We start from the raw sequence: 72089 nt of genomic DNA, 5'->3' as shown, positions 1-72089 counted from the left end.
AAGATGGATGTGAACACCGGAGCTAGCTGGTAGCACAGGATTTTTAGCAGACGCCCGGGGATGTCATCTGGCCGGCTGCCTTCCTGCGTTCACTCGTCTCAGAACTCTCCTTACGTCATGCTCCAAGAGCGAGAGTGGGAGGATCTCCTCACTGTCAGGTCACTTGCTTCGATTGCGCTAGCCCCAAGCGGCTAGCGACGCGCAACCTCAAAGCGATGCGAAGATGGTGTTAAGCTCTTCCGCCAGTGAGGAGTCCACAACAGCCGGGGTGTTCACTCGTCCCGTATAGTCCGTAATCGTCCACAGTCCTTGCCACATACGTTCTGCTGTCGCGGTCGCACAATGTCCTCCACCTTATCCGTGTATCGCCTCTTAGCCTCTTTCACCACTTTCCTGAGCTTGTAGGCCTGCTGCTTTGTACGGTGACATATCTCCGGTGATGAGTCCCATCGTTATAGGCATGGTACGCGCTTTCAGAGCCTCGCGGATAGACTTATCCCAACCATGGTTTCTGATTAGGAAAAACCTTCACAGTCACCATAGGAAATGGTATCATCTAATAGCTTGGATATAAAGCACGTAGCCACTTCCGTAAACTCGTTGACGTCATCCGAGCTCGCCCGAAGCATGTCCCAGTCTACATCACTCAGCGCGTCCTGTAGTGTGGCCTCTGATGGGCGGACCAGCGTCTGACCTCTCGCGATACTGGGGGTTCCTGTCTTAGCCTTTGTTTATATTTTGGTAAGAGGAAAATGGTATCGTGGTCAGCCTTACCAAAAGCCGGCAGTGATATGGCTTTGTATCTGTTCTTGAATGGAGTGTAACAGTGATCCAAAATGTTGTCACCCCTCGTGGGACATGTGACGTGCTGGAAAAAGTTGGGCATAACTTTTTTGAGGTTCGCCTTGTTGAAGTCACCGGCCCACGATGAGGGCTGCGTCCGGGGTGTTTAGCGTAGTGTTTATTGATGGTATCATGTAATGTGGTGAGAGCGGTGTCCGTGTCCGCCTGTGGTGCAATATAAACGGCAAGATGATGACCACAGAGAACTCTTGGGGGCAGATAGAAAGGGCGATTGCCAGATGTTCGAGGTCCAGTGAGCAAGAGTGCGACAGAACAGAAACATTCCTTGGATCACACCAGTTGTTGTTGGTCAGGAAACACACTCCACCACCCTGTTGATTTACCAGATTCCTTCGTTCTGTCCATGCGAAATACTGTGAATGTTTCTGCTGGCCGAACGGCGTAGTCGGGCCCCTCCGGCATGAGCCATGTCTCTGTGAAACAAAGGATGTTGCAGTCCCTCATGTCCTCGCTGGAAACGCACCCGGGCCCTGATGTCGTCCAACTTATTATCCATGGATTGGACGTTAGCCAGCAGGATACTGGGAAGAGGAGGATGGTGTGCTCGTGATCGCAGCCTGTTTCCTGACTCCGGCATGTTTCCCTCGGTAGTTTCTTCTTCCTGCTTCTCCTCGGCGGCCCGTTCCCCTGGTTTACAACCCGTGTCCCGTAAGATCTCCCTTCGGCCAGGTGAAGCTCTCGTGTAAACTTCAGGAAAAAGGTAAGTAGACCTGGTAGCAATGTTCAATAGTGTGCTGTGGTCGTAGGTAATTAAACACGAAGAAAGAGAGGTCAAAGAACTAAAGTAAGCTAAGAAAATAACAAACAAAAAAGCACAGTCTACACGGAGCAGTCCGACGGCGTCTGGACTCGTCCGCGCCATCTTGGATCAGTATCCGTACCGGATACTCGTTTCAGCCGAGTATCCGGCTCAACCCTACTACCACGGCTTTTTAAGTGTTAAAAAGAGATTGGATGGTTATAATTTAGAGCACCAGTAGTATTTACATAGCCACAGTAATAGTAGCACGAGTAGCACAGGTTAAGCTAACGAACCATAGCTTAACTTAGCTTAGCTTACTGAACTTCAGCAAACGTTAGCGGTTTGTCTTCATACCTGTAGATATTTCTTTAAGTTGGATGGTGAGTCTCTTGATGATGACAGTGTCTTCACAGCTGAGGCATAACTTGCACTGCACCGTGTGATGTGTTCCCTCTTTGTGATTTAAAGGAAAAATGATTGCCGGAGTTTCCATTCTGAAAAGGCATTTTTCTCCCCAGCACTGGCCATGAAAGGACTGGTCCGATGGCTTCGTCTCACGTGTTGGCTTGTTGTGGGGTTGTGTTGTGAGGTGTCGGCGTGTCGCAATATGTGCGCACTGTGCATATGCGCAGTCAATGTGCAGCACATTTTTATGCAACACGTGTCTGCTGCATGAAAATGTCATCCTGCTAAGTAATCCCCGTTTTTATCAAATATTACTGGTAATCTGATTACACATTTTTTTCCTGTACTGTAAGGGATTACAGTACCTTTTTTTGTATCCTAATTACATAACGCTGTTGTAAACATGTAATTTGTTACTTCCCAAGCCTGCTGATTAATGAACTGACTAACCTGATTGATTATTTAATCAAATTTCAAAAATACTGGTAGATCACGGACACAGCTAGTCTACAGTGGATTCAGGTTGAACAGCATATAGACCAAATTTTTAACACTGTCATTAGTTTGTACTTTCTTTTGAAATAAATTTGATTTAATTCTGTTTCAGTTCTATTAAGTTCTATCCCCCATTCTGATGGTAATAACAGGTCATCAATACAAGGGCATGGAGAGGACTCTAGCTTGCTTTAAGGGCTCTGAATTGGAACAAAAACACAAATTGAGGGGGATTTGTCGGGAAAAACACCTTGGATGATCGCTGTATTAGGCTTTTGGGGATGCTTAATGGAGCCCTTCAGGACTCTCAAGGACCTGGGAACAGTGCTGGGCCCTCTTGGGTGGAACAGATTTTGCACCTGCTAAACCCAAAACTATATTTGTTGTGGTCTGAGCAATCTATCATTTCCCTTTATACTGCCTTTAATTTTCTTACATAACTTAACAAAACTCAATGGACAAGAGCAGTGAAATTAAACTGGGACAGTTTGTATTGCCATGGAAACATCTGATGAAAGAAATTAGGGTATAGACTACACTGCCTAGGCTACAGGCCTTGAAATGAAAATTTGAACTTCTAAGGGTTTGCTTAATTTGTAAAATGACTATTAAAAATAACCCTGTTGTCTTCAACCATAGAACATCAATGGTATGAAATAGGTCAACCCTATTGGTATGAAGTAAATAAATTGTACATCATACAGAGATTAAAATCTAGGGTTTTTGTGCATTAAAAAGTCTTATGGCAGCTGGAATAAAGACTTCCTGAAGCGCTCCGACTTGCATGCTGGTGCAGTCAGTCTTTGAATGAAGATGCTGCTGTTAATAACCCCACAGGGAATGGAGAGGGTGTGCCAGAGTTGCTCAGTATAGCCCTGAACTTGGACAGTATTCTTTTCTCTGCCACCTGTTGGGCCAGCTCCAGTTTGACCCCCACCACAGAACCAGCCTTCTTGACTAGTTTGTCTGCTCTGTTCCTTTCTGCTGTGCAAACACTCTCTCCCCAGCAGGCTACTGCGAAGAACAGAGCACTGGCCAGTACTGTATGGTAGACGTTATGCAGCAGGTGTTGACAGATGTTGAAGGACCATAGCCTCCTTAGGAAATAAAGACGGCTTTACCCCTTGCTGTATGCCACCTCCATGTGGCTCTATCAGTCAAGCTTGCTGTCCAGCTGCACACCCTAGGTATCTGTGGTTGGGGACCACATCCACCTCTGCGCCCCTGATGCGCTCGCTCCAGTTCACAAAGTTATTGATGGTTGATGAGGCCAACGACAGCTGAATCGTCAAAGAATTTCGTAAGAAGCAGCTGTCAGTGTTATGGAGTAATGCCTTCAGTTCGGCTGTAAAGTTTACATCCTTAACCATCCTTAACCATGTTGGAGGTTTTGGGCCCTTTAATAGGGCCCAAAACCTCCAACAGAACCTGGCAAAATGGACTAAAATACGAAATATAAAAAATTTGTGTCTTACAAATTTTTAAAAAGTGTGCATTATGTATAAATTGTATCAAAAAGTATGTGCATTAAGTATACACTCTTGATCAAAATCTTAAGACCAGTTGAGAAATTGCAAGAATTTACATTTTGCACTGTTGGATCTTAAAAAGGTTCTAAGTAGAGCTTCAAAATGCAAAAGAAGAAATGGGAGTGAGACAAAAAAAAAATTGACTAAGCAATTTATTGCAAACAACCATTAAACTGAAATAGGCTGTTCATCAGCTGATCCATAGTTTAAGGCCACTGTCTTTAAAAGCCCAAATCTTGGCAAAAATGTGGATTCAGTGTCATTTTCTGTTAGGTGTCCACACTGTCATGACCTCCTGATGGCAAAGGCAAAAAAACTTTCTTTGAACGCGGATTGTTTAGCTGCATAAGCAAGGCCCTCGCAGTGTGCCATTGCTGCTGAGGTTGGATGCAGTAAGACAGTCATTTTAAACTTCCTAGAAGATCCTGAGGGTTATGGAACAAAAAAGTCAAGTGGAAGACCCAAAAAAATTTCACCGGCCCTGAGCCGGAGGATCCAATTGGCTGTCTGTCAGGACGCACGATGATCCTCGGCCCAAATCAAGCTTGTCACTGGTGCCAACTGCAGTCCCATAACCATCAGACAGCATCTGCGAGAGAAGGGTTTTAAGAACAAAAAACGTCTTCAAAGGCCTCGTCTCCTTCAACGGCACAAAATTGCCTGTTTGGAGTTTGCACGAGTCATGGGACATTGAAAGGTGGAAGAAAGTTGTATTCTCTGATGAGAAAAAAATTTAACCTTGACGGTCCTGATGGCTTCCCACGTTCCTGGCATGACAAGGAGATCCCACCTGAGATATTTTCTACATGGCACAGTGGAGGGGCGCCATCATGATCTGGGGGGCTTTTTCCTTCAGTGGAACAATGGAGCTTCAGGTCGGCAGCTGGCTATGTGCAGGGGGCATCCCTCATGACTGAAGGCCATCGTCTGTGTGGTAATGACTGGGTTTTTCAACAGGACAACGCTGCAGTCACAATGCCCACCTGACAAAGGACTTCTTCCAGAGAAATAACATCACTCTTTTGAACCATCCTGCGTGTTCCCCTAATCTAAATCCAGTTGAGAACACTTGGGGTTGGATAGCAAGGGAAGTTTACAGAAATGGACACCAGTTCCAGACAGTGGATGCCCTCCGTGAAGCCATCTTCACCACTTGGAGCAACATTCCCACTAGCCTCCTGGAAACACTAGCATCAAGCATGCCAAAACAAATTTTGAGGTGATTAAGAAGAAAGCTTTTTGCCTTTGCCGTCAGAAGGTCATGACAGTGTGGATACCTGACAGAAAATGACACTGAATCCACATTTTTGCCAAGATTTGGGCTTTTAAAGGCTGTGATCTTAAACTTTTGATCAGCTGATGAACAGCCTATTTCAGCTTAATGGTTGTTGCAATAAATTGCTTAGTCAATTTTTTTTTGTCTCACTCCCATTTCTTCTTTTTTGCATTTGAAGCTCTACCTAGAACCTTTTTAAGATAAAACAGTGCAAAATGTAAATTCTTACAATTTCTCAATTTTTGGAAATTAACGGGAATTAACAGGAATAAACAGGAAGTTTTGGGGAATTTTCGGGAATTTATATTCACTGCATTCACCCGGTCATATACATGTATACATAATAAAGATTTTGATTTGTTATAAGCAGATATGCATGCAAACATGATACATTATAATGAATTTCTAGGGAATTTTCGGGAATTTTCTCTAGCTGAGTCAAACTGTCGTGAATATTGGCATAACCAGTGTGCCAAATAAGGGGGAGCAAAGGGGAGCACAGCTCCCCTGGTGGTGACATGAGCTCCCCTGGCTGGAAACATTGTGAAATTTTGGGGGAGCGGTGCCTGCTCGATGCCGGCCAGCACTGCACGCCACCCGGTCAGGTCTGTCGGATCTGGTTGATTATTATTTTCAGTTGATTATTGATTGTGTAATGCCGCCATTCGCAGTTAATCGCACTGCGTGCATTAAACAATTTTGCGGAAGCAGGAGGAACGGCAATGATTACGTCGTATCCAGTTCACGCGCTGCGTGCGTGACTGTGCATATGCTCGTGCATAAGGGCCCGTACCGCACTGGAGCACACCCCCTCCAACCGTGCCAGAGTAATTTTAAGTTGATTTAATTTAACAGTCAAACATTACTTTGGTGGTCCGTGGATTAATTTTTATCATGTGGATTGAAGTTTGCATAGCCCATATAAATGCTCGGGAAATCTCTAGTAGGATATTAATGCAATGACCAGCAGTTATACAGCGTTAGTAAGAGGTGTAGGCTGTTAACTCAGGCATAGGACTGTGTGCAGTAATATTGTTAAGGTGTGCATATGAAGTGGTTCAAACTACCCATTAAATGCATAGAAATACAGGAAATTGAATCGTGATGCTGATGTGATGATCGTCTGTCTCAGTGGAAGTGCTGCAGCCTAGTGGAGTATAGGCTACTGATTGATGATGACCAAATGTGCTCGAAATTATTTGCATATGTGAATCATGGTGACCAGTTGAATTTGCATTGAATCATGCAACATATTTGTTTCCACCAAAATGCAAAGTTGACTGTTTATATTTAAGTTTTATGTTTAAGTTTTATTTCCCACACTTGAGTATGGGGATGATGATTTTACAGTACGCTGGCATTGTGGCCTTTGGGTTAGAGGTGAGTCCTGAGTTCAGGAGATTAGGGTTTCCATTTCCAAAATGGTGATATTAATGTTGACAGTCATTTTATTGATTATTGTTTATTTTTGCCCCATTCACAATTAACAACAGCAAAAATGAAAATTTCCAAAATTCCCAAGCTTAAATTTCCATGGAAACTTTTTTAAAACCTCATTCAAATTGATGACAAGAAAAAAAAAAAAATTCCCAAAATTCCTGAGCCAAATTTTTCCCAGGAATTTTCAGAAAAATTGAAAAAAAGTTACAGCAAAAATCTTCCAAAAAATTTCCAATATTTCAGAGTGAAAATACCCATGGGAATTTCCAGAAACTTTCCGGGAAATTTACCGGAAACTTTTCCACCCCTTTGCAACACTATTCAGCAGAAATCAGTGTAGAGCAAAGTATAATTTGATGAGGTCATCAACTGTAGGCGTGATACACAGCAAGCGGCAGCGTCAGCCGTGTTTGATTGACCCAACCTTGCACAGTTAGGCCATGTGGTTCCTTTATAAGAGTATAGGATATCATTCTAATCATTTCTTATAAATTGGTGACTTTATTATGTCATGATTTTTTTAGTATTTTTCTTTAATTTGAGAGGATTTTTTGTTGTAGGTTTGCGTTGGAAATTCTGAGGTTTTTTCTTCAATATTACCACTCCTCCGGCTCCATAATTTTACCCATAAATGGCTCTAATACGCCACTGTATTACAGTCATAGATGTTAAGCGGGAAATACTTTTACTTTTTTTATCATTAAACTGAACTGTAGCTGTGGCATCTTAGTTACACCTCTTTGAATATCACAGAATCACAGAATAAAAGGAAGGGTCATGACCAGACAGCAGCCAGTCTATATCAAAATGAAATGTGGAGAATTTGATTTAGTTCTATGCTTCAAAATAAATTTTTGTTTTTCTGACTAGCACATCAGCAGTCAGTGATAAGGACACTGAAAATGCTTGCAAAAAACTGCATTTATAGAAAACCCCCCACAAAAAAACAGTCACAGACCAAGAGGAAATGGCATCTTTTGTTGTATATGAACCATCAGTGCTAGGTCTTTATCAGATGTGTGGTTTCACAAAAGACATTACAGAGAAAGATAGCTGAAGATAGACAATCCACATATTCCATAACCCCTCATTTGATGTGTTCATGGGTTTGCAGCCTTCCTTGTACTCCTACAGCTACAGCTACAAGTTTATCCTTATAAAATTATGGCTTTGTTCTGATAACACAGCCTCTAGTAAAATGAGTTTATTCTTGTAGCATCAGCTTACAACTAAATTATCATAATGTGGCCTACGATTTCATTTTTGTAACACTATTACTTTATTCCCAAAATCTTGATCTGATCCCATATGTTGTTGCCACTAACAATCTTTTCCTGTTAAACTTGAAAGGATGAGTGGATTTTTTTAATATGCACAGAGTATACGAGTATAAAATATCATTTCAATCATTTCCCATAAATGTGTTACTTTTTCACCCCAATACTGAAATTTATTTCGACTTACAAATGCTTTGACAAATAAAGGTAAATATATTCAAAGTAATTTAAGTAATAGGCTAACACTAAATAAAAGATAAAAGGGTGAAATAAAAAAGAAACAATATAAGTGAGTGCATAAAATTATTTTTTAATAAGTGATCTGAATATGATGGCTCTGTAAGCCTGAGCTCCTCAGACTGGTCAGTCGCACATCAAAAGCCCAGTCATTTTACTCAGTCAGGTTGTCAGTGTGGACTTCAGACAAAAAATCCATTTTAGGAGTAGTAGTAGATATCAAATTCCCTTTGTCTTAAGCCTGAATTTTCGTTAATAAGGAGTCAAAATGTGTGCTTTCAGAATTCCCATTAGTGGGGCGGCTTAGCTCAATATATCACAACAATCGTTCATTTTGTGATAAAAGCATAAAATTTGGTAGATGTGTTGGTGGATATATTTCAAACAAATCTGGATATTGGGCCATCACAAAATCGCCCCCTAGTGGCCATAGCAGGCATTTGATTTGTTAAAATGAATAAAAATATTAAAATGATTGATTAAAATATTTTTAAACTGTAAATACACATTAAATTAAGAAAAAAACAGTTATACACACTCAGTTTCTCAAACACTTTCTACCCCACCACCACAACCACCACTGCAAGCCAGCTAGCCAACAAGCTAGCTTGCATATGGGTCATTCCATGTCATTTCACCAAATTTTCAGGACATCCCATGCACTTGGGTCTCAAAAAATCTGAAAAATTCACCAGTTGTTCCTTATTTATCCAATAGGCACACTGTAAAATTTTAGTTTGCTCGCATGGATACTTTTTGAGATGTGGCCAATTAAGTGAGGGGAGTATGTGTCGATTTTGGTGCAATTTTTGCGCGTCCTTATTTTTCCTCCATTTTCAGGTGTCAATATCTCGAGAACTACACCACATAGGAAACAGAAATTTGGTACAATACTACACCTCCACCTACTCTCTGAGAATATACAAAAACATCTGTCATACATCATAACTGGTAGGCATGCCAGCCCCTTAAAAATGGAAAAAAAATTATACGGGTTTCGTGGTCGACCATGTTTGGGCCTTCAGAAAACAACTTTGTATATGCCCTAGCTTAAAAAAATCATAACTGTGCAGTAAAGTGCCCATTCTGTGTCCATTCTTATTTTTTTCAATTTTGAAGATAATCACACCAAAATGGTTTCAATTTGTAAAGTAGTCAATTTTATGCATATTTGGTGAAATTCAGAATGGGTACTTTACTGTGGAAATAGCCATTTGGAAGTGAAAACCCAAACTGTATGAATGGGCGGCTTAAGAGATTTGGTAAAAAAGTTCATGAAAATAATGTTGTGATGTTGTGACAAATAAATGCATTTCTGATGCAACGGTCATTATATTTTCAGTTAATAATGAACAAATAATAAACAATACATGAATATAAGACACAAAAGCAAGCTACAATGCTCTAATATTGAGGAATTTCAATATTCGCGAGTGGTGAAACAGCCCCATGTTTGGGATATAAAAAAAAGAAAATGAAGAACTTGCATAAAGAAAAAATGTTTTATATCCCAAGAAAGAGTAAGCTTTGAACTTTAAAATAAAACAGAGATCAGATTTTTTAAGACATTCCCACATGCAGTTATGGACCAGTGAAAATCTGACATGAAAACTTTTTTTAGAGAAGCTGCCATCCAGAAACCAATGCATATATCTGACTAACCATTAATGCTTTGAACAGTCCATGTATGTATCTCAAAGCTCTGAAAAAATCAAGAAGCTGGGGCAAATACAAAGTTGTTTTCTGAAGGCCCAAACATGGTCGACCATGAAACTCATGTATTTTTTTCCATTTTTGAGGGGCTGGCATGCCTACCAGTTATGATGTATGACAGATGTTTTTGTATATTCTCAGAGAGTTGGTAGAGATGTAAAAATAAGGACGCGTGAAAATTGCACCAAAATTGACACATACTCCCCTCACTAAATTGGCCGTATCTCAAAAAATATCCATCCGAGCAAACTACAATTTTACAGTGTGCCTATTGGATACATAAGGAACAACTGGTGAATTTTTCAGAATTTTTTGAGACCCAAGTGCGTGGGCCATTTGTTGAAATGACATGGACTGTCCACTGCAACAAGCAGTGCAGTGGACAGTCCATCAAAGTAGGCCTAAACATTTTATTTCAACTGTAATAATTATGAATAAAATATGTTAGTTTTTGGATGTATATATTTTGAACATCATAGATAAAGGCTAAAAGAATTATTGTGGGGAACAGAGGAGAGGTAAATTTTCAAGCTAGCAAAACTAGGTAGTTAAGGTAGCAAGTATGTAGCAAAGCTGAGTGTGGGAGAGTAAGACACTGCAAAATTATGTATTGTAGAATGTAGACATTTCAACAAAATTACATTTTGAGAGATAGTAGGCGTGTAAGAAAATACTGATATTCTTTGAAATGCTGTACTAATAATGCTAAAAAAAAAAAAAATAGCCATGTCGTTAGTGACAACAAACAAGCCATAGCCTATTTATACTGTAGTTTTGTGATTGTTTGAGCTAAAAACAAATAAGAAAAAACACTTCCTGAAAGCACGAAACTTAATTTACTTTCATTATGCGTTTTTAGAACTTAAATGTCTCCTTTACCCATGTGGTTCTTTTTTATTTATTTACTTTATCACTCCATCACTGTCACACACCTCAGGACAAGGATTTTGCCCTTGTAGTCCAGTAATTTTAGGCCAAAATTGGGGTCAACCTAGGACAAGTTGCAAGAGAAGCAAACTCAACTGATTTTGTATCCTCAGTTTGTCCTGAGTGAGGGGAAAAAAATCCCAAGAAATCCCATTGGTGGAAAGTTTTGAAAATCACCTATTTAAGACCACATATACCAAAAAACAGTTTTTAACACACAGGGGAAAGGGGTTCAAAATTTTACTTTCAGACTTGAATTAAAAGGTTACTATACAACAGTGAATTAAAAGGTTACTATATATAGTAACCTTTAATTCACTGTTTAAATGTCTCTTCTGGCATTTATTCCTTATATTCCTTATTAGCTCATATCCAATCAGATAATGTGTGATATGCATGTGTAAACAGAATAATTCAAAGAACTTGTAATTGACTTTTTTTCTAGTCTTTGTGTGTGTAATCAACTTGTGAATTTTTATAGTGATATCTGACAGTAAAATGTTGAACCCCTTTCCCCTGTGTGTTAAAAACTGTTTTTTGGTAATATGTGGTCATAAATAGGTGATTTTCAAAACTTTCCACCAGTGGGATTCCTTGGGACTTTTTTCCCCTCACTCAGGACAAACTGAGGATACAAAATCAGTTGAGTTTGCTTCTCTTGCATTTTGTCCTTGGTTTTTTCATAAAATGATTGAACTATTGTAGAATTTTTAAAATACAAGATTCGAAGACTGTGAAGGGGAATGTGAGAGCCTATTAAAGTTTATGTTCTGTTCTGTTACATTGTAATAAAGCTTTTTCCCACTTTAAAATGTCTCTAAATTATATTTGTGGTGCTGAAAACATGAAACAGCAGCTGTAGGATAGGCAAAGCATTCCATGCCAGTAACAACTGGCGGCCATTTTTAAAAATGGCTGTCACAGTCATCACAATAAAAATTTGCAGTGGCCCAATATCCAGATTCATTCAACATATATTCAGCAATGAGTGTACCAAATTTGGTGCTTTTATCACAAAATGAACGATAAGTTTAGCTATGCCGCCCCACTACATCAAAACATGTGCGAAGTGAATTGGTTTGTATTTAACATCTGCAGCATTTCGAACAAGCAGATGCGAGAGGGACATGAATGGCGTTCTCCATGTTACCGAATAATAATGCCTTTCCCTGAAAGCACACTTGAATTAAACCAGCATCTCCCTGACATAAAACTCATGAACTGATTAATCATATCCGTGCCATTCCTACGTAGTTTTCTCGTCAGCTTGTCGTCGTCGATATTTTATGTTTTTCCAATGTTCAGCCAACTTACCAACGCCAGGCTGACGTACAGTATGTGTTGTCTTGGTTGTTGTGTAAACTGAGCTCAACTGAAGGAAACAAAACTGTGCACAACTTTGTGTACCTTCTCAAAGTTTAACTTGGTATCAAGAATTACTTCCAAAGCTGGGAGCTGGCTTCACAATGGGTAGAATACTTTGTTCCTCAAAATACAAGTCATTTAAAATAAGGTGAAATAAACAGTTCATCCGTGCAACATTGGCATAATGATGGAATGGAAGATATGTCTGACACAGGCAAGAGGAAGCGTTGTATAAATTTGGAAAACTTAAGTTACAATGTGTGGAAGAGGAGTTTCTTATTGTGACAGATTTTTTTTTTTTTTTTTTGTTAGATATGAACTGGACCAAATAAGTACCGTACAAGCACAGGGTCTGTACTAGTGCAGGGTGCTACAATAATATCTGAAAGAATGGTGGATAAAAATGTTTTCAGCCTTGCTGGCATAACTCTTCACACATCTCTCAAGTATGTAGCTTCAGAACCCACCATGGGAATTAGAGGTACATTACACTGAATTGAGCCTTTGTATTACAGATAAGTCTCTAAATATCGTTCAACATGTATAGCCTTTATACCATCAAAGATTCATTGTTAACAGGATTATACCTTCAAATGGACAATACCCTACTGTGATGAAATGTTTCAGACGGGTTATTGAAAGCAGCTAGTTAGAGGCCGGGCAGCTTAAAGTTATATTGTATTCCTTCTTCCTCTTCTTCTTTCTTTCTTTCAAAAATCACCAAATTTTGCACAAAGGTCCAGTCCCATGCCAGATTACCTCTGATGCAAACACAAGCCAATCGTCCTGATGGTGGCGCTACAGCAAGCCTCTAAATTTCAAAACTTTGAAAATTCATAACAAATCAACCATATGTGCGATAGCTTTGCAACTTTCACCAAAATGTAGCCCCAATACTGGAGAAACTTTTGTGCACTTAAACCTATTACAAATTATGAAATCCATTACTCTATTTTTTTCAAAAACTGTAAAACTTATTAAACCTATCTCCTCCCACAATTTTTGCTCAAATGTCACCAAACTTGCTACAGAGCTACACAAACGATCCACAGATTTTTCAAAAATCAAATAAAAAATTGAGCCTACAGTGCATCAAAATGTTTGACTGTAAACGGTACTGTAAACCTACACTTGCAAATTGTTGGTAAATAAATCTTCAATGCTCACGAAAAAAATTGTCAAAATTTTGGAGTCATGGTAGATGATGTGTGGCAAATTTCATAATTGTATCTCAAAAACTCAATTTTTGACAGCATTTTGAATTTTGCTCTCATGAACAATTGGAGTCAATCCAAGAATGGCATTTTTGAACACAAGTTTTTCACTTATGGAGCAAATCAATCATTGTCAAAAACAAATGACCAACATCTCCATGCTGTCTAGATGCAATATGTGTATTTTCAGATTTTTGTCTTGATGACTGATTTTTTTTTTTTTTTTTTTTAAACAGTGGTTTGAAATCTGCCTTTCCATGCATAGGCGGCTGCTATCATGTGACTGGCTTAGTCAATTTGTGAAGCCTCACATGAATTGACACTTGCCAATTAGCTTAGTGAGATAGAGCATTGTCCTTGCCAGAAACTGAGTTCAAACCTCAACTGATGCAAAATGCACATTAGAATGCCATCATCCTATTCTACACCTGTTGCTCAGAATTGCCTAAAATTGCCCAGCCCCGACCCTTGCTGCGCTGCAGCTACAGTTATATTCTTTTCCTCTTTCTTATCCCCCAGGAGTTCTTTACCTCACATGGCTGTCTCTCTCTCTCTCAAATAAATGGTAAATGGACTGCATTTCTAGTCTACTGACTACTCAAAGCGCTTTACAATGTTTGCCCCACATTCACACACTGATGGCAGAGGCTGCCATGCAAGGCGCCTAGCTGTCCATCAGGAGTGGTGAGGGGTTCAGTATCTTGCTCATGGACACTTCGACACACTCTGGAGGAGCCGGGGATCGAACCGGGAACCCTCTGGTTACCAGATGACCGCTCTACGTCATGAGGCACACTGCCCCTTAAACACACATCCACTGTTGTATTCAAAACATAAAATCCAAAAACAGCAGTGTAAACATTTCATAATTTAGACATTACAATGTCAAAATAACAACCCCAAATTAACATATCCGTATCAAACATTTTAAAAAGCATTTATTGACATAATTTCATTCAGTGACTATACCTTCTGAGGTTGATATGACAAATTCACTAGCTAAATAGTTTCACTCTGATAATTCCTGAAATTTCATGCCTCAAGCATTAACTTTAATTAAAAAAAATAATAATGAAAAAAAATAAAAAATAAAGATTTAAACAGAAGCAATGATACAAACTGTACACTGGCAGAATGAGGGGGAAAGTCAAGAACAGAATGGCGCTGTTTGGCTTTAAAGCACCACTGAGACAGCAGTACATAACCTCGAGGTGGGAAAAGTTATGTGTTTGTATGAGCTAAACAAGATTACCCTCATTATCAATGACAAAATCCTTGTGTTAATCCATTAATCTCCAGTGGCCCCCATCAAGCGTTTTTAGTAATAAACCTCGTAATCAGACTGGGATCCAAAAAGAGACCAACAGTTAATCAAGTACAATGTGGGAAACAGTGGCTACTGGATTAGCAAACACAACCCTTATTAAAAAGAAAACAATGAAAACAATGGCTTTGAACTTGCTTACAGGATTGTGAAGGACAGTAAATGAACCTGACCCCACCTCCAAAAGCATTTTCTAGGCACTTAACAGTTGTTTGAATCTGGCCATTTTCCCTGCATTTATTCATCAATCCATGTTTACATTTGTTTGTTGGTTCATTTATAGCATGTCATCTTCTTCTCCTCCATACATGTCAGCCAGTTTCTTAAAGCGGGGCCCCCATTCACTGAGACAATCATAGTCCTGGTCTCCACTGCTGGAGGAGTTCAGAGAAGAGAGACTGCCTGCATCAGAGCCTCCTCCTTCATAGTCAAACACCAAAAGGGAGTCGTAGGGGGGAGCTGTGGGGTCATTGTCAGCTGCCTTTAGATTCTGAGGAATGAGACAAACAGATTTCTTTTTCAGATGATAATTTACAGAATTTACATGTTATGACACTGTATGGTCAAGTGTGAGCAGTAATAGGACGATATGCAACAAATATCAAGGTAGATTGAAGACATAGCATACATGAGATCTGCCATAAACCCACTGAGTCATCACAAATTAGTTCCTATAAGTAACAACTACGACAAGTTACAAAGCTTTACGAAAGGCACAGATCACGTAGCCTGACACTTCCACTAAATTAGGCTACTCAGTCAGAAACTTCTCTCGTTACCAGTTTTCTGTGATTGGAGGATTTGATTTTCCCTGACCAATCACTGACATTTCTGCACCACCTCTGATACAACATGTGTAGAGAACATTTCAGAGGCATTAAATTGTAGCCTTAATTCTCAGTAAATGTACAGGCACAACATGACTTAAGTCCCATTACATAACCCTGCTGGTCTTTTAGAAGTCGTACACTGTAATAAGTCTAACATGCAGTTGTTCATTCAATCTCATAACTTCCATTGAAAACAGAATAAAATTATTGATTTGATTGTGAAACTCTTTCTTTTTGGATTTTGAGACATCAGTTTTGATTTTTACGGAACTAAATATCCGCCCAAAGGACACAACACTATATTATTGATTTCTCTCAGACATATTTTTTGGTTCATGTTCATCAGATAATATTTTTTATTTTGAGTCAAATGTGATTCACGTGAGCCCCACCAGAAACAGTTCTCTTTTTGCATGGCCTGACTGGCGAGAGACATCTTTTATGGATTACACCCGAAAATAAACGTAAGTTGCACAGCAGAAGAATATACTCAAATTTTTAGTGTTTTGTGTTGGCAAAATGGCAAAGAATGGCCCCATTTAAGCTGGCTAATCAGCCACCACCAAAGCTAGCTAGCCATCTTTGCATGCTTGTAGCTTGTAAGCTACAAGCATGTACCTAGCTAACGTAGCTAATGTGCAAGCTGGTTAACATTGACAGTCAGGAATGCATGTTGGCCAAAAACCAAAACCCTTGTTATGATTGGGCTATGTTACATTCATGGCTAAACCAATATTGCTAACGTTAGCGTTAGCTACATTCTTCATTCCAGACAAACCAGGACAAATGTTTCAAAAGAAGTGTTTTTTTTTTTTTTTTTTTTTTTGTTTTGTTTTGTTTTTGCAATACGCTTCTCTGGCTATGATGCACTTTGTTGTTGAAAGTTGAATGTTGAAAGAGTAAATAATTTTTGAAATAATGTATTGGCCAAGTATCTTATCTTTCATAGAGTGTAAGATGGGAAATGCATTGAAGTAAAATGAAATGTGAAAAATATAGTTTGATTATGTGTAAATGAATTTACTGGTGTCAATGCAAACATTAATTACTTATTTGGTTCAATGTAAATAAATTACGTTGGTTCATTTGGATCAAGACAAAGAATTAAGGTTGGGTCAAGTGCAGTAATAAAGTTTACATAAACATAAAAGAATCAGCTCATAACAAGTGACTCAATTTAGATTCTGTGAAGTCGAATATTTTAGATGTGACCACTGAACATCAATTTTTTTTAATTTGAGCAAGGTTTTTCTTTTAACAGTGTATAATTTCAATTAAACGAGGGATATATGGCTGACACATACATATGTACTGTATAGTTTAATCATGCCACTGATATGTTTCCAGACTTTGTGTGAAATTGTCTGGAATACCATTTTGTTCAGAATACTCTGAGTCTATGGCCAGTTGAAGAAATGCTTTCAGTGCATAATGTGCTCAAATTTGCCAAGTTATTAGTTTTAATCTATTTAAAATAACCACGTGTCTTCATTTTCCATGGCTGTTACCATTTTTCGTGTTATGGTCTGACTCTAGAACACCTGCCATCAATGTTTGTTCTGCCCATTTAAGTTGCTAATTATGTTGGGATTTCCAGTTGGAACTTCCGTTCCAAACCATCTTATTCCAGCTGAAGACTTCAAGATTCTAGATTTTGTGCATTAACAAAATTTGTCTTGCTGTGAAAGTGACAATCAAAGCAACGGATATGGATGTATATATACACTACTCACAAAAAGTTAGGGATATTCGGCTTTTGGGTGAAATTTATGGAAAATGTAAAATGTTCACGCTACAGTGATATTATATCATGAAAGTAGGGCATTTAAGTAGAAGCATACACTGGTGATTTCCTCATCTCCAACAATTTCTTGAAACAAAAGCCAACAACAGTGGTGGATATACCACAACAAAAAATGTCAGTGTCAATAACTTGTCATGTGCCCTTGAGCATCAATTACAGCTTGACAACGACGTCTCATGCTGTTCACAAGTCGACTTATTGTCTGCTGAGGCATGGCATCCCACTCTTCTTGAAGGGTGGCCCTCAGGACATTGAGGTTCTGGGGTACAGAGCTCCAAGCCTCTACACGGCGACTCAGCTGATCCCATAGGTTTTCTATGGGATTCAGGTCTGAGAAAGTGCAGGCCACTCCATTTGAGGTACCCCAGTCTCCAGCAGCCGTTCCCTAATGATTCGACCTCGGTGAGCTGGAGCATCAAACACCTGATGTGAATTTTGCTGTTAAACTCCTTGTTAGAGAACAGCAACTTGTGCAAAAAGTACTGAAACATTGAACAGTTGGACATGTGCATTCAAAAGTTTACAGAAGGTCACATTAAGTTCACCTGTAAAGGTTAGAATGCATTTTAGGTTCATCCTGAAATTTCACCCGAAAGCCGAATATCCCTAACTTTTTGTGAATAGTGTGTATATATATATATATATATATATATATATATATATATATATATATATATATATATATATATATATGTACAGAGAGAGAGAGAGAGAGAGAGAGAGAGAGAGAATGAGAGAGAGAGAGAGAAAGAGAGAGAGAGAGAGAGAGAGAGAGAGAAATATATGTATATATATTCAAACAGTGTTGGGCAGTAGCAGCGTTACAAGTAGTGATGTTACTAGTTTAACTACATTTGTCAGTAGTGTGGTCGTAACATCGCTGTTTCCTAAATCAAATAGCTTTTAAGTAGTGAAACTATTTTACTGATCAAATAGCGTGGTAGCGTCCGCAGAAGCTACATTTTCCCAGGTATTATTTTCTAAACCTTAAACACAGCGAAGCTTTTGCTGCGGTTTGAAATATAACTAGGAGCAGTGGGTGACGTCACCGCCACTCATGGACCTGTATGTGTAGCTGACAGCCACTCTTCTGTTTGACGCCGCGTACCTGTCCTAATTGTCTGCTGCAGCGGGACATGAGCACGTGCGTCGCGTGAACAAGCAGCTGCTGTAAGAAAGATCAGGATGCCTGGCCTCCATATCCACTAATAAGGAAAAAACGTTGGAACACAGAGGCAGAAACTACATGCAAACACAGGTGTGCACACATACACACTAACATACATGCACACTTCCCCCATATTAGTATATACGCACTACCTGCTTTTTGTTATTATGTGAAGCATGTTTGTTTTTGTTGCCATGTTTTGTAGCAGTAAAAGCAGAGAGAGCACAGTTTAATCAACTATTGAACTGAGCATGTTGGGTTAGGGTTAGCATGCCTGACTGTTTGACAGTTTTATTGATTACTAAGATAGCAATGACTTGGAATGAAGTTGGTTTGATGTTACAAAAAAAGAAAAAAAAAAAAAAAAGCTTTGATGTAGTTAAGCTACATTTTGTCACTTTATTGTAGCTTAGCGTGCTACATTATCTAGAGGGTAGCTTCAGCGTAGTGAGGCTTAATGTAATGTAACTGGGAGCTTAGCTCACTATATTTTGTAGTGTTTAGTAGTAAAAGCGGCTCTCCTGTTGACTTTGTCCTGCCAGTGTGGCTCTCATGAAAAAATAAGGGGGGATCACTGTTATAAGGGATTAGGAAACAGGCTGGAGAGAGAGAAATTTATTTTGGTAATCAGATTACCATATGTTTGAGCATTCGCCTGACTTGTGCATACTGATTTGACATGTGGTCATGCTTGTGGTTGTACACCTACACCAAAGCTAGAGGAGAGTGCTGGGCTACATTACTTTTCACACTGTAGCCTAGACAGTATTATTTGCGTTCATCAACATCACCAGCCTTCCAGCCATCTCACACTAAAAAGACAATTGAAATTCTTAGTGAAAAATGTATATGACACATTTGCCACATTTAGGAGGCAATTTACAACCTTAAACCACAAAACTGCCTTAAGATGTGTTTCCATTCAAATATTTGTTCACAAATTGTGCTGTATACAAAAAATGGCAAAATTAGACAAAAGTTTATGCTCATATTATGGAATATGAAAACAAAAATATGTCAAATGAATGATGATGTAGGCTTGTGAGGATTTCTTGAGATGAAGTGATGGCCATCTTTTTCTCTTCATTTTAACCAGGCTGGAAGCAATTTGGCTCACATTAGCTCCTGAATCATCACTTGACTTACATCATCAATGAAGTTGCCAATGTCCTCTGGGTTGGCAGGACGAGGCCGGTACTGAGGAGCTGGCATGAAGTTTGGCACCACATCATTCCTGAAGACCTCAGGACGGTTGTCTAGACCACGATGGAGAATACTCAGGTCATAGTCCTGATGGAAGACAGATGCACCACTGTCAACATCCAACTCTTACAACCACATGTTTAGTTGTAATATATGCATCATACAGGAGGTTTTTCATAGATAGCAGGTGACATGCTTCAAAGGATAAAAAAATGTATCTTTAATTCCATCTTATAATAAAATATATCTATCTATATCATATTATCTCAAAATAACTGTTTCCTCTGCCAAGCCAAAAAAGAAAATGTGCTGTGGTTCTAAAACGTACCGCACAATTTATTGTGCAAAGCACCACTACCTTCTGTAGATAAAAAGTATACATACATACAAGAATGAATGAATGAATGCCTTCATTGTCATTTATACCAGTGGTACAACCTAAATTAAAATTGCAAACCCATGTGGTTTAAAAGAGACAGGGAAGGCAAAAAAAGAAACACAAAACAAACAATAAATAGACATAAGGTAAATGCCACGTAACTAAACATCGCACAAAAAGTAAAGAAATCTGTTTGGTAGATTATTTCTTTGTTGTAACGATGCTTCTTGGCAATAAATCTTAAACCATTGGAAAGCCTGTTTATTTCCTTTTAAATGATGCCACATTTGTAAGGAACATGCATTTGTGGGATGAGCGGCAGAGCTAAGTATGTGGGTTGCGCCCATGAAAATTTGCCAAATCTTCTCTGCCAATGCCTAACAGCTTATTTTGTTGTTGCTATTGACTCTTGTTTTGAGCTTCTGGTACAGCTTATTTTGTTGTTGCTATTTCTGACGTCACGTTCAACAACCGCAAGGTGACGCCGGAACACCAGCAACGAAATGAGGCACCGAAATTTTCGTTCTTATTCGGTCTCGTTACTACCGTTTACGTTGGAACCGGTACCTATTGGCACCGCATTTCGGTACCCAACCCTAGCAGTGTGTGACCAGGCTGGTGACCAGCATGAGGAGGAGATGCCATGCTGTTGTGGCTGTGTATGGTTCTTCCACACGCTACTGAGGCTCCTGTTTGTTAAATGAATTACTTGTTAAATTGCCAATATGTCTTGTTTCTTCAAATTTCAATCATCCATCCACCATTCAAAAGCAGTGTGTGACCAGGCTGGTGACCAGCATAAGGAGGAGATGCCATGCTGTTGTGGCTGTGTATGGTTCTTCCACACGCTACTGAGGCTCCTGTTTGTTAAATGAATTACTTGTTAAATTGCCAATATGTCTTGTTTCTTCAAATTTCAATCATCCATCCACCATTCAAAAGCAGTGTGTGACCAGGCTGGTGACCAGCATAAGGAGGAGATGCCATGCTGTTGTGGCTGTGTATGGTTCTTCCACACGCTACTGAGGCTCCTGTTTGTTAAATGAATTACTTGTTAAATTGCCAATATGTCTTGTTTCTTCAAATTTCAATCATCCATCCACCATTTAAAAGGGAAATAAACTGGCTCTCCAACGGTACAAGATTTATTGCCAAGAAGCACTGTTACAACAAAGAAATAATCTACCAAACACAAATTTCCTTACTTTTTGTGTGATGTCTGTATTGTACAGTCCTCTAAAGTGCGGCACAGTTCTTTAAAGTGCAATCAGTGGAAGAGCAGCTATAGGTCAGTCATGTGTGAATTCAGCTGCCTGATGGCACTGGGGTAAAAACTGTGTGTTAATCTGGAGGTGCAAGCCTGAATAGATCTGTAGCACCTCCCAGAGGACAGCAGTGTGAAAAGAGCGTGACATGGGTGGGAACTGTCCTAGGTTATGTTTCGTGCTCGTTGTTGGCATTTGGTGTGGTATTTGTCAGAGAGTGATGGTAGCTGTGTGTGTGTTATTTTCTGGGCTGACTTCCTGACTCTGTCCATGGCCTTTTTATCAGTTGAGGTACAACTGTTGTACCACACTATGATGTCATGTGTGATGATGTTTTGCACGCAACAGGTGTAAAATGACAGGAGCAGTTTCTGGGGCAGATTGACTTTTCTCAAGTTCAAGAAAGTATAGGCGTTGTGCCTTTTTCATCAGTTTTACATACATACATAGATAAACAAATAAATAAAAATAATCTGAGCAAAAACAATAGGATGAATGAAATGAATGAAAAAATGAATAAACGGCTCTTAGACTTAGGATGTGCAACCTTCTAGGTTGACCTTTGCTTGAAAGAAGCCAATTCAAAGTGATTTAGCACTTTCCAAAAAGAAAGGTTTGATATTTGAGCACCTTGCTTGCAACAGATGGTTATTTTCTGATTGTTTCACAGTTGTAACATTGTAGAGCACAAATAAACACTTCCACACCTCTACATAGCCCTGTAGGAAGGTGCCCCATTGCTGCAATCAATAAAAATGCATTTGCCTTACTGAAAAGGGGAAGCTGCTGAGGCAAACGTGTCACATGCAAACACACTCTCTGTATCTCTTTCTCTCCGAAGTCCAAAGCAAGTGCCTTCAGCACATTTGAAATCACAAATGCGCTCAAAGACCACATAGTAGCACTTAGAGATGACGAAATGTTGAACTACAGTCAGTGGCACACTATGCAGCAAAAGTGATTAAGTGACATGAGTTTAGTCTGCTGTTGATCTAGTGTCAGCGGAGCCAAAGAGAATGTTTGAGCAAGCTGCAGTAGTGGACTGTTAAAATTAGGGATGGTACTGATACCGATACTGGTATACGTGAAAGTGCCCAATACAGCCTTATTTGGTCATATCGGAATCGGCGAGTACGCCTGTTAATGCACTGATACTACCACCCATACCACCACGTGATGCAGATGCACGCAGGGCGCCAAGCCTGATGCTGACCGGTGCCGCGGCCAGCTCGCCTGATGCCGGCCAGTGGCTTTTTTATTCAAACAAGATTTTGTCCATATAAAAAGTATTTTTCCAAAAGAGTCTTGAAAAAGAGGGGTCATCTTAAAATCAGGATCGTCTTTTATGCGGGTCAATACGGTAAGTTGCAAAATGTCAGCGATTTGGCAAAACGGTTTAAGAGTGTCTAGACTGTCAAACTAAGTTGGATAATAAAAGAACAGCTCTGTGGCATTCATTCTCTGTATGTTTTTTCATGTTTTACAAAGGGTTTAACGTGATGACAGCAATCATATCATGTAAGGTTGATAGTGTACAGCAGAAGCACGCTGGTATCGGATCGGTATTGGCTTTTAGGCAGAATTTAGCATCGGAATCGGATCGGCAAGGAAAAAATGGTATCGTACCATCCCAAGTTAAAATATTGAGTGTATTAAGATTTTTCTTATGCTGTGTGAAATGATCTTTTGGTCATGTTAAAATATGTACGTTTGGACATGTTGTGTGTGTAGTGCACAACGTTGTGTGTACATTTGCAGAATAAATTGGGGAGGAAACCTTTTTTTTTTTCCACTTTTTTCTATTTAGCATTTTTCAAAAAGAATGGCTTATTTCCAGCATAGTCCTGTCTAAACAATTACAATTTTAACAAGCCAGAAGTAGAGATGATGGTTTACAAGACAGAAATCAGATTTTTTTTAAAGTTCTACTGAACTGTCTAGAGAGAATTCCTGCTTCACTAATGTATGTATGTACAGTGCTGTGAAGAAGTATTTGCCCTTTCCTGATTTCATTTTTTTTTTTTTTTTTGCATATTTGTCACACTTAAATGTTTCAGATCATCAAACAAATATTAATATTAGACAAAGGAAAACCAAGTAAATACAATATGCAGTTTTTAAATGATGATTTCATTTATTAAAAGGAAAAAAGCCATCCAAACCTACCTGGCCCTATGTGAAAAAGTAATTGCCCCCTCTTGTTAAATCATGAATTAACTGTGATTGACCACATTTTTTTGGAAAGCTGAGTTCAATTTCACTAGCCACACCCAGGCCTGATTACTGCCAGACCTGTTGAATCAAGAAATCACATATAGAACCTGTCTGACAAAGTGAAGTAGGATAAAAGATCTCAAAAAGCAACACATCATGCCGTGATCTAAAGAAATTCAAGAGCAGATGAGAAACAAAGTCATTAGTATCCATCAGTCTGGAAAGGGTTACAAAGCCATTTCTACGACTTTGGGACTCCAGCAAAACACAGTGAGAGCCATTATCCACAAATGGAGGAAACTTGGAACAGTGGTGAACCTTCACACGAGTGGCCAGCCTACCAAAATTACTCCAAGAGCGCACTGACAACTCATCCAGGAGGTCACAAAAGAACCCAGAACAACATCTAAAGAACTGTTGAACTTTTTGAAAGGTGTGCGTCCCGTTACATCTGGTGTAAAACTAACACAGCATTTCATAAAAAGAACATCATACCAACAGTCAAACATGGTGGTGGTAGTGTGATGACCTGGGGCTACTTTGCTGCTTCAGGGCCTGGACGACTTGCCATAATTGATGGAACCATGAATTCTGCTCTCTACCAGAAAATCCTCAAGGAGAACATCTGGCCATCAGTTTGTGGCCTCAAGCTCAAGCACACTTGGGTTACGCAGCAGGACAATGATCTGAAACACACCAACCACCTCTGAATGGCTTAAAAAAACAAAATGAAGGTTTTGGAGTGGCCTAGTCAAAGTCCAGACTTGTATCCAATTGAGATGCTGTGGCATGACCTTAAACATGCCGTTCATGCTCGAAAACCCTCCAATGTGGCTGAATTAAAACAAAATTCCTCCACAGCGATGTAAAATACTCACTGCAAGTTATTGCAAATGCTTGATTGCAGCTGTTGCCGCCAAGGATGGCACAACCAGTTATTAGGGTTCGGGGGCAATTAGTTTTTCACATAGGGCCAGGTAAGTTTGGATAGTTTTTTTCCCTTAATAAATGAAATCATCATTTAAAAACTGCATTTTGTATTTACTCGGGTTATCTTTGTCTAATATTAAAATTTGTTTGATGATGAAACATTTAAATATGACAAATATGCAAAAAAATAAGAAATCAGGAAGGGGGCAAATACTTTTCACAGCACTGTATGTATGTATGTATGTATGTATTTGTTTATTTATATTCTTCTATTGATAAAACTGGTACTGGAGCCTAAACCATAACAGTTATGTAAAGCAAACTTTAGGGGCTGGTACAGATGGTGGCATGTACCTCAGGCACAAAAAACTACACATGTTGACCAATAGGTGGTGCTATTCTAAGGGTCAACACGTTTGGGCCTATAACTTCCAAACCTTAAGTTGCACATTCAAATGCCTTATATCCACGCATTCAGTTGCTCAAGACGAACCTTATGATATAGGCCATGCCACTTTCTGCAAAATTTCGCAAAATCGCGAAATTTGCATGACCCACATTTTCGAACTCCTCCTAGGCCGTAAGTCCGATCGCCACGAAACTTGGCACACAGAATCCACAGACCCTCAAACCAAAAAGTTACCAAAAGAATTACGCTCTGACAAAAAATGCCAAATTTACAAATTTTTAACTGCCTCCCTGAAACGTACCTAAACAGGAATTGCGTCATATCTCCGGAACTGTAAGTCCAATCAACACCAAACTTGAGTTCCTTTGTTCCCCAACTCCCCTGAAGGACCTTGCGAAATTTGGAGCCAACTGGCCACTAAGGGGTGCCAAACCTAAAATTCACATTTTTCTCAGAAACAATATGTCCGATTGACATAAAACTTGAGGGGGACAGTTGTCTGTAATTGGGGGTGCATATATACAGGAAGTGTAACTGAGTCACAGGTGTGCTGCCAGCGAGGGGAGGCATACCGTTTTGATTGTGGCCATAGTGTCCACAGGGCATAGCAGTGGTAAGGCTAGGCTATGCTAAATGTGTTGTAAATCCTCTCTGTGAGAATAAATAAGTATTACAAGTTAATGGACATTGTAATTGTCATTGTTCATTCCAACTCATCGGCGGATACCTACAGCGCATCAATCAAGCACGGCAGCTCGGCAACACCCAGTAGTGACTTACTGGTAAGTAACTATACAAAGAATTACAGGCAAAATGTATTTATCAGATTGATTTTGTTGCTTGAGCATGGCATATTGCAAAAAAGTCTTATTGTGGCAGGGAAAACACTGCAATCCTGAATTTTATCAGTGTATTTACCTGGTCGTCCTCTCCTCCTCCCTCTTCATCATAGTAGTAAACGTTATCTCTGATGTCGTCGTCCTGTATTAGAGGCTCCCCTTTTTCTCCTCCCCTTCGTCTTAAGAACATCAGCAGCAGCAACACCAACACTGAATAAAGAGCAGAACACTTGACACATCAAAAGGTTTCATGCTACCTAGTATTTCAGTGTGCTGTGTTCACTAACTGTGCTGCCAAACACATGACCAACATGTTATCGTGTCAGCCTCAAGCCATTAACTGCCACTAAGCTTTGTGCATTTCTTTGTTTTCCTCCTGATGTGATTTAGTTTCACTCACAGAAGTTATGGCTGACAAGTGCAAACTAGAGAAATGGATGATTCATTTTTATTAACACCTGATGTATTGTTAGATTTTGGAACAAGTTTCAACATGCTACTTAAAAAATATAGTGGCTTTATTGACATTATACCTATTTATATAGACAAGTACACACTATATGTACAAGTATATGTACTGAAATCACTTTGTATTGTTATGTTACCTGTTGACTGATGTCACCTGTTATGTGTTTTGTAATTTTTATGGATGAATAAGCAATGTGCGGGGGTATATTTTTCAACATAAAATTGCCCTTCTCAGGCAATAGTGTTGCCATAGCAACAAAATTCTATACTGAAAACTATATGTTGTAATGACAACCACAACCCATATCCATATCAAATATTTAAGGAATTGGTCAATAATTGTAGTTCAGGAGCATTCACAAGAAAATGACGTTTACACATCCATATTATCCATTGGACTTCATCTGGGAGAAACAATGCCTGGAGCACAGTTGCATCTGTTGTATCTCTGAAATGATTTTAACATATCTTTTTCTCTTTAGTTTTTATTAATGCAACCTAATTACCACTTGTTATTATCATGACCCTAAAAGGCCAGTGATCCTTTCTTTTACAAGGCCACAATATTAGCATGGAAAGAAGAAAAGATCGGTATTGTGTCATAAGGAAAGTTTAGCAACGGTGGAGAGTTCATGGTGTGCACAGTAATTGATTAGGAAGAACTGATATCAAGGTTTGGAACACAAGTGAGAGGTAATGTACCCTTTGAACCTACATTACAGGTTATACCACTGAGGTTATGCCATTTTAACAAAAGCTACAGCCAGTGTCAGTGTTTTCTGTCAATGATGAGCACAGATAAGAAAAAAGCCAACCTGGGAGTGTGCTAACAAAAGTAATACAAATTTTGCTTGACTTTTCTATAACTTGCCATATCTAATTTTCAAGTGCAGTCTCTCAACCCTTTACTGTTCTTATGTCCCAGCAGTGGACCCAGTCAACTTACTGACTTTCAGACGCTGTTGTAGGCTCAGTTTTAAAGCTAGAGGGACAACGTAAGGAACTGATTGATGCCAAACATTGGCAATTTCAAAGGGATCCCTTGATTTTGATGTCAATATATCTGAATAACAGTGGGTTCTATGGGTAGAAATGCAGACATGCCAACCTTATCTTAATCCGATACTGTTTGGTGCACAAACCATGCAATTTTTTGCATACAGAACAAATGTGTCATTTTGAACTACTGTAAAATGGTGTATTTGGGCATACTGGGGCCTAAACAGTCTGGAAAGCTGAGACTTGTTGATTCAAAGGACCTCATTCACTAATATGTGCGTGGAAATGTTCTTACTTTGGGCACAAAATAAGTGCGTACGCAAAATCACTGTGGGATTCATGACACCTGCATACCAACCAATTTTGTTCTCACCACCTTGCGTATGTTTGTGAATCAGAATCATTCTAAATTGACAGGTGTGTGCTCGCAATTTGTGATTAACATACTACCACGTCCCCATTTCTCCATATAAGGAAACCGCTTGCCTAGAGTTGATTCATATGAATGAAGGAAGCGGTTACGTGAGGAGAGAATCAGTAAATTTCATAGTTTGTTATAAGCGATGGCGCCAAGAGGCAAAAAACAAAAGAACTTTACAACCACAAAAATCGAAACAATCATGTCCGAGGTGGAAGCCCGAGAAGGAATACTTTTCCAGAGTATTTCCACTGGGGTGACCATGGTAGAAAAAAAAAAAAAAAAAAAAAGATGCGCACTGTGGCCCAGGTGAAAAAAAAAGTGGTTTGACATAAAAGTTGATGCCAAAAAAACGCATTATGGACCAGAAGAAAAAGCAGGAGACTGGAGGAGGACAAGGTCCACCTGATCTAACGCCACAGGATGAGAATAGCAGCATATATTCCTTTGTAAACTAGGACTGTTGTTATCACTGAATATTTTAATTGTCACAATGATGAGGGTGAAAGTGTGTCAATTTCATGGTTATTTAATACATTTGGCAAATATATAAGTATATTAATGGTTTTAAAAAATGTTAATTAAATCTCTTTTTAATGAATGCGGTTTTATATACTCTGCATGTACTTAAAAGGTGTATTTGCATTTTCTACGTCAGTTCGGCCTTCCTCATTTGTTCGTATGCATGGTCTGAGGCAGTTCTAAATTTGTTTGCAGAGTAAGAACAAATTTGGGTAAGAAAATATTGATGAATCCCGGATTTGTGCGTCAAATGATCATACACACAGTTTAAGCACAGATTTGTGCGTACGCACTGTTTGTGAATGAGGCCCAATGAGTCCAGGTTTATTCATAAGTGATGATTATAGCCCACATAGTAGCCATTTCATTGTATTGAGACCATTTTTTGGAAGTTGACGTCATGTTTTCCAGGTATTCTGATAATTATGGGGAATTTCTGAGCAATTTCCAGAACAGAATGCTCACCATACAAATGACAAAACATGTAGTTCTTACGGAAATCTTCAAATGTCAAGTTTTTCACACAAAATCACAGCATGGATTTTTCTATGGTGCTCCTCAAGGTTGTGGTGGTCGTGGTATATGACACATAACTGAACATAGGGATGGCCATCATATACTCTCACCATAATGTTCTAACCCTTATACACACAAAAAAATAAATAAATAAATAGGCTGCATTTCATATTAGGTTCCCAGCTTTCAGGTGATGTTTACAACTTCTGTGTGGCTTAGGGTTAGCCACACAGAAGTGTGGCTAACAGTTGACCTTTTATTTCCCTGAGAAGATCCTCTGCCCCCTCAGTAAAATGCGTCTAAGAAAGGGCCAGAATGGTAAGGGGTTAAACATCAGAAAGGGATCTGCTCATATGTGACTTCACAATGAAGTAGCCCACTTACACAGCAATAGCAGGATAGCTGCCAGTATTCCCAGTATAACAGGCAGGCCAACACCAGCTTCTCCAATCCTTTTGCAAGCCACAAATTCCCCAGAGCAATCACACACTGTAGCCTGCACGGTGCTGTCCTGCTCCATGCCCTGGTTGTCTGCAACCCGCAGCACTACACTGTACTCTCCACTGGGTAGGGGTTTGGCTAAAGTCAGGATTATGCCCGTTTCTGCAGCAAAGAGAGAGGATTAGCATGACATCGATTAGAATAATCAAATAAATTCATTTTAGCAAAACTCTTAACTTGGGAGTGTTATAATTATGTAGTTTCGTGCATACTGACACTGTGTGTACAGTGTGTAATCTCATAACTTGCACTCAAACACCAAAAACAGAAAAAAATCTATTTTTCTAGGTTCTATTGTGTTCTTCTGACATTTCTTCAGCTATTGCCAAGTTACTATATTGATAAAAATAGGCAAAAAAATACACTACACAATGATTTGATTCCACCAGGACTAATTCAGAGTAGATAAAGTACACTTTATTCACTCTTTTTTGACCTGTAACTGTAGCACCCTTTTGTCCATTTAGGCTAATTTTGACAATTTTACAATGTTTTTGTCATCATAAAAGTTTTGTCTAAATCTGATCAGTGATCTATTTGCAGATAGGTGACTGCAGACTGATCTATCAATTTCATACCAATTTCAGTAATGAAGGCCAACAGAAGGAAACAAGTATATTCTTTGAAAGGCAGATGCCTCAGTGGCCTACTCCCCAGTGCTAGGAGGAGGATTATGGGGTGACCAAAATTGCCAACTTTCTTCTCTCTCCTATCCATCCAACAGATTTAGACTTATGCCATTCTGGAATTAAATCCTGGCTGAATGACTGACACAGTGATGTATAGGACCTTTCTTCCCAGCAGGACCAAAATAAAACATCTACCCGTGTGAGTGTGCTGTAAGGCAGATCTGTGTATATGGTTAAGGATATATCGCTACAGGCAAAAAAGGTATCAATTCTAAATGGGATCGATGATGTTACAGTAATGACTGAACATCGGTGAGGAATTTGAATAAAAGTGTACACACACACACACACACACACACACACACACACAAACACACACTAGGGGTGGAATGGTTCACAAAATTCACAGTTTGGTTTGTATCACAGTTTTAGTGTCATGGTTTTCGGTTTGGTATGTTTTTTGTACAGCGGGAGGGGAGGCATTGTCAATTTCAACATGCTTTTCATTCATTTGGCACAAAAGTTTACAACAAACAAAATTCTGGCTAAGAACATAAGGAATATAAACACTTAAGTGACTGAGTGTGACCTTGTTGGCATTCGTCAAAAGTTAAGCAGGGCTTTTATTTTGATCTACGTTGCACTCGCCTTATTTGTGATGTTCTCGCGTAACTTCGGAAAATAACTTAATGGAATGACACGCCACCGACAGCACTGGCTGGAAAGAATGGACTTGCGCACGGTGTGTGTGATTTGTCCTCGCAAACCACCAGTGAAAATAATTCGACTTCAAGAGAAAACCTTTGCAGATGTAGTGAAAGAGGTGAAACAGTGCCATTGTAGATTTACAAGTGGACGGATCCCCCGTCATGTTTGCCTGCTGCCCCCACCACGGAGCTTGGCTCTATGGCGGTGGGCGTGGTGGGTGTGGTGGGTGTATTCGACTTCAGGTACCTAGCGCTGCGATGCGAGCCAGAGACACCTGCTAGTAATAACGCTGCTCCGTCCGTTAAAAAGGTGGTAATGCAAATATTGAATTAATTATATTTAAAAAGCAACCCATGCATCGCTTCCGAAAATAAAAAAAAGAATAAAATAAAATAAAATCCCTACCTACCCATCCTTCCCATGAATAAATAAAATAAAATAAATCCCCCTACCCATCCTTAAAATTCTAAATAAAATAAAAAATAAAATAAAATAAATTCCCTACCTATTCATGACACACATTGTCAAAAAATAAAAGAACAGATTTCAAGTGTCACTTGAGCAAATATACAGTGTTACTGCCACCTATTGGACATGTTGTGCAATATTGCCTACTTTCTGTGTGCAACATGCAATTCTTTGACAATTTCTCGTCGTGTATGTTCATAAAGTGCAGGAATTACCGTGTTGCTGAAGTGTCCTTGAGAAGTGATATTATAGCATGGCTCTAATACTTTAATCATATGCTGAAATTCTGTATCCCCCACAACTGTATAGGGCTGCATATCTTTCGCTATAAACCTCCCCAATGCTTTGGGGAGAAGGAATTGCTCTCTTACCCGACTCTGTCCTCCTTGCATTGTCAACAGACACACAGGGGTGATGTCTTCATAAATGCGTAATCATATTGGAAGTTTTGCCACCAGCGTAAGCCACACGTGTTGCACAGTGCTTACAAACTCCCACAGTTTTATCCACCACCGCACCGAACAATACATACATGCCCCAAACCATGATTATTGAACCGAAAGGTTTGGATTTTTTACTGAATTAGGGCTGCTCAATTAATCGAATTTTAATCGTGATTACGATTTTGGCTCCAGATGATCTCAAAATTCAAAAAGAGACGCACATGCGCAACTCAACCGCTAGTCCCCCACCCCCGTGTGTGTGGAGAGTGGAGATCCAGGCCGGCGACTTAAGCACGCGTGAAGATGGCAGAGGGTGAGGCTGCGCAGCGTCGCTTGGTTGATAAAAAAGGTAGAACCACTTCATTAGTGTGGGCAGCGACAGTTTTTGCTATGGGCAATGTGGGCAACCGCCCAGGGCGCAATCTACTTGGGGTTACACGAGCACCCTCCAAATAATAATAATAATAATAATAATAATTAAAAAAAAATAAAAAAAAAAAGACTACCATATTGACCCGCATAAAAGACGACCCCTCTTTTTCAAGACCCTTTTATGGAAAAATAGGCTACTTTTTATATGGACAAAATCTTGTTTGAATAAAAAAGCCACCGGCCGGCATCAGGTGAGCCGGCCACGGCACCGACCGACATCAGGCGCAAGCCAGTAATTTCGCCTAGGGTGGCAACATAGGCAGAACCGCCACTGAGTGTGGGAACATTTTGGATTCCCAACATGTTAAATAAATGCTGTTCCAAATTCAAAGACATAATCGTGTAAATAATCGTGATTTCAATATTGACCAAAATAATCGTGATTATGATTTTTTCCATAATTGAGCAGCCCTATACTGAATCATTCCATCCCTAACACAGACAGTATGTGTAAATCATGAAGTAATAGTACATACTGCTTTCGTTCATCCTAGCAGTCCAGTTATTCCTGGACATGCCCTGTAAAGAGACAGTGTACGGCGAAGCAAAGCTGGGTCCATCTCTATCCGTAACTGAGAGCAGCTGAGGAATCGTGTCCTTGTTACACACCTGAGAAACACACAAACTATTACTTTTAATTTATGCCAAGGAAACAGCTATTTACTGTTAGTTAGTAGCTTGGGGTGCGTTGCATCAAAAACTAGCCAATAGTAATTAAAACTTCTTTAAGGGTTTGGGGCAAGGGTTAAACTGATTAAAATAAATGGCAAATTTATCCATGATAAATTCACCATTTAACATCTATCCAGCTACATAAAATGTGTGTCACTGAATCAACAAGAGTCTCAGCTTTCCAGTCAAACCCAATTTATGCATCTCCAAAACTGTTTAGAGAGCTATAAGAATGTGATAACTACTGTTATGAGAATGTACCAGTTTGGAATAATCAATCAATCAATCAATCAATCAGTCAATCAGTCAGTCTAGGTCCCAGTATGCAGAAATACTATTTTGGAACAGGCGAAAATAACACACCTGTACTGCATTGTGTGGCCTAAACTGCATGGGATTAGTAAAATATGGGCATGTCTGCAAAGGGGAGACCCATGGGTACCTAAAGAACCCATTTTCATTTAGAGGTCAACAGTCAAGAGACCCACTGGAAAATAGCCAAACTTAAATAGCCATAACTTTGGAGTGATATTTAGCTTGATGAAAACCTAGCGTGACATACTTGACATCAATGTCCTTAGATTGTCTAGTTTCATATGATACCAGTATTTTCACTAACTTTAAAACTGAGCCCTCTACAAGTCTCTGAAAGACACTGCCCAGACCCGTCAGTGGGCATTAGAACAGTAAGGGGTTAACTGATATCCTATTGCTTTACACTACAAAATGCTTCCTCCCTACATTTCCCATCCCAACGTTCCTATAACAATAGGAAATACACAAAATTAAGTTCAAATTGGTCAAATAAGGGTTCTACTAAACCTTCAGAACCCACCCCAGTAAATACATAACAGATGAATCCCCCAAAATAGTCAATGTTAGCGTTGGATGCTGTTAAAAAGAAAACCGTATGCAATTTCATGAACTAAGAGGGGACAGAATGTCTCCATTGCTCTAAATAGGATCCAGGGCAATTTCCTAAAATTCCCATGGCAAATCAATGGCAATAATGTAATTTTACTTGTAATTCAGCTTTTAGAAAGAGAAAAGTACCATGATGGCACGTTCATCTATAGTTGGTGCATTGTCATTAACATCTTCCAGCTGGATTGTCAAGGTGCCAGTTCCTGTTGCTGGGAGGTCATCTAGACAAAAACAAACACACACACACACATTAGACTAAAGAAACACTCATGGGTGCTGCAAGGGTAATTTGGATTTCTTAAAACCATGCTACAAAAGTACACAACTTTTTTTTCTTTATATCACACACCCAAGGTAATAATTAATAATATACTTTATTTACACAACACCTTTCATCCAGATGTCTAACAGGAGTCTTTACATAAAAAGAATAGACTAAAATAAGTAGTAAAATAAATATTAATTAAAAGTAACATTAAAAAGATGTTTTAAAATGTATTAAAAATATCCAGCTTCTCAGAGGCAGAATATTACAAAGTCTAAGAGCAAATTCACTAACAGCAGCATTTGCCATTTTCTTTGTGGTAACATTGAGGACATTTAAAAGGTTTTAAAGGACCTAAGAGTGAACAGAGGATTGTAAAAAATCCAATGTATGAAGGAGCTACTCCATTCAATGCCTGAAAAATGATGAGAACTTTGATGAGTTTGAGTGTGGAGTGCTTTGATGAATTCCAAAAAGACAGGGAGCCAGAATACTAGAATTATGTTCTCTCAGCTAAAGCTGTACACTAATGTTTTGGGTTAGGTTTTTTTCCCAACTTACCCAGACTAAGACAAGATGTTTGATACCATTTTGACCTCTGTACGTCCAATGGTTGAGTTTGGGTGAGTAGGATTTCATGTTAGCTCAATATAACGACTAAAAGTCTATGGGAGTCTGTAACAAAGGCAACTTCGTTACTAGTGACTGACAGCTTTGGCCTTGTAAATATTGCACAACTTGGTTTGTATAAATTGCACTTGAAACAGACAACTATGCACTTTAATAATGGCACATTACACTTTAATTGCGATATTTGTACTTTATTGTTGTTTGCACTTTGCATATTTGCACATTTTATACAGACTATTTATTGGATAATTTATAGCGTGTGTATTTAACAGTGTAAACCATGAGCGATCTGTGTCTTCTGGCGTGGGTTGTAGTCAGTGCTTGACTCCTCCTGAAAGAAGTGATATTTGAATCAGTCTCTGAACCGTGCTTGTGGGTGCATTTGTTCATAATTGACAAGCAGTAGTGCGGCAATATCATAAAAGAAATGTGCATTAGTAGTAGTAAAAACATTGTGAGATGTCTATTTTAAAACTTACCTGTCCTGTTCTATGTCTGCTCCGGGGTGTTTGGCCGAAGGAATCCTGGGTGGTACGAGCACCGACATAAACGTTCCGGGAGTGACCAAGTAACGCAATAGGAAAGGGTTAGTACTATATGTTTATTGTAATTACGTTTCATTTGTTTATTTTTTGGAAGATAATGGTAGCATGTAAATAATTGTAAACATTAGCTGTAAAATTATATTCTATATTGCTTATCTATGAGAACTTAGTATGAAATAATTTATTAACTATACCTGTTAGTGAAAGCATCCAACTGAGCCTACCAGGGACACAGTACATAAAGCGCCAGTTTACATCTGGCTGGGTTGCTGCTAGGGCTCACTTCTTGTGCTGCTGCCATGTTTGTCTTTCTGTTTGTTTTGGTTTGGTTTTGGTACAACTCATCAAATGCCTTGGCATCTCTTACTGCATCATCCAGCCACAGCAGAAAGCTTTTTTGCTTTTGCCATCAGGAGGTCATGACAGTGTGGATGCCTGACAGAAAATGACACTGAATCCATATTTTTGAGAAGATTTGGGCTTTTAAAGGCAGTGGTCTTAAACTTTTGATCAGCTGATGAACAGCCTATTTCAGTTTAATGGTTGTTTGCAATAAATTGCTCAGTCAAATTTTTTTTTTTTGTCTCACTCCCATTTCTTCTTTTTGCATTTTGAAGCTCTACTTAGAACCTTCTTAAGATCCAACAGTGCAAAATGTAAATTCTTGCAATTTCTCAACTGGTCTTAAGATTTTGATCAGGAGTGTATTTAAGATTACATTTAATATTCAAATTACTTAAGCAGGCTGGCCAAACGCTCAAGGGCTTTTGCTTTGTATGAATTTTAGCAAAGAAATTATCAAACATCCAATCCTTAACGTCAGTCAGTTCACACACAGTTAGGACTGCATCATCTAGTATGACAATGGAAGGACATGCCATGCCTTCTAATTATGTGAGCCAGAGAAGCATATACAGGGGGAAAAGATTTCTCAAGTAATTCAGTATTTAACACAACTGTCCATTTTCCCATCAGTTTCAGTAGACTGTACTATACTATTGTACTTAGTGGCCATTCTGATTGATCCTTGCTTTCCAAGTATACTTCCAGGGTCTGTTTATGCATTCATACAGGCTACTGTTCACCAAATGTTGGCATAAATGTAAACTTTACATTCTTTTCTTTTTGGAATTTTACATCAGCTGTTAGATATTGTTTCAAATGCGTCGTCGACGTCAAAAGAAAGGATAAGTGGATTATGAAATCTCATGCCTCTGGGAGTTGTTGTAACGCAGTGATTTTAAGAGCATACTAAGTAAGCACAATATCCACATTGCAAAATCTGGTCCTGGTCATTTGTCATTCCTCTCTCTCATTCTCGTATCTGTCTACACTCTGAACTATCAAAAAATGATGAGGGGGAAAAAAAAAACAAGGACCCTTCAAGACCTCATGCTTATCACCTACCACTGTCGTATGCACCGATGAGTGCGGTATATTTGTTGTCCTTGATGAAGTGGGACTCTCTATCCATGTTGCTCTTCAGACTAATTACACCTGTGTCCTTGTTCACGTTCAGCCAGCCAGCCAGGTCAGTCACTATTTTATACCTGGACAGAAACAGAAATTACAGTCTTCACCAACAAGCCTCAGAACTCCAATAATGCTCAAATAAGTTACTGGATATTACATTTTTCTGTTAGCTGTGTTAATTAGACAGCTACTTTGAATGCTTCCTTCTCATAGGTCAGTTAAAGCATTCTGCAGTCCATTATTTCTGAATAACAGGTCACTGTCAAGGCTGTTGTCAGGCTGATAACAGCCTCACCATACCTGTTTGTTTCAAATTAATGCACTTTAGCAAAGCAAGTCTTACTGCTCTATAAGTTGTGGTGTAAGAAGTAGGGATGGCTCAATACCACTTTTTCACATCCGATACCGATACTACAGCCTTGAGGATCGGCCGATACCGATCCGATTCTTTTTGTCACTCTAAAAGTTGTTAATAATACGTGGATGGAATTTGCTTGATACTGACATCTAAAAACACCACATTCACTGTAAAACAACTATTCTGGTCCCCTAAAGAAAGAGGGAAAATATGTGACAACACTTGGTGCAAATTTTGCATTTGAATTAGTTTTATCAACTAATCAATTATCAACTTCTTTCACCTGGAGATAAGCGTGTGCACAACAGCTATAAGACGAGTCACCATGGCAACGGGGAAGCGCCGGGCTGCATTTTTCACCCCAATTGAATTGGAAATCTTAATGCATTCATACAGCGAGTTTGAACATGTTTTTTTTTTTTTGTTTTTTTAAGTGCAACACCACTGCAGCGGCAAAGGAGAGGGAGACGGCGTGGGAGAACATTGCTGTTCGGGTCAATGCGTAAGTTTAAATGTAGTCCATTGCAATCAATAATATTACAGGGGAAAATTGCTTGAATTACTGCTGACCTATTAATTTATTTCATTTAGGTGACCTGGAACGGTAATGCTCAAAAAGATAATTGTCTGGAAATGCTAAAACATCTATGCGCAGTCTTATAACCATCTCAAGACGAATATTTAATTCTCTGCGCAGTAACACTGCACCTTCATCCACGGGATCGTTGTCGAAAGGACATGCCATGTTCGTGAAAAAAAGACGCCATCTAACTACTAATGGACTTCTAATAAAGGCCTCCTGACTGTTTTTTTAAAATCTTTTTTTTTTTTTTTTTAAAGTAACAGACGGCAGAACTAATATGCCACGCCAAAACTCGCCTGCTGACTGAATGAATGAGGAAGTTAAATACTGTGTGTGGCCGAAAGAGGGCGGACACAGAGAGAAACTCGAGGTTTCATGAGAAAAATCTGGTCCAGACCAGGTTAGTTTCATGAAGTCTGTTACTGCGGTAACTGACTGAGAGCTTAAGTTACCTCCCTCTGTGAAACAGGCTAGTGTTACCCCTCTTTCTCGGCTTTGAGTTAGCTCCCTTTGTGAAACGGAAAACTCAGAGTTTCCCTCATTTCAGGGTTAACAGACTCCGAGTTTTCACTAAACCTGCTTTGTGAAACGGACCCAAGATTTGCTGCACCAAAACAAAAACGGTTCGCTTTTCTTTGCACTCGCCTGTAAAAAGTCTCTGTACTCCTTTCCATGATGCTTCTTCAGGATTATTAAGTCCATTGTGTTAAAACGTCCGGTTTTGCTACCACCCCTTGAGACACTCATATAGCAAACATTGCGCTTTTGTCTTCCGTTAACGTAAAGTTAACGGAGGACATGACTACAGCTCTGCAGGCTTCTGCTCACGTGACAAAAACACAAGCACATGGCAACCATGGCGACAGCTCGTCTGTGTTACGGCATGTCGCACAAAGTGAAGTTGAGGATATATGAGATAGCTTGGGCTTATGGATCGGATCGGATGGGTTCTAATAAAAAAAAAATCTGATACCCGATCCAGTCATTTTGGCCTGGATCGGACCCGATACCGATCCAGTGGATCGGATCAGACCATCCCTAGTAAGAAGCTAGCAATACATACAACAAGAAGTCAGCTCAATAGTTGACTGGGGACATCCAGTGTCAAAAAGACATTACCACCACTAACCTGTTGAATTACTGGGCTCCAACACTGCTAACAGGACAACATGGAGCAAGATAATCCAAGCAACAGCAACAGACAAGTGCAACTGCTAGCTAGCTGCCTGCCTGTCATAGAGACTAACAGCTCCTTGGCAACCTTGAGCTGCAAACAGAGTGATCCCCGCCCAGTGCCCAACATTGTGAAAGTTTCATTGTATTGCCATGGCAACGGCGGCGCATGTACATGCAACAGCTGGTGGCTCCCTCAATTTTAGCATAAAGAGGAGCGATTCTCTCGTTTTTATTGCTGAGAATTGTGTCATTTGTGGGTGTATTACTTATGACAGTAATACACTCGTCAATATCAGAAGAGGAAGTGCAATAACTGGATTGAATGCCGTGGACCTTGAGACGATCTCTGCTCTCGGCATGTCAAGATCCGACAACCAAAACATTCGGACCAGACGTCATCACAAGCGGTGTGGTTGACCCAGGAAGAGAGGGAAACGAGCCGGTGTAAGACTTAAACTAAGAAGGCTTGAACCCAAAGCTGTCCCACTTCTGAGCCTACTCCTGGCAAATGTCCGGTAACAGGAAAATAAAATGGATGAGATAAGGCTCAGGCTGACCCAGCAAAGAGAAACCAGAAACTGCGGTGTTCTCATCCTTACAGAGACGTGGCTCCATAACAACATACCAGATGAGGCTTTAGCACTGGACGGGCGGAGCCTGTTCCAGGCTGACAGAACACAAGACTCCGGTAAGACAAGAGGGGGCGGGCTCTGTGTGTACATCAATGATGCTTGGTGCACAGGTGCAGTCAGAGTGGATGGAAAATGTTCACCTGACGTTGAGTTTTTACTGCTGAGATGTCGGCCATATTACCTGCCTAGAGAATTCACCAGTGTGTTTGTTGCTGCTGTTTACATTCCACCGGATACAAATTCAAAAAATGCACTCCAGGAATTGTATGAAGTCATCAGCAGTCACATGGCAAAACAGCAAGATGCTGTTATTATTGTTGCTGGGGATTTCAGAACTGTTCTGCCTAGATTCCACCAGCACGTCCACATCCCCACCAGAGGAAACAACACACTGGACCATGTCTACACCAATGTTCCTGGCAGCTACAGAGCCCTCCCTCGTCCTCATTTTGGCCTCGTCCTTGCTTCTCCTGCCTACTTACATCCAGCTGACAAAAAGGGTCAAACCAACTGTAAAAACAGTTAAAGTGTGGACAGATGAAGCTGCAGCGGCTCTACAGGACTGTTTTGGGTGCACAGACTGGCAGATGTTTAAAGATGCTGCTACCCAGGAGAACCATATCGACCTTGACAAATACACATCATCAGTGACATCATACATCAGCAAATGTGCTGATGATGTGGTAAATCATTCCCTAATGAGAAAGCCTGGATGAATGGAGAGATGAGACCTCTATGTAGAGCCAAAAAAGCTGCCTTTAAGTCAGGTGACAAAGAAGCCTACAACACAGCCAGAGCAAAACTGAAAGCTGGCATCAAGGAGGCAAAGTGAAGGCACCAGCAGAGACTGGAGAGAGACCAACAACAGCAAAGACCTGTGGCAGGTGGTCAAAGGTGTTACAGGCTACAAAAGCAGGAGTGCTCCCATCATGTGTGAGGCTAGTGCTGGGCGGTATGACCAAAAATGTATATCACAGTATTTTTCAAAATTATATCGTTTCACGGTATTTGACGGTATTTTCTTTTTTTTCATGCACGACTGGGTGTTAACCACGTTTTCTAATGATTTAGAGAAGAATTACTGCAGTAAATTAATTTAGAATGACCTATTTTACTGTCATGAGGAATGAATACTGGACATTAATGTCCAGACAACTGGACATTATTGGATTAATGTCCAAGTTGTCCACCCTAGTATTAATACAGGTTTACATGGCAACACAAAATGATGCAAAGAGGTGGCACTCATGATTCTGATGAAGTGAAGGAATCAGAATGCATGACGGTAGCTGTCAAAATACAGAACATTTTTATTATGCAAATTTAAGGCCACTTGCATTAATATGCAGACTGATTTGACTGATTTAACAATATGTTAAATTACTATTATTATTTTAAAAATGTGAATTACTTATCAAATAGACCTAACAATTCAGCTACCAATGAATAAGCAGTAGTATGCATGTGATAACATAGATTGAAAAATAAGCCTTAGTGATACCGCTTCTCTGAATAGACAAGCTAAGCCAGTGTGCTGCTGTTAGCCAGTGAAAATAGAGCGGAGTGGCAACTCTTCGCTTTGTTACACAATCAATGTCAGTGCGCTGCTGTAGCCTAGAAAGTTTCTCTGCCTTTGCCAGATGGATTTTTTGAAGCCGAAGAACTTCCAAACAGCCGACACAGCTCCTCTTGTTGGTAAAAGTTCTTCAGCTTCACATTTTCTGAGTCCCCACTGCTTAGTGAGTGCAACTGCAAAAACAGTCCCCCCTCCAACGATGTCCCGCAGTGCTACGTTCCGCGTGCTGTTCCCAACATTATGTGTGCCACACACACACACACACACACACACACACACACACACACACACACACACACACACACAGGTATTGCGGTATCTGAAAAATTCATATCATAAAAAAAAATAACACCGGTATTCGGTATGAACTGGTATACCGCCCAGCACTATGTGAGGCCACGTTACCAGATGAGCTAAACACATTTTATGCTTGCTTTGATCTCCTCAACAGAGAGTCAGCTGTAAAGTCTACTCTGCCTCCAGAGGACCGGCCACTGTCAGTATCCACAGTGGATGTGAGGAAAGTCCTGCTGAAAGTGAATATGAGTAAAGCTGCTGGGCCTGACAACATCCCTGGCCGTGTACTAAAAACATGTGCCAACCAGCTAGTAGATGTCATTACTGACATTTTCAACATATCGCTGTCACAGGAGAGTGTTCCCACCTGCTTCAAGACAGCCACCATCATCCCTGTGCCTAAAAAGTCTGCAATGTCTGATCTAAATGACTACCGCCCTATGGCACTCACCCCCACCCTGATGAAGTGCTTTGAGAAACTTGTTCTCCAGCACATAAAGAACAACATCCCTGCCAGTCTGGACCCTCAGCAGTTTGCATTCAGAACCAATAGATCCACAGAGGATGCCATCTCCACTGCTCTCCACTCAGTCTTCACTCACCTTGAGAAAAGCAACACCTACAGCAGAATGCTGTTTGTTGATTTCAGCTCAGCTTTCAACACAATCTCCCCCATGAAGCTGATTGGAAAACTGAACCCTCTGGGCATCAGCACCACCCTCTGCAACTGGATACTGGACTTCCTCACAAACAGACCCCAGTCAGGCAGTCTCTCCTCCTCCACTCCAGTGCTCAACACCGGAGCGCCCCAGAGCTGTGTGCTCAGCTCCCTCCTGTTCACGCTGTACACCCACGACTGCAACCCCCGACATGGAGAGAACTCTATTGTGAAGTTCGCGGATGACACCACCATCATTGGTCAGATCTCCAACAATGATGAGTTTTCATATCGGGAGGAAATCAACCATCTTGCAGAATGGTGCACAGAAAATAACCTACTGCTCAACGTCAGCAAAACCAAAAAGCTCATAATTGATTTTAGAAAAAAGGAGGCAAAGACACACAACCCTGTCTACATCAATGGAGCTGAGGTGGAGCAAGTGAGCAGTTTCAAGTTCCTGGGAATCAACATAACAGAGAACCTGTCATGGACTTCACATATCTCTGCCCTGGTTAAAAAAGCTCAGAAATGGATGTAGTTCTTAAGGAAACTTAAGAAAGCAAAATTCCCATGCCAAGTTCTTGTCAACTTCTACAAAGGAGCGATTGAAAGCATCCTGACTGGAAACATCACAAACTGGCATGGGATGTGCATGGCCCAGGACAGGAAGACTCTGCAACGAGTGATTAAAACTGCCCAAAACATCATTGGTGCCCATCTACAAAGCATCAGTGATATCGGGGAGGTGAGGTGCCTGCACAGAGCCAAAAGGATCCTAAAAGACAACACCCACCCCAGCCACAGCCTGTTCACCCTGCTGCAGTCAGGAAAAAGGTACAGAAGTATCCGCTGCCGTACCACCAGACTACAGAGCAGCTTCTTTATATTTTATTTATATTTATTTTTTATACAATCAATTAATTAATCAAGAGGGAACCACATTTTAATTTCATTGTACAACTTGTTGTATAATGATCAATAAACCTCCTTGTATCCTTTTACCATATCCTTTAACCCTAACCCGACACCACAGTGGTCGGGCTGATCTCAAACGGAGACGAGGCAGCCTACAGAGAGGAGGTCCAGAGACTCACAACCTGGTGCTCAGAAAATAACCTGGCTCTGAACACCAGGAAGACAAAAGAGATCATCGTGGACTTCAGGAGGACGAAAAGTGATCACCTCCCCCTCTACATCAACGGTGAGGGCGTGGAGAGGGTCCATGACTTCAGGTTCCTGGGAGTCCAGATCTCCGGTGATCTGACCTGGACTACAAACACCTCAGCCATCATCAAAAAGGCTCAGCAATGCTTACACTTCCTGAGAGTCCTCAGGAAGAACAACGTGGCCTGGAAACTGCTGCTGGCCTTCTACCGCTCCTCCATTGAGAGCCTGTTGACGTACTGCCTGACCACCTGGTACGGGAGCTGCACTGCTGCAGACAGAGAGAGGCTACACAGGACAGTCAAAGCAGCACAGAGGATTATCGGCTGTCCTCTCCCCTCCCTGATGGACCTCTACAACTCCCGGTGCGTCAGCAGAGCTCTCAGCATCATCCAGGACTCTTCTCACCCCGCCTCCCAGATGTTTGAGCTGCTACCTTCTGGGAGGCGATACAGATGCATCAGGGCATGGACAAACAGACTAAAAAACAGTTTCTTCCCCAGAGCCATCATCTCCCTCAATAACACATTACACTGTACCTCACCACTACGCACTTTATTTTTAAACTGTTATGATTCTGTGAATCTGGTATATTTTTATATATTTTATATTTTGTATTGTTGTGTTATTTTTTTTCCTGCACTGAAATTGGAGTTGCTGCAATTTCATTCTACTATTGTAAAATGACAATAAAGGGCATTCTGATTCTGATTCTCTGAATTGTCAAGTTGCTGCAACTGGTGTTTTCTGGTGTTGATGAGGACATCCCCTGTCTGTGCAATCAATTCAATTCTTAATGTGTTTTGTCATCAATTATTTTGTTGATATTTCTCAAACACTTAAGGTGACTCTCTATTTGGCTCTGAACATGTGGGGCCAGGACTGATACAGTTAGGCCTGGATAGGAACATTTCTCTATTATCATGTTTGTATTGTTTCAAAGCAGAGGCCAGAGATTGTCAATCTACATGCATGGCAAATCACAATTTGTTAATCAAAACTGTCATATGTGCGTTTTTGTATGTACAAATTAACAGTCATAAAAATCTAAAACCTTGTTCGGGTGCCGCAGATTTTTTAAAATATTAGAATCTACAGAAGGTAATAGGTTAGATATGAACAGAGATAAAGAGAGAGTGAAAAAAGACTGCTGTCTGGACTGCCACCTACTAGCTGTTTGTGCACATTACAGCTAGTGGTGGTTAAAAGGCTGTTGCAGCAATTGTAATATGTACACTGTAAACACTGTAAACTGCAATAGTGATCATAATGCTTTTTCAAAAAAAAAAAAAACAACTGAAATGACAAGTAATTGTAACAGGTAAAACTAGGTAGGGTTAGATCTTACGAGACTTTCTGATTGCGTTGGAAGTCTGGATCAGTAGCAGTGTACTGCGCCAGTTCACTGTTGATGGGCAGATCTTCCTGTTTCACCACAGTCTTCTCTACTGGGTTGAAGATGGGAGCTTCATTCACATCATCCACGTTTACTTCCACAGTGGCAGTGGCGGTGGGCAACTGCATCGCAAAGGGAACCTCGTTCTCCACGGCAACCAACAGGGTGTATTTACTTGTCTTCTCAAAGTCTAAGCCCTGAAGGGATGTGGCAGAAGTACAAAAGCAAAAAGCTTCAGAAAAATCTCTCATCAATGTTATGCTTCTATTGATTAAGAAGCAAATGCATTTTTTTTTTTTTCATTTTCTAAAACATGCATTAATTTTCATTATGACAATATCATGAAAAATGGCATCTTGCCCCTTTGCTGTTAAAATGAATGAATTGCTTGGCCAGGACATGTTGAACACCATCTTAATGAAGAGGGTTCTTCTATGAACACAACCAGGAGATGGTGCAAGCTGATACTTAAAGTAAGTGAGCATCATAAATATGCATCCTACAATTTAAACATTAAAACATGTTAAATAAAAATGTATAAATGAAAGTATAAGAATTTGTGGATAGGTATTAAACACCAAGAGGTTAGAATAGCCTCAAGTATCCCTGTGGGGTTCCCGGAACCCAGGTTAGGAACTGCTGCTATAAAGAATAAAAATTATGTTTAGTTAAAAGAAAACAACAAAGTTTTAGCTTTCAAAATGGGTGACCAAGTCAGTGATTTAATATCAAGGTAATGCAATTACAATTTCAGTTTCAAGCACTTCATTCAGAATCCAAGTGTAACCCACCATAAATTTTAATTAATATTGGTCAGTGATATGTAGCATAGTCATGCAAGTTGCCTTGAATTTATGCTTGGAGGAAATGTGCTGAGTGTTAAGTAAGGTTGGGTACCAAAACGTGGTGCCAATAGGGCACCGGTTCCGACGTAAATGGTAGTAACGAGACCGAATGAGAATGAAAATTTCAGTGCCTCATGTCGGTGCCACCCCCTGGTGTTCCGGCATCAACTTGCAGTTGTTGAACGTGACGTCAGTGCCGCTACTGTTTGGCTACATTTCACGTCTAAGGAGGATGCAGACTCTGCGACATGCAACAGATACCTTAAAGCAAGGTCATGCAAGGGAGGTAACGCGTCAAATTTAATGAAACATCTGGCGAAACATGGAGTTTATTTAAAAGCCGAACAACGCTCCATGTTTGATAATCTACGTGACGCAAGGCCAAGCACTTCAACAGCAGCAGCCAGTGTCGGCCTCCCCGGACAAATGGAAGAGAGTCCCAGCCCATGATGATGACAGCAGCCTTTCCTCTTCGGGTATTTCTAGTAATTTAGTGCCACCCGCAAGTGTAGCATATCAAGTAGGCTATCAAACACCGTTGCCATTCAACAGAGTGTGTGACAACGTGTGCTATGTCCAGTACTTCCACTCAGTACACTGAGTTAATTATTACCATATGTTACTTGTATTCATATTGTTTAAAGATTTAAGTTAATATTGTGTTCAATTTGGCCCTGGAAATAAAAGGGTATTGTTTTTTGACAAAGTGTGTGCGTTTTTGTTTTTTTAAGTACCAGTTTGAGAACCGTTTAAGCACCGGAACTGTTTAAAAAATACCGAGTAGGCACTGGTATCGGATAAAACCCAACCGATACCCAACCCTAGTGTTAAGTGTGTGATGGGTTTAAACTGATTGAAAAAAATCATTAAGATAATAAGATTGGAGTTTTCTGTCTCACTACCTAATCAGACACAGACAATCCAGGCTAAGTTAGTTTGTTTTAATTGAGTCATTTACTTTCAACATTTTACAGGAGTTGGCAAACGCTTAGTGGTAATGTCCTCTCAAAAAATGTCCAGAAGTAAAGCACTAAGTGCTAATGGGGGTGTTTTCAGAACAACCTGCTTCATAGTTAACAGTCCGTCTTCAGAACACCCCCCTTGTTTTCACAATTTTGGATTAGCCCAACCCGCTGGCGGAGACAGATAGGTAGGCCTGTATGTTCTTAATTGAAGAAAAAATTAGGCCTGGTTTTCCGAATATTTGTTTAACTAAGAACGTTTAATGAACATTTGGTCCTCTACCATGTCAAAGACGTACCATGTCAAAGACATCGTCAGATGTGGCAGCATTTTACCAAAATAGATGGGAAAAAAAAGTCGAATGCAAACTTTGCAAACAACAGTTTGCGTATCACAGCTCAACGACCAACATGGCACATCACCTAAAAACGGTAAGCTAACATGTCTGTGTTAGGTTGCTCCGTCAGTTTTGAGTATAAACGTACCAGAATTGGCATATTTCAAAGTTTTAGTCTAATAATCGTTTTATAACTGCAGGCGCACACACCCGCGACGACGGCAGCTTCCCCCATGTCTCAGCCGTGAAGCTGAGCTCCGATGTTCAGCCTCGCTCTGTGCGAGGACACGCACAGTGCAGGCTAGAATAATAGTGGAAGGTCCTGTCAATTATTATACCACATGACAAAAACAATTGTCTAAATTATGTTGCATATACCTCAACAGTTCTTGTGCTGATGTCACTAGTTGACAGTACGATTTTCGGAAATCATAGGCTATGATATTGCATAGGTGCACGTGATGCAACGCTGTCAGAGCTGACCGTCTCGAGTGTGTCATTCAGTGCAAAATAATTAGGTCAAAATCGATTTAATATACTGCAAATACTAGTTGTTTATGTTTATTTAAAATCGATTTAGGCGGACAAGGCTACCAGGTAGGCTACTACCCAGTTAATTAATCTGAAAATAGTAATTTTTTTTTTTTTGGTATTCCCGCCGCCCCCCGATTAGTCGACTTTTGGTCAAAATTACAGGACTTTAGTCGACCAAGATTTTCTTTGATTGACTACAGCCCTAGTTTGCATTTTACACAGATTTCTACCATGAGGAGAACTACAGATCTGGATTCTCAACTTCAAGACTGAGCAGGACTTGGATTTCATGTCTACTACTACACCAGTAAGATCTTTCCATCATTTGGGATTTGTAAAGAACACATCTAAAATGACTTTTGGACTGAGCTAAAATAAGGACTGTAGCTGTGCTCAACTAAACTAAGAGGCTAAAGCTGCTGCAAAACTTTAAAAAAAAAAAAAAAAAAAAAAAATGGCCCAGAATGTTTATTTTAATTTTGTTTATTTTTTTTTATTCTGAGTTAAAGTTGGAGTTGTTGAAAAAGTACTGTTGAAATTTTCGATAATAATGGTTAGTGTTGCAAAGGGATGGACAGTTTCCGGTAAATTTCCCGGAAAGTTTCCGAAGATTCCCGTGGGAATTTTCACTCTGGAATATTGGAAATTTTCAGGAGATTTTTGCTTTCACTCTTTTTCCAATTTTTCCGAAAATTCCCAGGAATATTCGGGAATTTTCGTTTTTTTTTTTTCTTGTTATCCATTTGAATGAGGTGTTTAAAAAGTTTCAATGGAAATTTAAGCTTGGGAAATTTGGAAATTTTCATTTTTGTTGTTAACTTAAGGTGAATGGGGAAAAATAAACAACAATCAATAAAATGAATGTCAGCATCAATATCACCACTTTTTTTAGTTGCTGAGGTGGACATACAGTGCTGTGAAAAAGTATTTGCCCCGTTCCTGATTTCTTATTTTTTTTTGCATATTTGTCACACTTAAATGTTTCAGATCATCAAACAAATTCTGATATCAGACAAAGATAACCCGAGTAAATATAAAATACAGTTTTTAAATCATGATTTCGTTTATTAAGGGAAAAAGGCTATCAAAACCTACCTGGCCCTATGTGAAAAAGTAATTGCCCCACCCCTTGTTAAATCATGACTTAACTGTAACTGACCACATTTTTTTGGAAAGCTGAGTTCAATTTCACAAGCCACACCCAGGCCTGATTACTGTCAGACCTGTTGAATCAAGAAATCATTTAAATAGAACCTGTCTGACAAAGGGAAGTAGGATAAAAGATCTCAAAAAGCAACACATCATGCTGCGATCTTAAGAAATTCAAGAACAGATGAGAAACAAAGTTATTGACATCTATCAGTCTGGAAAGGGTTACAAAGCCACTTCTAAGGCTTTTTACCTCCAGTGAATCACAGTGAGAGCCATTATCCACAAATGGTGAAAACTTGAACCTTGAACTCACATTTGCCAAAAAAACATCTTGATGATCCCCAAGACTTTTGGGAAAATATTCTGTGGACTGACGAGACAAAGGTTGAACTTTCTGGAAGGTGTGCATCCCGTTACATCTGGCATAAAACTAACACGGCATTTTATGAAAATAACATCATACCAACAGTCAAACATGGTGGTGGTAGTGTGATGGTCTAGGGCTGCTTTGCTGCTTCAGGACCTGGACAACTTGCCATAACTGATGGAACCATGAATTCTGCTCTCTACCAGAAAATCCTGAAGGACAATGTCCGGCCATCAGTTCATGACCTCAAACTCAAGCGCACTTGGGTTAAAACGCACCAGCAAGTCCACCTCTGAACGGCTTAAAAAATAAACAAAATGAAGGTTTTGGAGTGGCCTAGTCAAAGTCCAGAATTAAATCCAACTGAGATACTGTGGCATGACCTTAAACAGGCCTTTCATTCTTGGAAACCCTCCAATTTGGCTGAATTAAAACACTTCTGTAAAGAGGAGTGGGCCAAAATTCCTCCACAGCAATGTAAAAGACTCATTGCCAGTTATGAAAATTCCCGAAAATTTCCTGGAAATTCATTATAATGTAATGTTTGCAGGCATATCTGCTTATAACAAACCAAAATGTTTATTATGTATACATGTGTATGACCAGGTGAATGCAGTGAATATAAATTCCCGAAAATTCCCATTTATTCCCGTTAATTTCCAAAAATTCCCATGGAAATTTTCCGACTTTGAAAATTCCAAGAATTTTGCAACACTAATAATGGTACAGCAAAAGAGTGATTATGTGTCTGTGTGTTATTCTCTGAGTGACAGCAATCATTATCTACAGCCAAATACCAATTAGTTATTCAGTGTACATACATTATCTTTATCCTTGAATCAGGACATCACTTAAAGATTAAAACCCATATTGACTCTGAATGTTTGGTCACTCACAATCATGTAAGCACACCCTCAGACAAGTTTAAGTGCTTTCACTGAGAGAGTTTTTGCAAAAGTAGTTTTTAATCCATTTTTTAAATATTACGGGTTTGCCAAACTACGTCTTCTCGTGTGTGGTCCTGATTTCATGTCTGTTTGTGAGGGTACTGATTTCAGCACAAAAATGCATTCTATTCAAGCAATCATGTTAGATTAACAAAAATCAGTAAGTGTTGTGGTCTACAGTTTGTGTATGTTTTATGATATTGAAATTTAGATGTCTATTAGGGCTGGGCGATATGGCCTCAAATCAATATCACGATATATTTGAGCACCTAACCTCGATAGCGATAAGTGGACGATAAGTCCCGGGGGTGGGGTGGGGGTGGGGGTGGGGGTGGGGGGTTGTTTTGACAGTGATATTGACAGTATGCCTCCCTGGACCTATTTATTTTCCGTTCGCCTCTAGAGGGGCAATGGCAGCTTAATTTCTTGGTCCACAGACAGTTTTACAGACAGTATGCCTCCTACTTGCTATAAGTGCTGTATTTACAGAAGTCAGACATGCAAACTCCTCACAGTAAAAAAGGTGACAGGGCCACCCCCCCTCCTATAATGGGAGTTGCTAGTTAGCTGGAAGACTAGGCCCTTACATACCAAGCATATAGAGCTAAATGGCTAATGTTAGTTAGCAAGACAAGCAGACCATGCTGGAATTAACATTAGAGCTAGCTAACGTTAGCTGGCTAATTAGTTTGCTATCTTGCTAATGGAAATTCCAGCATATGGCCCGTTTGTCTTGCTAACTAACGTTAGCCATTTTGCTCGAAGCATAACGTAATGCAAGGTCTAATTTAACGTAAGGCGGTTCCTTCAAACTAACGTTAAAACTATCCATCGGACTCGGAAGCCAAGTGTCTCTTCCAAACTACGCGATTCACGTGAACGACCCGACTGACCAAAAAAACGGTGATTGTAGCCGAAAGGCGACAAGTTTGCATGCCTGAGAAGTGCGACTCTTACTCTGTGCTGTCTGAGAATAACTCAACAACTGACAATCAAACAAAGTTTAAAAGTATAAAATATGACAAGCAAGTCCTCCTCGACTGAATCTACTTCAGCTACATCAGCTGCAGCGGCAGCCGCTTCTACATTTTAACCGTCCTCCGTTTCCTCAGCGTCTCTTTCCCTTCTTGTTGCAGACTAGAGGAGGTGGAGTCACGTGACTACACACGCTGTACACGTAGTACAGCGTCTTAGAGGGACATGAACATGCCTACCTACACACAGCCAAAAAAGACAAAAACGACTTTCATTTTGTTTTTTTAAAATACCGAACATACCGACATGAGCAAAGTGACGTCGGTTATCGTCATAAATTTCGGTATCGGTAAATTTTCTGTATATCGCCCAGCCCTAATGTCTATGTTTTGCTTTTGGCGTTGCTGTGCTGCATGTTTTTCTCTATGCTATGAATGCTGGATTGCTGGCTCCCAGGATCTTTATGTTACTTTTGGTGTTGCCATGCTCCATGTTTTCCCATATGCTGTGAATGCTTAATTGCTGGCTGCCAGGATCTTTTAACTGCTTTTATGTGCTTTCATGTGTTTACAGATGCTTGTTACCCGTAAGTTCTTGCATTGTTTTATTCATCTGTCTGTTCTCATGTTTTTGTATGTTCTTTTACATTTTTATGAATCATAAACCTGCCAAGAGAATACAGATGAAAATTAGCATGTAAGGCTAAAGCAGGCACATCTACATGGTGCATTAAAGTGTCACCGAGAGCATGCTCAGGACGGAATCTGTTGGGTTTCTTTGTTTTTTTTCTACTGTAATTTGTAGAGCGTGGTCTTTACCTGGTCTTTACCTGCGTCATGAGATAACTTCTGTTGTGATTTGACACTATATAAATAAAGACTGATTGATTGAAGATTGATTGAAGTGACTTGTTAATGTGTTAATGAATGTTTATTAATGAATGTCTATTAATGTGTACTTAATTTGTCTTGTAGCCACGGAAGCATTCACAAGAAAATCTCTACAGACATGGCAAATGCATGACTCACAAATCCATAGCATCTGCTGGGCTTTGTCTGGGGATGCAATAATAATAATAATATTAGTGGATGGCTGGTTTAAGAACATCTGCTGTAATTGCTCACTTCCTACCTTAGCAGTGGTCATGATCCCCTCATTTTTGTTGAATCCTGTTTCCACAGTGAAGTATCCCTCAGGATCACCACCAACAATCGTGAACTTGGCATTCCAGGCTGGAGAATGAGGCTCATCACCATCCGTTACTGACATCTTAACAACCTGAGCTCCCACTTTATTTTCCGGGACAGTCGCTTTGTACTGGGAAAAAGCAAGGAACATGTATTAGGGGGGTGCTGTCTGTAGCCCTGCTCTGATCTTAAAGCCCTCTTCAGTGATTTAATGGCCTCAACTTTCAAAACTCTCTTGGAAGCAGTTGAGTGATATATGGTTATTATCACTGTCTCAACCAAAATTAACCTCACCTGTGCAACAAGTACAATCATACTCCTGTCAACAGGCTTTGCAAGCAAATAGTCCGTTTATTTTGGCACATCTAATTACATACAGCTGGTACAATCAATTCAGGCCCTGAATAACCAGCTGCATATAAGACGTATGATGCTTTGTCAGTAATCACTTAGTGAGATGAACCAGTCTCCCAGTATTGTTATACATTCTATTTATGATGCAATACACAATACAAGTGTAGCATGACCACAGGCATCTCTAACCACCTCCAAAGGAGGTTTTAGTGATCTAATTACAATCCTAAGCCTCTCCAAGACACACTGCAACCCTTTCAAGCCTGTAGTTGACATTGTCCACTTGTGTTTGGAACAAGTGTGAACAGGTCTGTATGAGTGTGTATCGGTGAGCAAAGACAAGGGAGAGTGGAGTGGAGTGGTCAGGAGAGCCTTTAGTTGTATACCGTCGGTTTGCTACAGAAACCCTGCATTTTCAATTTGCACATTTGACATAGTCTTAAATGTGTACAAGAATATTCATGAGCTAGTGCTAGTGAGTGTTTATTTTCAGCTTAGGCTTGACATTACTACCTGTCAGTTGAAATGACTGCTGTCAGTGTTATCCCTGCATGCTGAGTGTATGGTACTTACTGTGGGCTCACTGAAGGCTGGTGCATTGTCGTTGCTATCAGTGACAGTGAGAATGACCCTCCCTTGCCCTGAAAGCCCCTCTCCTGTTGAGTCTGTGGCCTGCACTTCCAGGGTATACTTTGTGCATTTCTGTTGACAGAGACACAGAATATGTTTAGCTCATCTACAGAATGCTGACTTTTAGGTGTTTGCTCCCTGCTTTCTCCAACCTCCTCTTCAGGCAGGAAGCGTGGAGGATCCTTTCACCTGAGAGTTCAACATTTCACTAGATGCAGTGGGTTTTCACAGTATATTAGGTATGTTCTGATATACCGGAAATCCTAAAGGCAAAATGAGTAAGATTTGTAAGTTGGAAGATGAGGGGCCACCTTTGAATGTTGTGTTTACAAACTGCAGAGTTTTTGTTTCTTAGGATGGTGACTGACTGAAATGACTGTCCAAAATGTAACGTCACTGCGCTAGAAAAAAAAAAACTGGCCTACGGACACCTGCCTGTCTGACAGAAAACAGTCCGGCACCATGTTGTTCTTCATCATCCTCTTCCTCAGTGCTTGCAGGCACATGAAAGCCAACTCCACATTTACTCTCACTGAAGAATGAGCTTTGTTCACTTGGTGTTTCAGCATATAGGGGATGATGCATTACTCATACAACCAACTGTATCTAGTTTCTTCTCATTTTAATAAACTATTTAAAGCAACTACATGGAACTTTTATTTTGTGCTGATTTTAGCAGCCCCTGTGGACAAAAGGATTAAATGTTTCCTGGAATGAAGAGTGCATTTCCCACGAAAGCCACCATGTTGTGTCATGAAGATCTTGATCTCACCTAAGTGTGAAAGCGAGTGACAGAAAGATGTTGGCATAGCACATGAGAAGAGACACTTCTGTTTACATCTCAGACCATGGCTGACCACAGCAAATGCCTGTAAGGTGGCTTAGCTTTACTTAAAAAGATACAGACACAGGAAAATGCAGTGACAATATTTCATGCAAGGGAGGAAGCAGGAAAAAACACAGTAACGTTTTTGGGTCAAGGCTAGTGCAGTGTTAGCTGACCAGCTAGAGGGGTGACAACTCAAGTGTGAACAGTGGACAACAGGGCTAAATATGGCTGAGGGAAGTGACAGCAAAAAGAGGAGGACAAGACATTGAGCCAGAGGTAGAGCAAAGATAAAGACAACAGCACCTGATTAACTGTGAACCAAAATCTGACAGACAAATCCAGAATTTGAGAGATGTGAAACAACTTGTATTTAAACCCTCACCTCTCTGTCTAGTCCACGAGAATTGACTCGGATGACTCCACTGACAGGGTTAATTTCAAACATATTGCCGCTGGGCAGCTCTGGCTCCTGCTTCAGTATCCTGTAGCGAATATCTGAGTTGGCATTACCTGGCTCATCCATATCTGTGGCCTCAACCTTTATCACCTCAAAGCCTGGAGAAAGAAATGGGCAAATCAGTCAAGAGAAAATTGAAGTAAAACAGTATTTTCTTTTAACATTCCAATGTGGGGGTTTTCAGGGACACTGGAATGGAAGGTCATGGAGACACAGGACCAAGACCTGCATGTTCAGAGATATAGAGGACCGCACAGGCTCAGCTAGAGCCTATCCCCCATGTGTTTAATGGAATGTCCACATTGTGTGCAAAGCTTAAGTGGTGAGCAACTTTTCTCCAGAGGCACTTTAATTATCACTGACTGTCTTCCATCTTATGTCAATGATTGTGTTTATATGACATGTCACACATCATACACACTCTTGTAACTTTCACCAGCAAAAAAATGAATGGCAATGATGGCAATCCTGCCGTAGGCATCAGATGACTGCAATATTGTGGTAATGTAGTTATCGTCACAGCCCTGGAAGTAGCTCATGATGTGATGCTTATCCTGATATTCTCTGCCTCAGGTGACCTGTGTAACAGACTGCATTGCTAGAATACTGCAATTAATAGCAGTGTAGGGCAATTTAAATTAAGTAAATAAAAGTGTGGTATTTGATGTAAATAAGTACAGAAATTTTGGCATATTATTACATGATGTATTGACTAATTACATATACATTAAAAAACCCATATTATATAACACCATCAACCACATTAGATGATAAGTAATTACAAAAAGTGGAAAAATATATTACATTTTGCACTCAACGTTATTATTACACAATGTGGCTGGCATTACATTGTGCATTATGACACATCTGTTCAGGCTTATCCTGAATAAGTCTGAACAGATGTATCTGAATATTCCGGTTGTACCTATAGGCGAAGCCTCAGGAACTTCTCCTAGGAAGGTGTCTTGGGTGAACTGGGGTTTGTTGTCATTCATGTCGATGACAAACACTATGATGTCCATAGGCTCCTCAATTACTCCTGATCCTACTGCCTCAGCACTGGCTTTAAGCTGCAGAGACACAAAAATACATTTGTATTACAGCATCACGTAAGGAATTTTCAAGCATGAACTTTTAATTGAATTTTGATTCCTGAACTTTACACAATATAAATATCCTCCTTTGCACTACTAAACATATATTAAACGTATATGTTAACATATATTATATATGTTAACATGTACGTGATCCCTGTCTTGAGGTATTTGGCTTGCCAGGCGCACTGGTGCTCGGCATTTTGGCCAGACAACTGTCATATATGGTTTTGTGGTATTTTTTAAAGTGCTAGAACAAGTTCGTAGTGTCACCTCATGAAGTAGCAACGGTAGCACGGCATGTTCTGCACAACACCTGCCGCTGCGCAACATCTTTTTTTTTTTTTTAGAACTTTTTATTTAGATTTTTTTAATCCATTGAACAATATCTGAGACAAGATTAGTGATGTAAAACGCAACATCTTTTTTGAAACTAAAACTAATTCCACACCACCGACGTGCTGTTCCTCTCCGAGACTAAAGTCTCACTTGTGTCTGTTTCTGACTGCTCCATTGAGCCAGAGGCCATTGTGCAACAGCTGGGATCTCTGCGAGGAAAAACATGTCTGTATCACAACAGACAACGCATCAAATATGGTGCTGGCTGCACAGCATAGCTGCCAACACTCCCATTTTTCCCAGGTTTCTCCCGTATTTTAGATCTCCTGTCGCCCTCCCGTTTTGTCTTTTCTCCCAGGAATCTCCCGTAATTTACAAGCCCCAATTTTGTTTGTTAATAATAATGAGAAACGCACAATAACAAAGGTTTTATTTTGAAAGCTGAGACCGGAAGCTGCCGCAGCTCCGTTAGTTTAACAGAAGCTGAAACACACGGCGAAATGTTTAACTGTAAATAAAAGTGCACGTTTTCCAGCCTGTGTCAGACAATGCCGAGTTTACTGACTAATTATTAAAAACCTCGAAGTGTTGTAAATGTTAACCCGCTCGGCAGTCACTAATATCCTTGCACATCTTTTACTGCTCCCCACCACAAAAATCTCCCAGATTTTACTACTCAAATCTTGGCAGGTATGCTGCACAGCTGAATGAATGGATGAGGCTCCAGTGTTTTGGGCACCCATCACATCTTGCCAGTGGTAAGTTATCATGTCGTGTGTGTGTGTGTTGGGAGTGACTTGGGAGCAGTAAGATACATATAATTTTAATTTATTATTTTTTTTTCTTAAGACTGTGAATTTTGCACAGTGTTTAAAAAGTGCATGCCTTGTGTTTTTACTTTTTACACTACCTTTTTCTTACAGTGACTTTGTTTAAATTACTTAAATGCACAGTGGCCAAACCACAGATTTGTTGTTCTTATGTTTCTGTATTCTGTAATGAGCAGTGAAATAAAAATGTCATTTATATCAAGTCATACATCTTTAAATTTAATTCTAACAAATTATGATTGTATGATTAATAAAATTAAGAGTCATAGAAATATATTCACCCAACTAATTTCAAGACTAAGGCATGTTTAAAAAAAAGCAATATATGCACAGTATTAATGAAAAGTACAGAAAAAAACATAAATTACAAAATTGTGAGGGTGGGCACCAAAAACACTGGAGATTGTATATGATATGAAAATATACCTAAAAAGGCCATATATATGTACAGAAAGTGAGGACAGACTAATAATGGATGGTCATACACTTTTAAAAACACAACCCAAAAAGGAGGATAAGTTATATTTTCCTTCTAAAACCCCATCTGCAGATAACTTAAAATAATCTGTGCTGTTAGCTTCAACAGGTAAACATTTTGCCTGATAAAGGTCTATTACTAAAATGTTGCAAAATAAATGTGTGATAGCAACTCAGACCATGTGCAGAAGTCTTTTTTGCTCCTGGACATCTGTCTGGAATAGATGTGTGACTTTCCTCAGTAGTGAGGTGTACAATATAACAACTGAGTTATACAACAATAATCTTTTAAGTTTAACTCAGCTGTGAAAGATGGTAAACTTGATTTCTGAAATACAAATATAGGGTGGACATGGAACATGTGCATTTATAAAAATCTACACATCTCTAACTCATTTAATATCAGAGACAGAGCCTACCGTGTATTGGTCCTGTTTCTCTCTATCCAGCGGTTCTGTAACATACAGATTACCACTGTCTCTGTCCACATGGAAGAGGCCTTCAGGAGGCTGGTCAGCTCCTGGTCCTTTGATGGAGTATCTTATTGTCTTAAATTTATCAGCATCAGATCGGATCTATACAAAACACATAAAGCCACAGTTTAGACCACTCTTTCAGAAGCAGGAGGGGAATGTCAAATACTGCAACTGAAATTAAACAATGCAATGTTAGGAGGCATCATTGACTGCATATCCTCATCTCTGGTGACTGGAAGATGCATAAATAAAAATGCAGGAGGCGTGTGTGTGTGTGTGTGTGTGTGTGTGTGTGTGTGTGTGTGTGTGTGTGTGTGTTTAAGACAGAAAAATCATCATCTTAATCAATTATCAACAGGATAAATGTGTTAAACAACACTAGATCAACAACTATTATATGCCTGGATCACAAGTACATTTAAAAAGTGTCTGTTTAGACCGTGGTTCTGTGAACAGCCAAACCCTGATTATTTATACAGTTAAACAGGCTGACGTATTCTCATCATTAAGACAAAATCCAACATTGCTTTGATGATATGGTTATGAACTTCTTGTGTTTTACCTACTTCCTTGTTCTGATGGTTACAGTTTTGCTTGATCTATTCTCATTATCACAGAATCCAACATTGCTTTGATGATATGGTTATGTACTTCTTGTGTTTTGCCTACTTCCTTGTTCCGATGGTTACAGATTCGCCTAACATTTTTATCTAGCCTTACCCCTCTCTGCATGATACCAGGGTTGGATTTGGGAGGAACAATGAGGATTCTGTCCAGGAAATGGAAAAGCAAGACAAGTGAAAGCAGTGTCATAGGTGATGATGTTACCATGTAAAAAATAAAATTTTTTACATGGTGATTTTTTTCAGTGAATCTCTTAGTTACATTGATATTGTTCATGTGAAGCACCTATTTTGAGTCAGTCTTGTTGTGGATGCCCCATAAAGCATCCACAGAAGACCAATGTGGATGGAAGCACAGGAGCTTGGCTGTTCACCATCAGAATCATATGTCTCAGTGCCAGTTGTTGTCTCTCTGTCTCTGTCTCTCTCTCAGAAGAACTACATCGCATGTTGCTCTTACCTGAACCATTAATTTGGGAAAGGGTCCTCTATCATTTTCAGGAAAGCGAATAGGAGGTATCACCCAAGCTCTCTTTCTCCTCCTCAGCTGTCCAAAGGATTTGGGGAAGGAGAGAATAGGCACATCTACTTTGGCTGTAATCTGGAAAAACAGACAGATGCACTGTCAAGACACTGCATATACTCCCCAAAATACACTTGTGATATTTTTTTTATTCCAATACTGTTCTTGAAGTTATATTTTATGGATTACATTAGCACCATGGAAAACATGTTTCCATAGAGCCCTCCAGGTCCAGAGCCATTATCGAGGTTAGCAATGTTGCTAACCCTTGTGAGACATCACCTATAGTATTCTATGATGATGATGCTTTTATTTGTCCCCTTGGGGAAATTGATTTGCAGCAGAAAACTCTCATGGCATTTAATACACAGAACAACAACTGAACACATACACATCCAGTAGCGTTGTGCAGATGGCAGTAGTTTGAAACAGTTAGCAAGTGGATGTCTTTCATCACTTATGATTGTATTTGCCATCCAGGCTTGGAAGAGGTGTACCCAAAGGTTTACTGGCTGTTGTTACAATCTTCCTTGTAGCGTTTTTCTGAGTCTCAGAAGCATTTCCAAACCAGCAAATAATACGACAAGATAACTCAATAGCTGCTTCTCAAAGTCTAGGCTGCAGCTGAGACAGGCGGCATTTCTTGATTGATACATTCTCTATGGTGGTTCCACTTGGAAGGTTCCTTCAAATCCTTCAGCCAAGCAGCATTCATTCAACTGTTCCCCAAGGACAAGTAAAATGCATCTCTCCCAGCCATAGATAACCCATCCTCTTAGGCATACATAGGAAGTAGTAGCCAAGTTGGGGAAAAATGCTGCAGCTCTGGTGGAATTTGTCCTTAAATGTAAGTTAAAATGCATGTCATTTTGTAGTGTTAGTCTATTCCTCCTCCATCTCCTCAAAGCTCAAGGATAAAGCTTGTTACTCTACAAGGAGAAATGCTAAACTCAAACACGTGTACATTCTTTTTCTGTTTTTAAATGGAGGTGGGGTGGGCTGAATATATCTTTGAGTGAATGAAGTGAGTGAAACTAAATGAACCACTGAGGCAAGTGCTTTACTGCTGCAACTTGCTGAACAAATATTGGATTCATGTGTTGACTTGGTTGCTACAGTTATAAAATCACTGAAGTACTTTGTAGTATGAGGCTGTATAGTGTACCAACCTCAAGTTGGTTGATGCTTAACTAACTCTCTTTCTTCTCATGTTGTTGAAGCTAATCACCCTGTCTTACCACTGAGCTAAAGGCTAAATGAAACTATAACACTGACTACACATACTATGTATCTTGTGCACATATGTTGCAGTGGCTATCATGTCACCGGCTTGAATTCAACCACGGTCTAGTTGCATGTATTTTCTATTCTTCCATCCTTCCTTCATAGATTTGTCCATCCAACAACAAAGATGAAACACCCTAAAAACATTTTTTAAAAATCCAATGTCAAAAGTTTGTGAAAATTCTGTTTGGGGTTCTTAGGTCTATATATTCACATCTACTTACAGGGATCTTATCTTTCTATCATTTCCATCTATCTATCTGCTGTCATCTGTTGATGTCTGTTACTCAGCCACTATGGGAGGATAGAGAAAAGTACTCAGTCCAGGTGATGGTGATGAAGTCATGGCTTGTAAATGTCAGTAAGACATACAGTACAGGCCAAAAGTTTGGACACACCTTCTCATTCAATGCGTTTTCTCTATTTTCATGACTATTTACATTGTAGATTCTCACTGAAGGAATCAAAACTATGAATGAACACGTGGAGTTATGTACTTAACAAAAAAAGGTGAAATAACTGAAAACATGTTTTATATTCTAGTTTCTTCAAAATAGCCACCCTTTGCTCTGATTACTGCTTTGCACACTGTTGGCATTCTCTCCATGAGCTTCAAGAGGTAGTCACCTGAAATGGTTTTCACTTCACAGGTGTGCCTTATCAGGGTTAATTAGTGGAATTTCTTGCTTTATCAATGGGGTTGGGACCATCAGTTGTGTTGTGCAGAAGTCAGGTTACTACACAGCCGACAGCCCTATTGGACAACTGTTAAAATTCATATTATGGCAAGAACCAATCAGCTAACTAAAGAAAAACCAGTGGCCATCATTACTTTAAGAAATGAAGGTCAGTCAGTCTGGAAAATTGCAAAAACTTTAAATGTGTCCCCAAGTGGAGTCGCAAAAACCATCAAGCACTACAACGAAACTGGCACACATGAGGACCGACCCAGGAAAGGAAGACCAAGAGTCACCTCTGCTTCTGAGGACAAGTTCATCCGAGTCACCAGCCTCAGAAATCACAAGTTAACAGCAGCTCAGATCAGAGACCAGATAAATGCCACACAGAGTTCTAGCAGCAGACCCATCTCTAGAACAACTATTAAGAGGAGACTGCATGAATCAGGCCTTCATGGTCAAATAGCTGCTAGGAAACCACTGCTAAGGAGAGGCAACAAGCAGAAGAGATTTGTTTGGGCCAAGAAACACAAGAAATGGACATTAGACCAGTGGAAATCTGTGCTTTGGTCTGATGAGTCCAAATTTGAGATCTTTGGTTCCAACCGCCATGTCTTTGTGAGACGCAGAAAAGGTGAACGGATGGATTCCACATGTCTGGTTCCCACTGTGAAGCATGGAGGAAGAGGTGTGATGGTGTGGGGGTGTTTTGCTGGTGACACTGTTGGGGATTTATTCAAAATTGAAGGTACACTGAACCAGCATGGCTACCACAGCATCCTGCAGCGACATGCCATCCCATCCGGTTTGCGTTTAGTTGGACCATCATTTATTTTTCAACAGGACAATGAACCCAAACACACCTCCAGGCTGTGTAAGGGCTATTTGACCAAGAAGGAGAGTGATGGAGTGCTGCGGCAGATGACCTGTCCTCCACAGTCACTGGACCTGAACCCAGTCGAGATGGTTTGGGGTGAGCTGGACCGCAGAGTGAAGGCAAAGGGGCCAACAAGTGCTAAACACCTCTGGGAACTCCTTCAAGACTGTTGGAAAACCATTTCAGGTGACTACCTCTTGAAGCTCATCGAGAGAATGCCAAGAGTGTGCAAAGCAGTAATCAGAGCAAAGGGTGGCTATTTTGAAGAAACTAGAATATAAAACATGTTTTCAGTTATTTCACCTTTTTTGTTAAGTACATAACTCCACATGTGTTCATTCATAGTTTTGATTCCTTCAGTGAGAATCTACAATGTAAATAGTCATGAAAATAGAGAAAACGCATTGAATGAGAAGGTGTGTCCAAACTTTTGGCCTGTACTGTAGTTGGGAAGGAACTACCCAGGAACTATGCTGACAGGGCTTCCAGAGCTGTTATTCAACCACACAATTGTACAATGATGGTTGGTTGCCAACTGTCACTGGAACTACGGTTTCTAGAAATATTGGGTAATTTTCTCTTGCATCTGGCTGACAGAAAGAGGATGGCGCTAACATACCAATTGAAACCAACTGGTATGTTAGCTTATGTTATGTTGTTATGTCCATGGAGGATATTTACACCACAACAACAGTAGGTTAGCGTGAAACACTGCTGTATTAGAAAACATAAAGCAAAAAGAATAGGACAGACGATGGCAGAAAAAGAAGAACAGCACAGCTTTGATTGGATAATGCAGAGGCTTCGTGTTTGCTCTTTTTCATTCTTCGTTGTTGTTGAGTAGAATTTGTGCTTAGTGGCACATTATGTGGGCCATAAAATATTACAATGACTGTATTTTATCTCTGAGTAATGATAATATCACTGGCTCCTTACTGAAATTAAAAATTGATAAGTTTCTGTTTCTTTGATGTAAAATTTTTCAACATTTCGAGCATGTCAGCTACTGCAAAAACCTTTTTCCATACTGATGTTCAAAAGTCTAGGGCTATACCAATATGGATGGATGGAAGATAAAATGGATACGCAAGGATATCATATCGCCACAACTAACACAAGTGTTCAAGGCTACAAATGTTAGGAAAATGCCAAAAAAAAAAAAAAAAAAATTACCTCATCACTTGCTGATGTCATCTCAGATGATGATGCAATTGATTTACTATAGCTGAGACAATCATACTCTCCATGCCTCTAGGAATGCATTTGGAAAAGGGGAAGGGTATTGCCATTTTGTTGTGTTCTGCCTTATCACAATTAGATGCCACTAAATCCTACACTCTGTTCCTTTAACATAGTGGCAAATCAATCACTACCACTTAGTCATGTCTCCAATCTGCCACTTCTGCCTTGACCTCCCCAGCTAGCAGGTCATGTTGGACAGCTGTGGAGTGTCGTATTGGCTGTCAATTGAACTGAGAGCAGATTTTTTTTTCTGTAAAGTAATAGTGCTTGGGTGATAATTGTAGTTTTGTTCATATCTGCCAATGTTTGGATCTAAGTTTGTTTAATGTTGAACCATTTAAAACAGTGTAGTCCAAAGTGTAGTATAGTGTTGTGACACATTTACATAATGCAGTTGACATTACTGGACAGCCACCTGTTGTAGGTGTGTCCTATCTGAAACAGGGTATTTCGTTACTTTTAACTATGCAGCAAGCAGCCAAATGGGGGCATTACATCATGTTAAAACTTCCTCAGAATTAGGACTCTTTAACTGCTGCTTGCAGCTATATTTTTAAATGTTCTAGGATTTTTATTTGCACCACTACGCCTTAACTTGCCTTAACAATGTCTTCAATCCTACCTTAGTGATGTTAGCAGAGTGGTCCTGATTGTTGTGATCATGGGGGCTTCTGTGGCAATGCTGATGATGGTCTTGAACACTGCTATTGTGATTTTCATGGTGATGCCCACGGTGACTGCCATCGTAATGACAGTTGTTATGGTGATGCATGTGGTGGCTGCAATTGTACACAACCCTGATCGGTACAGTTAACTTGCTTCTCTGGAAACTGAAGGCATGGATGAAGAAGTCCTGATATCCTTTGTGCAAAGTCACTGCTCTCTTTACCTGGCCACACCACACAAAGCAAAACAAATTACACTCAAGATTAAATCTGTTTTTCAGCTAAGAAGCAATCATTGCTAAATGGCTGTGCAGCAACTAAAATGTGCTCAGTCAAAATAAAAACATGCGATAGTCTTCACTGGAGTTCCAAAGCATGATAAATTTAATGTTTAGGGCAATATGCAACATTAAATCCTTTCTTTTGAAAATAAGGAAAAAATAAGCCTTTGCTGTAGAGTTTCCTGGTGAAACTTTTATTATTGTTATTATATTAATATTTAATGGTATTCAACATAATTTTTAGAGTAGCTCATGTGAAAACTAAGCTTTGCCATCACCAACAACTATATTATGTGTTAGGCTGCAACACTACTCACCATCAATATGCCTTCTGTGTCTACTTTAAAATGGCTGTCACTGGTGCTAAAAGCAAATCTGGTGCGGGCTGAGCAGTCATCAAAGCCCACTGGAATGGAGAAGGGAGGCAGAAGTTGTTACTTGTCACAAACACAGAACATATAGCAATAAAGGCTATAAGCTTATCATAAGCTTGTGGACATGCTTATAGTCCTTAAGTCACAGTCCATACATAGGCTAACTTTAGACACACAAACATTTATTAGGGGTGTGACTGTAAATGTGAAGAAAAACTCCACACTAAAAAAATGAAAGTAAAGTTGTTTTTTTTTAAATGAATGTACAAATACATCATTCATAATAAAAAGGAAACCTATACTCATGACCATGAATGAGGTAACATAATAATCAGTACTGTTCTGATCAAATTAATCAGAATTTTTTAAAATGATGAACTTGTGCAGGGTAAAAGGAGAAGCAGCTGCCTTGTAAAACTACACTGCATCCATCTGAGCACACACTGAACCATCATGATCAGACTTTCAGCAAGAAAACACACCTACTAACATTAGATTAAACACAAACTGTAAGGCTAAATAAATAAATATATTTCTGGTTCCGTAGACAATTTGGCGATGTATCAATAATCTGTTTCTGCCATTGTAACTGTACATGTGCATAACGCTGGTAAAGGGCTTTGTTTGACAATCACTGTTTGCCGTCACTTCATCACCGCCTTGTACTCAGCAATTCTCAATTTCAGACTGTGTTTAGTCTGGCCAACAACTGAGACTTGCTGAGCACAACACAGTGATTAGAAATGGTAACATGGATTATGCCACAGCTACGTATTACAAAGAGAAAAATCATGGATAATTTGGGCTCCTAGGGAGTTGAGTCACTAGGTCTCCAGACATTCACCTTCCTATTTACTTATGATGAGGAACAGCGGTAAGACTCATTATTTATCATTCCTATGAAACGTTATTTATCCATCCAGTTGTGGCTGGCCAGTTTCTAAATGTACAGGGTTCATCAGTTTTCTTGTTAAAACATAAAACGGGATAATTCTTGTAACTCTGTCCCATATTAATCATGTTGTCTTAAGCATTATCTGTGGTTATCTGAGCGAAGGCAAGCTGAGACTTGAGCTTGTTTGGTCTTCAAGTCTGAACAATAGTAACAGCTTTATCTGTAGAAGGCCCTCTGGAAAAAAGACACACCACAAACAGGAGGCTTTGGTTTTCGGGTGGGTGATTTCAACAGTCAACAATCTGTACCTCTTATAATTTCTGCAGTATTATATTCCAAGAATTACATAACAATGGGGAGCCTGGGTTTGTGTTGTCTGATCCCTATGAGTGGCCAGTGGTCAAAGACTTGGCAGCCACACCCTATTAGTACTGCGCTTCCTGGTGTATTCTTACCTTTCCCCAGCCTCCAGCGGCTGTGTAGGTGCCTCCTGCACACTTTGAAAATCAACATATCCGCCCCGAAACCAGGGTTACATGCCGTCTCCTCAACTGAAGTCACGGCCTACGGATCAAAAATACATTTAAAACGTTCTTTTACAAGCAAATAAATACATCGTAATTTTAGTTAAGGTATTCCACAGGCGTAAGAGACATTTAAGAAGACATGCGTCAGCCACACTGAAACCATTTCCGTGATTTTTCTATCGCCTAGGCTATACAGGCCCAAAAATAAACGTGTGTGTGTGTAACAACTGAACCCTAGTTCAGTGTTTTTAACAACTACCCTAGTACACGAAACAGCGCTTTTTGTTAAAAAAAAAAAAAAAAAAAAAAAAAAACGTTCCCATAATTTTCACAGCATTATTCCAGCTCCTTTCAAAATATGATCCTTTAGAGTGGAGCGGTGGCAACAAGCAGTGTTGAAAGTTCAGGTTTTACTGAAATAAATAGCTGGTTGTTGGATATTATATAGGCTACAGTCTACTTATTTAAACACCAGATAATATCTGTGAAGTTAAAACGTTAAACAGGAAAACTCACCTGAAAAAAGGCTAGTAACGTTAAAATTCCTAAAAGCGCACACCTACAGGTCCCCATTTGTTGGTAAATAAGATTGAAATACTCCTAATCAGAGAAAAAAAAACGTAGTGAATTAAAAAAAAAAATAGATATCCCTTTGAAGTTTTCTTCGACCTTTCTTTGTCCTAGTTGTTCGGGAGTTTCGCTAACTGTAGACGTATCCAGTCAGACCAGTTGCAGCAGGTACTTTCTGCATATGACGTCAGCTCACAGGTGTGCCTGTTCCTCGCACCAAATATGGGCATAGACGTTGGCCCCACCTGGGCAGACAGGCAGACGAATGCTGGTGGTTTCTGTGACTTCTAGGGCTGGCTGCAAAATACAGGCAAGAGCACAGACTCACTGACTAAACAGTGTTCTTAACCACGTAAGGGTATGAAACAGTCTACCTCCTTTTACCATCAATGTGCTGTAGTCTTCCTAAAAATATGATCTGCATTTTGCAACTTTCTGTCTCATTTCCTCCTACCGTCGTGTGTCAGTGAGTTGCTCTACGACACTCACCCCCCTCTCTCTCTCGCTCTCTCTCTCGCTCTCTCTCTCGTAAATTGCTTAACCCTTTGAGGCCCGGACTGGTGTTTTGTTGTTCGCGAATTACCAGTACTATGTGCCTGCAGCACCAGAGCCTGCAATTCAGGACCGCGGTTTTAGGGCCTAGGGCTAGGGCGTCGGTAACCGCTTGGTTAAGTTTAGGCAACAAACCCACCAGCTTAAGGTTAGGTTTACGCATAAAGGCACTTAGTTAAAGTTAGGGAAAGTTAACATTTAAGCATCAAAACAGAAAAGGGTTACAGTCTCTGTCACGCGCAAAATGTCTCGCATGAGACGGTCCGTAATAATTGCTTATGGTCCTAGAATGCCGTTCTGAAACTGTAGCCTCCAGTACTGCAGACACGTGCTTCTCGAATAATTCCAGCAAACCAATCCGTTCGGTTCAGTTGCGCTCTCAGTCATTTGTGGGCGACATTGCAGAGATGCAATGACTGAAAGATTCAAGTCAATCATTTGCAAGAGAATTGGGGTGTGTTCAAGATGGCAAACAAGACAGCTGATTCGGGCTGCTAATATTTAACTGCAATGATTCAACATTTGTCTTGCACTGCAATCCAGATATTACATTATCTAGATAGATATTATATTCGTAGGCAAACATTTAACGTCACTGCACACGTAACATTGTCACATTAGGTAGTCAAGCTAGTTATCAAGGAAGCGCGGCACAAAAAACGGAAGTTCGACCGTTCTACTTACTTCCGCATTCCAAATTCACCCACCTGGCCAACAGAAATCGTTTTTGCCTTCCTGGTTGTAGTCTAGGTTATGGGTCATGTGTGTTTGCTGGCTGAATTGCTAGCAAACAGCCACCAGTGTTCTGATAATAATAACAACAACAACAACAACAACAACAACAACAACAACAACAACAATAATAATAATAATAATAATAATAATAATAATAATGACACACTGACAAACTTCTTGGATGCGAAGTGAAATGTCTTCAAGAATCTGCAAACAGTCCAGCTGACCTAGATTCAGGTCTGTGTGACTAACCACGACCTGAATGATCAAGAACCTACACAGACATGTTAGGCATGAGTAATCGGGAAATTTAGGCATGATGTCACTGACAATAGTTTAGACTAGTTTTGAGGTTAAGCGGATAGTGCTAAAAAAAAAAAAAAAAATTATTTATTTATTGATTTATTTAGCATTTCAGCTTTATTTGAATTCTCCCTTGCCCTTGGGGGCAAGGGAGAAAGAGGGGATGACATGCAGCATATCACCTGGGCTGGATTCAAACATGGGCTTCTGCTGGAAGAACTCACCCCCAATATATGGCACATACTCCTCCAGGTGAGCCACTGGGGTGCCCCTACCCGTTTGGAAAAATTTTATGTCATTTTCTTTACCCACTATCCACTATTTAGGACAGTAGTGGTGCTATCTTCTTCACACCATTACTGAGTGCTGGATAGTGGTAGGATGCTCCAAATGCTAACTATTATCCTCCTGCCATTGAGGTGGACTTGTGAACAAAGATTTGTTTGGTTAAAGATTTAAAAGGGACCACTGGTGTTTTACAGGAACAGTGGAGGAAAAAAAATACTCATACATATAGTATGTCCATAATTTCATCTGGCTTCTTTATTTGTGTTATCCTGTGTTCAACATTTTATTTGATAGTGACAGGAAAGACAGGGGAGTGTGAGGGGATTACATGCACAGTAAAAGGCCCAGGATGAAATCAAACCCACATCACTGCGGTAAGAACTTGCCTTGATAAGTGATATGCACTCTACCAGGGCACGACCAACATGCACTTCTTATGTGGGCTACAAGAAACATGTTTCACAGATAATATGGAACAACATATTTCTCTGTTTTCAATGAGCTACTATATGATTTTACTTAAGAAACATTTCCCACCAGTAATCATGAGTACTTGTATAAAAAAAAAAAAAAGTACTTATGTAAGTTACAGTAGTTTAGTTTTCAACCCAGTTCCTATCCTGCTGACTACTGCTTACTGGAATAGGGCAGTTTTGTGTGGGTTGTGTGTGACTGCACGATATATTGCATGATGAATGGTCAGTGTGGCTGTTGCTCCATGAACTATTATTGAGAGTCACTTCCTTTTATTAAAAGGGTGTCTTCAGTTCCTAAAAACATCATGTGCAAGACCTTAAAGTATCTGGAGTAGAGTTTAATATAGAATTTTAGCCTTAAATTGGTCTTAGGGACATACATGACATACATTGGTCTAGCAGGCTGTGGAACACAAATAAATAAATAAATAAATAAGAACATAGCAACAACACCAATAGGCCATAAATGATTCTTATATAGGTAGAAAGAAAGAAGGAACTGCTACACAGTCATTTTGTAAATCTCTTCTGTGTGTGTGTGTGTGGGGGGGGGGGGTGTCAAGAGATCTTATTCTCTCCTTTCATCCATCATTCATACCACTCTCTTGGTTTTCTTTCAGTCAGAAAGGGAGGGGGGCAGACATAGGGAGACATTCATAGCCACTACTTATCTGCTGAAACAGTGGAGAGGGGGAGGAGAAGAAAGGGAGAGAGGGAATGATGAAAATAAGGGAGGGTGTGGGTGGGTGGGTGGGTGGTGGTGGGGGGAGGGTAAGTAAGGTACTTTGAAGCATTGTCAGATAGTGTACATGGGTGAATCACATCCTCTCTGTTACTATGGGTGAGATCACACAAAGAATTTGTTTCAGTAAAGCACAGTGAAATCCAGCGCCCCAGAAAGAGAGAATTCAAAATGCTAGAGAGTCCTATGATTCATGTAGCCTTCAAATCAACAAATTCCAAGCAAATCTTTGTAAGCAGTTTGTACACAGAGTAGATAGAGGTGGCAGCATTCTTTTTTTTTTTTAAACAATTAATGCCAGCTAATGGTAGCTAATGCCATTGGCAAGGCATTAGCTACCTTGTTAACATAACAAATATATTGCTTGCTTCTACACAGCATTCCATTTTTGTAGATAGATAGATAGATAGATAGATAAAATTTTATTCATCTCCAAAGGGAAATTCAAATATATTGTTTTTAAATGTATGTGACTGTTAGTTATCTCAGTCTATGTATGTATAGCTAAGGTTGCCAATGTTCATCAAAAAAAGCTGAGCACTGCTACAGACTAATTTATATTAGTATCACACGGTAATACTACACTGTGTTCTTTATGTTAGTCAAGACAGAGATGCTGCTGGAGGAACTCCTCAATCACAAAGCTCTCTTCAAGAATTCAGATGATGTGCCGATTAGTGATTTTTTGAAAAAAAAATTTGTTTTTGGCATTTCTGCTTTATTTGACAGTCACAGTAGAGAGAGACAGGAAAGGCAGGGGAGAGAGAGAGGATGACATGCAGCAAAGGACCTGAGGTCGGACTTGAACTCCGGTCGCTGCGATTGGGACTAAGCCCTGGTACATGGTACGCACTCTTAACCAGTGAGCCACCAGGGCGACTAGTGATTTTGCATGGAATGGAAAGAATGGATAAGGATGGAGTTTTATCCAAAACTTACACTAACACTAGCCTAAAGATAGAAAGCAGGGCTGTATTTAGGTCATCCCCATTGACTCAGATTCGTTTAGTGCAAGCTGTTTGCCTCCAGATGTGTGCATCTGGTTTGTTGATTTCACTGATTAGTTGATTGGTTCCTCTGCTTGAAAGTGAGGTAATCAGTGAAATCACCTGGTATAGTTTTTGGTTGGACTGAAAATCTAAAATAAATAAATAAAGTTAAATACAGTAATGGTAAAATGCTGCAAATGGCATGTTTAAAATTGGACAGTTTCATAGAGTCGAGTGGTTTCATCTGACTTCAGGAGACACAAGTCACAGCAGAGTACAAACAGATTATTGTTCTGTATTGGCTAAATAGTTCTCTGATTTTACCCAGAAAAATATTTTTGTCTTGTATTTACAGCATCAGCGCTGGGGATAAACAGTAATAGTATAGTTCTGTTCAGGAGGGATACATTTAATTTTGGCCAAAAAAAGAACACTTAAGGATTTTGTGAACTTAAAGATTCTGTGCTTGCTTCGTTAATAAAATTGTCAAACAGGACAGGAACAAAATTGGAAAAATATATGAATCACTCCTCACCCTGTGATGTTTATGTTGACTTCGAGAGAGAGAGAGAGGGAGAGAGAGAGAGAGAGCTGGTAGGTTTGTTGCCTAAACCTAACCAAGCGGTTACCGACGCCCTAGCCCTAGGCCCTAGAGAGAGAGAGAGAGAGAGAGAGAGAGAGAGAGAGAGAGATGTAAATAGTTAAAAATCGCAGCTCAGCTCTGAACTGTAAAGCTGTGCATAGAGAGCAACTTTGATGACACTATAACTGATTAATTAATATACCCATGATACACGCAAATGAAACCAAAACAATGTACAAAATCTCATTCGCATATCAGAATGCGCTTTCTGAAATCATTTACGAAAGCATTCATCTGCATGGATGGATGTAAACTCGTTCTACACACTGGTGGCTACTCTTTCTTATGCTTACCTTTAATTACTCACTTACAGTTTATACTGACCTGTATTTATTTACATACACTTCTTTGTTTATATATTGTTAATTACTTCTCTACTTACTTAAACCAACATTTATTTGTGGGCTAGACCTATAAATACCACTTGCAGTCCTAGTTTTTTTTTTTCCTTATGTAACCCAGTTAGAAAACATGTAATAAATAAATATGTTATGTTATAAATAGTGTTAAAATCATTAAATATGGTTTAGTTTAAAAAAAGAGTTAAAAGTATTTAAAAAGACATGTGATGTGTTTGGTATGTTTAAAAAACAGTGTTTAATTCATGGTACAGCACTATTAGTTTATTAAGTTCATTGTATTCATTTCTTTGTGTAAAAACCGATGTGTTATTGAAACTACAGTCACATTCAGCATTTACAGGGTTAAATTTTAACATTCCGCAGAGCAATGTAGCAGTGTGTTTCAGCAGGGACATTGTAGAGAGACGGACTGACCGACGGGAAAGACGGGTGAAGAGTAACACAATTCAGAGGTTATCTGTATTTGTTTTTTTGTAGTTTGTAGTGCACCAACCAGTGTGTGGAGGTTTCCGGGGATAGTTTGCACGACTGTCAGTGACTGGAGTCCAGGCTGCGCACTTGGAGAGACGGCTGAATATCTTCATTGTGTTCAGAGACTGTTTTGAGTGTGCGCTACTTTTGATGCTAGCGCTAAAGCTGACGCAGCCTTGCGCCGTGCATTAATAGTGAATGGACAGGAGTATAGCCTGAGTTTAACTTCACCAGTTGAACTGTTAGGGGTTTAGTCGTTGGTTTTCAACAAGAAGACCCACGAGGACCACAAAGTTTAAGCTTGGAGCTTTCACCCTAATCTACTGCGGACACGGGGAGGAGAGGACTGTGACTGTGAGGAGCGCCATTGTTGTGGACCCTGCCTGCCCGGGAGTGTCTGACTGACTGAGACATTAAGGTAAGACAGATTTTTGTTTTTGCTCTCTGGAGAGTGAAGCGGCCATCGTGGTTTTGGGCCACTACGTACCCCAGCATCGAACCAGGCCTGCAACTTTTTGTTTATTCAGTGAGTTTTGCGGCTTTAGGTGACTGCTAAGGTGTGTGCGTGTGTGTGGGCCCACATTGATAGCTTATGTGATATTGAGCATTAATATTATTGTGTGTTTTGCCAAATTCAGTTTGGAAAAAATATATTTTTCTTTGTATTTCTGCAATAAGAGGTATTGCCTAATTTTACATTTTCCTGCAAGAAGGAGGAAATTTCATATATAAGTTTAAAAATATTTTCTATTGTCTATGTTAAGTGGTTGTTGATCTTGTATTAATAATCCATTTACTAAATAGTTGAGAATTATTTTTCTAAGTCCTAGAGTGTGTGTGAATTTATTGCTCTGGTTTTCTTATAGATAGAGGGTATATTTGGTGAAAAGTT

At 39.8% G+C, this 72089-nt stretch overlaps 1 protein-coding gene across 1 annotated transcript; it reads right to left on the bottom strand.

Annotated features, from left to right (window-relative positions):
* Positions 1–14402: 14402 nt before the first annotated feature.
* Positions 14403–65946, bottom strand: cdh31 (cadherin 31). Its single transcript, XM_030070681.1, has 18 exons — positions 65583–65946; positions 64995–65103; positions 63588–63676; positions 62947–63213; positions 58182–58322; positions 57042–57197; positions 54808–54952; positions 53808–53980; positions 52540–52668; positions 51557–51742; positions 44258–44502; positions 36397–36539; positions 33679–33770; positions 32430–32562; positions 29157–29375; positions 25929–26059; positions 19757–19900; positions 14403–15298 (listed from the first exon to the last, which is right to left on the bottom strand). Exons 1-18 carry the CDS (start codon positions 65637–65639, stop codon positions 15086–15088), a joined length of 2772 nt encoding a protein of 923 aa, XP_029926541.1. The 5' UTR covers positions 65640–65946; the 3' UTR covers positions 14403–15085.
* Between the last annotated feature and the right edge of the window lie 6143 nt (positions 65947–72089).

The sequence above is a fragment of the Myripristis murdjan genome, chromosome 15, assembly GCF_902150065.1.
Source record: "Myripristis murdjan chromosome 15, fMyrMur1.1, whole genome shotgun sequence".
NCBI classification, from domain to species: Eukaryota; Metazoa; Chordata; class Actinopteri; order Holocentriformes; family Holocentridae; genus Myripristis; species Myripristis murdjan.
This window is presented reverse-complemented; position numbering and strand designations above follow the sequence as displayed.

Bases quoted from the DNA above. Each gene is read 5' to 3' on its own strand.
- cdh31 (XM_030070681.1), bottom strand. From the start codon at position 65,639: ATGGGGACCTGTAGGTGTGCGCTTTTAGGAATTTTAACGTTACTAGCC. The intron at 58,323-62,946 runs GTAGGATTGAAG...CTGTTTTTCCAG, and splicing joins ACTCTGCTAACATCACTAAG to ATTACAGCCAAAGTAGATGT. The intron at 19,901-25,928 runs GTAAATACACTG...GTCTTCCATCAG, and splicing joins GAGGAGGAGAGGACGACCAG to GACTATGACCTGAGTATTCT.